The following is a 64,656-nucleotide window of genomic DNA, read 5'->3' on the forward strand; positions in this document are numbered from 1 at the left end:
TCCGTTGCAAACAATCATTGCTCGTAGCCGTCGATCTATGGCAAAATTTCCAAATTTCTTCCCTGCAGTCAAATTACCAGAAGTAAACTCCTTTTGTAACCAAATACCTCCCAAAAGTAGCCTGAGTATCTTTTCCCCTTCCTCTCTTCCCCCTCCCTCCCCCCGAAAAGCCTGATTCTCAGGCTATCCCTAAAGCGATCGCATTAACTTCATAGAATTGGTGATTGGCAAAGGAGATTCCACAGTACCTTCCAATAATATACCTCAATGTACTAGTACTGTTCCTTACATTATCCATAACGACATGTTAATTATTTTTTATTATTTAATTTACTTTAGTTATCCTTTGCACTGCCCCTGCTTATTAAAACATTTACTTATTAGATGAAGACCTTGTGAACTTAGTTTCCTGATCCAATGGCAGAAAATTGAATGTTATTCCATTTTATTCCATAGATATCCAAATAAATACTACAATTTTTCTTGTTTCCAAAATGTAATATCTTCACAGGGCTCGGTGAAGATACTAATTTTACCTTTCACAAGAGAAGATATCGATATTGTCATGCTTACCATCATATCAGACAATAATCAACCATGTGTTCTTGCTATAGGTCGATTGCATTGCTACCATGGTGGTCGGCCAAAACAAGAGAAAATTTGCTCACCTAGTTTGTAGAAAAATTTTAACTCCCAGAGGAGAAAAAGCCGCTTATTGTTCTCATCCACCAACATGGCCACCATAACGTCATATGCAATCAACCTATATTTTTGTTTTGTTGTTGTTGTTGTACAGTTTCTTTTATTTATTGAAGGCCTTGACCTTTTGCGATTTACGTTATTTTCGCAAGTTTTGCGAATTTTGTAAATTTCTCTGTCTCGTCGAGGGCCTTCCTCTAACTCATTTGAATTTCTCCGTCGATTTTCGTCGACGACCTTGCAAAATTTCGCGATTTCCGTCTTTTTTCGTTAAATTTATAGGACCTTAGTGACAATTGGAATTATTTAATTTTCGTAGCTGCGTTCAATTCTGAACATATCTCGGCCATTTGGGTTGTCCACAGTGTAGACCCATGAGGTGCCCGTTTTGCCTAACGCCGTCCCTTCAACTTTTTGGTCAGACAACCAAACGCGCGCACTTTCCGGGAAGGACGCCTGGGAGGTTTGTAGCGGAGTGATGCCTGAGAGAAGCATTGGTTTTTATCGAAAATGTTCTGAGTAATGGCAACTAGGGCTCAGTTGGTTTAGCAGATCATTCCCGCCGGAATGGTTCCACTGTCGAATGAGCCACCTCTGGCGAGACGTCTCGTAAGAAGTGGTAGGAGGCAAGTATAAAGGACGCGTTGACGTTTCAACTTTCTGCCTGGCACGATCCAGGAGTTCTCCTGTGCTGTTGATACGCTCTTTTATGTACCTGTGGGTGCTTAATCTCTATTTACTCGAGTTGCTTGCTCAGTCCTGGCCGCCATACGAATTACGGGGGGCTTCAACTTGGCTGCATTTCACAATGATTTGGTGGGCTTCATGGTGTATTTTAAGCGGGTTCTGGGGGAGTGGATTGACTTTATAGGGTAATATGGCAACCAGAAAGATATTCAATAGCTGACGTTTCGAGCTTCAGCCCTTCGTCAGGCCGTGACTCCGTTTCCATTAAAAAAAGAGTGCAGAAAAATATTCTCCGTATGAATAGCCTAATTGGGTATCCTTTAGTGGGAAGAGAGTTGACCTTGTATCATCATTCATTTATTCAGTCCGCTTCGCGCTCTCTGATGCCTATGGTTTGCACAGGAGAGAAAATACTTAAAGATAAACCTTTCATTACATTTTAAAGACACGAGAAGGCCGAGGTGGGTTAACAAGGCGCTTGTTAACAAACATTTACAGAGTAAGGCCAAGTATTTCAAATCAATTAAGAGAAACCTGAAGAAAACAATAGTTCCCTTGGCTACTGACCAGCTTACCATTTAATAAAGGGAATGCAAGTTTGACGTTGTGTTGTTCAGTTTGTGACAAAGTTCAAATATTTTTGTTATAATCTAAAAGTGACAGTTGAGACAAGTAGTACGTTTAACATCAAATATCACAGTGTTAGTGATGCTTATCACGTTCGGAAATGATATAAATATTTATGTACCATTGATATTCTCATCTGTGTTTGCAAAACGTAGAGCGAGGAAAATCTGTCAGCCCTTATCCGTATGACCTAACAATCGTTTAATCCAGTAGCATTGCTGTTATTGTGCGATATCAAAGCTGTGAAAGGTGCCGCTGCGAAAGCACGATTTATTATGTAACCATAACAACGATGATCTTTTCACGTGTGAAGATAACATCAGTTGTTATCACGTGTGAAGATATAATGTTTTCGCGCAAAAGTATTTTTCAATTCAATTCAATTTTATTGCTTCCATCACTAATACATTGTTGTTCATGATAACTATATACAATACTAAATAAATTAGTGATGAGGGAGTCTATAGAAAAGCAAAAAATGCTTGAAGTTATAGATCCCTTTAGATTGAGGTCAACTGATGCTTAGCTAGATAATTTTTATTAACTAAAATAGTTTTAATGATGAGAAATGGAATTGTTGACAATATTCATATATTGTTATATTCATATTTACACATCTGGTATTATTACTAGTCAAGATTTCAAGAAAATAATCAACGAAACAATAAAATAGAACATTGTACTTAATTAGAGGGAAATATTTGCAGCTGCTGATTTGTCAAGAATATTTTTTTTAATTTTTTCTCTTATACAAATGTAATGCTTTGATTTTTCGTGTTTTATCATCAATGGTGTTCCATATTTTTGGACCTTGATAGGCCAATGAGTATTGACCAAGTCTGGAAGACTTTTGCGGAAGATGACAGTCATTTGCATGTCGTGTATCATAACTATGTCTGGGAATTAGTTGAGAAAAGATATGTCATATTTTTTGGAAGCTGATTATTATAGAATTTAAACATAAAGAGAGAGATTTCTAGCTCAGTTATTTCCCTAACTTTTAATATTTTTAGCTCTTTCGGGGCATTAACTGTACTGTCTCTATACTTAATTTTGGCTATGGTCATTGATGTTTATATAATAATACAGTGTTTGTAACGGTTATCACGTTGGAAAATTGTATAAAGATTCATGTTACATTTATTTTCTCATCCGTGTTTACAAAACGTAGAGCGAGGAACATCTGTTAGCTGTTCTTTTTACTTCGTTTTTCTCTAGTTAACGTTAAGTAGCACTACTGTAAGTGACGATATCGTTGTTGTAATTTAATCTTTTTTTTGTTGCGCCGTGCAGTGTGTAAAACTTTCTTTGTAGTGTTTTTCGATTAAAAATAAAGGAATCGTTTTACGTTTCATTTGATATGTCCGCTTCGCCATCCCGCAGCAACCACTATAGTTTACATTTAAGGCGTTGTTTTCATTTGGTTAGTTGGGTTATCCACAGCTAAACTGTCTTTATTACCGATGTATTACAAAAAGATGGAAGGGAGATATGTTACTTTCTCCATACACATTTGCCTATTTATTGCTCTTTTGGTTATTTGCGCAAGTTATATTAAGAAACGTAATCGATTACGGGGGATATCAGCTGAAATAGGACTCCAACACAATTGATCCACTGAACATAACTTACGACTTTCAAGAACAATGTTCATAGTAATCACCGCATCGCTACTGTTTTGGCTGCCTGCTTTTGTTGTGTACACTGTAAGAGATTTCTGTCCGCAACGTGTTTCCCCGCCTGTCCACTGGTTTGTTAATTCTCTTCATCTGGCAAATTCTATGGTCACTCCATTCGTGTACATATTTATGATGCCAATATTTAAAGAAGCATTGAAGAAATTCTGGCGCAGACGACGGCAGAATCATGCCGTGCAACCTGCTCAGGCAGACGGAGTGGGTTTGAGCTTTAGAGATACTCTCACTCCCCGAATGGTGCGTACAAACAACAAAAGACAACCATGCCAAGGCACTAAAATACTATCACTGAAGCTGTTGCCGACGATGGTTTTCAGCTGGAGCTTTTCAAGCATGGAGATTAAGAAGAGAATATCAACGTAACCACAGGCAGTTTGTAAGATGAAGCACAATGGTGGGAATATACCCATAAGGAGGAATACCTGGATCCTCCTTTCCGTTGGTCGGATTCCATTTAGTTAAGGATCTTTCCAGTCTACCAAAGTCTGAGCCATGCGGACGTGCTATCACTTAAAGTGCATTTCTAAAACCTGACTGTTATCACATTGGAGGACATCCCCTAGGAGCAGGCGGTGTTGGACACGGCTCACATGATATTATATGTGGGCTAGTGATTGTTCGGGTTTTAAGTTCAGGTAAGCACTTTTTGTATTAAAACTGCTCGATGGAAATCTTGCTATATTGAAAATGGTTGTCAAGTACACGCTTTTGACATGGACAAGCGTTTGTCCGGGTTTTGACAAACAGTGATCAGTATCGTGGATTATTTTCGCGCAGAACTTTAGTTCGATAGTTGAACTTTAAGAAAAGTTCGGCGGGCTCAGGCGGGCCCCGCCGTTTTAACGGTGAAAATGTGAAAATCGGCCTTGTAGTTTGGCCTTTTTCGTAATTTGTTAGATATTCTCCTCTATTTCGCGGGAGCCGATGGTGTGATTCCTGCACTTGTTTTATCACGATATTAGTACAACTTGTAGACTCCAGTTTGCTGTAATTATGATGTAATGCTTTCCTGCTATTCGTTTTTAGTGTTCATGTCATCCAATTGTTCGCCATGAACTCAAAACGGCCTTTGGGTCCTCCAAGTGGAAACACGCTCAACAAACCGCCAAAGAAAAGTGCCAGACGACGTTCTGGTACACCGAGAAAATCACTTTTATTCAATGCTTTCAAAGAGGTGTGTAGTCATTTTTGTATTTATCTTCTCGAAATTATGCTTAATAAATCCTTTTAGTTGGTAAGTTAACATATGAAACAACTCTTTAGGAGACATCCGCAAATACATGTACAAACAATGCAAGCTGGGACGAAAAAGAGATCTCTGCTTTAGTGTAGTTTATTGCCCTGTACCATCAAGGAGACGGACCAAATGTTTGGCAATCCCATACTATGCAGCAGCAGGATTTCTGTGCAGCAGCTGTTCCCGAGTATTCTGGCCTTCTACAAAGAAGTGGTATGTTCAATGTCTAATGTATGAATTACGGCTACCGATAAATATGAAATTATTTAAAAGTACTGTTATCACTCGTATGATTCATTTTATTTTTAATTCTCTGTACCCACGTCATTGAAGAATTACATCACAACTAAGAGGAATCTGAATCTCCCCCCCCCCCCACATAGGCTATGTGGGCAGCATGGTAGACCAATAGTCTTGATCTGACACATTTTCATTCTCGTCCCCAGAGCCCCAACGTTTTTTTTTTAAATTATGAACGAGTGGCTCTGGGTCCATCCAAAAATATCTTTTTTTACATTGGCTGTCGAAAACCTGATGCGCTATAAGGTGAAAAATGCTACGCTTCTGCGCATTTGTCTTTACTTCCTAATACTGAGGAGTACTGAGCAATAATAATACTGAGCAAGTGCAATGGTAATTTATCACACTTAGCGTGCGCGACCTTTCACGACATCCGGTAACGGCTGTTACCAGGGCCTACGATCCAACCGCTGACCAAAAGATCGTAGGCTCTGGGAACGAGGATGACACATTTTAGAGTAGGAATTTCCTTTGATTGCTTTATACTGGTATTTCATGCTATTGCACTATGGTGTTATACAATACAGCCCTGTCAAAATGTGCCGGCAGCTGGCAAATTTGCCACCTACAGTCAATTATTTGCCGCTTAATTCACACTTGGAGTCCACTGGGAGTTCTCCAGCAGGCAAGGTTTGCTGGCAGTTTCTGCCTACTACTTCAGCTATGATGTAAAGTATATGAAATGACTCATATGTGAACTGCAGATGTAGATGAAAGTGAGAAGTGATCATCGCAGTGAATTTTCCAATTTATGCAATTGGAAATTAGAAGCCTGAAAAAAATTCAGTCTTCAATGGGATTCGAACCCGTGACCTCCGCGTTACCAGTGCGATGCTCTACCAACTGAGCTATGAAGCCACACATTGGGAGCAAGGTCAATTGTGGGTTCCCATTTTCCCGTGAGAGGAGTGAAATGATGTAAAGTATATGAAATGATTCATATATGAACTGCGGATGTAGATGAAAGTGAGAAGTGATCATCGCAGTGAATTTTTCCAATTTATGCAATTGGAAATTAGAAGCCTCAAAAAAATCCAGGCTTCAACAGGATTCGAACCCGTGACCTCCGCGTTACCGGTGCGATGCTCTACCAACTGAGCTATGAAGCTACCTCACTCCCAATGTGTGGCTTCATAGCTCAGTTGGTAGAGCATCGCATTGGTAACGCGGAGGTCACAGGTTCGAATCCCGTTGAAGCCTGATGTTTTTTCAGGCTTCTAATTTCCAATTGCATAAATTGGAAAATTCACTGCGATGATCACTTCTCAGCTATGCTGCCTACTACTACAAAACAGTTTGACAGGACTGACAATAACACTTCACGTTTGACATCCGTCTTCATACCCTATACTGTTCCACTGTCTTTTGCTAATGGTCATAATTTTTTTATTTGTTTGTTCTAATGAAGGTACTGCTTGTCGACGCAAAGTGCAAAGACATCTCAGTGCACAATTTAAAATCTTAGATGAAGCTGAGGAATTCTACATAATTGATTACTTTGAAGGCCAGGAACTTGCTAAGCACAATAATGTCAGTTCCACACCAATAAAGAAGTCAGATAATACAGATGCAAGAATATCGTCATGTTTACCTCCTATTTTCCACCAGTCCGTCATATGGTGAAAAAGAGATGGCAACTGGTGATCTAATTAAAGTCATGACAGATGGATTTTTGAAAATGTCAAACCTCCAACGAGTTCAATTTCTTTCCTTTCTGTTAAGTATGTACCTTTGTTACGACATTGGAGTCGATGGCAACTTTGTTCCCACAGACTTTGTAAAACTTGCTGCTTGTTCATTCAAACATCTCCAAGCTGCTGGTATTGGCAACACAGTTTATTTTCTGGTGCAGAGCATTGGCACATTGAGGTCAGATGGCAACGGCCCAAGAATACCACTGGATCGCATGCCTTTTGGACTACTACGCCACAATTTAGAATTTTTTGCCAAAGAAAATCCCAGTTACCATTATGCAGAGTGGCAAACAACGTTTGCCCACTTCGGTCACAAGTGCGATAGGCTTTTCCGTGGCCCAATGTGGAGCTATGATGGTGCGACAGCAGAGGAGGAAGATGACAAGTCATCTACAGGTGACCCAGCAACCAGTCATGTTAAAGCAGGTGTGTCAAATGAAGATTTACTTTCACAAGCAGTTAACATGACAGAGGTTCTAGCCGAGTTGATTACAGGTGTGGATGACGATGTTTCTTGTGAAGATGCAGCACTTTGCCCAGAATTTTCTTCCCTTTGGAGTGGCTTGAGCACCAGTGACAAAGTAGATCTTGAGCAAGCTAGTGTTCTTCCCCGGGATATAGAGAAACTCCACAATGTAATCAATTTATTTAAAGTTGGGGGCATAGGGAGTGGTCGCCCAATCTCCCGAGCCAGGGGCTCGTGATAAAAATGCTCGACTAAAAAAAAAAAAAATACAATACAATATAAAAATTACAATCACAATGTGAATATTTATTGATATCAAAAATGCATAAATGGTAAAAATGGTAAAATAGTACAAAATGACTCAGATGGTTCGTGAAATTTCTAAGGAACTACAATGTGATCAAGAAATGCAGCGATTGCATCGACATCCTGATCGAATTTTGTCGACCAGGTTGAGTTTAGATATTTGGTGTTTGAAGGATTTTAGGGTTTCTGAGGACTGGACAGTAGCTGGTAGAGTATTCCATAGATGTGATGTAATGTAGGCGAATGAGTTATGTTTATACAATGTATTGTATGTAGACTGCTGTAATCTGTTTCCAGATCCCCTTAAGGCCCGGTTCATACGTCGAACTTTACATGAACCGAACCTAATACCTATTAAGGTCGACCCAAATAATTAAGTTCGGCAGTTGATTCAGACGTCGAACCTAACTGAAGTCGAACTTAATTAAAGCTCAAGTGAGAAAGTAGATTTTCGTGGTCAGCGGCTGTTGTTTTTCTCAACAAGATTCAAAATGGCGGGAAAGATGAGTTCTGACATGGAAAAGCTTGTTTGGTAAAATGGAATTGGGCGTGGTCAATAGTTTATTTTAGTATTAGTTTTTATTGATATTTCTTATAATTTATTTATAGTTATTATATTTTTATATAAAATTTTTAAATTCATGTAAAGCGCTTTTGATCATTTTAATGTTAAAGGCGCTTTATTAAGTGAATAAATTATTATTATTATTATTATTATTATTATTAAGACAGGCCAAACACGGCTACTATTGGTCGAGATAGGAAGAATATGACCTTAAATACTAATTTGCTCTTACGAGTACGTCTTTCAAAGATCTCCCCTTTCTGTACGAAAGTAGGGAAGGGTCTTTGTAGATCTCTCTTAGCAGAGGCTGATTTTCTATCAAGTGCCATTTACTCATCTGAATGGTTTTAGGTTAGGCACAGAAGGGCGATATTCCGTAACAAACCGCAAAATGTTTTTGCGCTTTTTTTGTTTGTTTTGTAGTGCCGATTTCTTTCGCTGAAATTGACTTCTGAGAGAGTTTTATCTATAAGGTTATCGAGGTAACCTCTGTAGCGTAATCTCTGTTTGAATAAAGTAATGTTTTCTTCAAATGTTGTTTTTGAAGATTTTGTTCTGAGAAGTCTTGACGCTTCGCCTTTGATATAGCCTGTATTGGAAAGTTTCTGTTGGTTTGAAGTGCGTGTATATATCAACAATAGTTTCTTTTTTTTTTTAATCTTTCGCATCTCAGACAAGTTTATTTAGTTGTTTCGAAACAAGAAGAACAAGCACGTTCCTCTTTTCCCGCCATCTTTTTCAGAATGAAGTCCTTTGCGCATGCCAAGTCGATGGAACCCGCAGATATCTGGGATAGATATAATTTATTTAATTTATGCGTAACGTATGCATTTGGTTCGGCACATGTAAAGTTCGACGTATGAATCGAAGTCGAACTTTTGCCGTTCTATTCGACTGGCGCAGTCGAATAGAACGGCGGGTCGACCCAAATACAAATCTGTCGATCCTAACTGATTCATACGTCGATCTTTACATGCGCCGAACCAAATGATTAGGTTCGGCTCATGAAAAGTTCGACGTATGAACCGGGCCTAAGTTGTAAGGGTTGGCCCGATGATTAAAAAAGTCGGATATGTACTTGGGGCCATTGAGCTTTAGGATTTTTAAAGAGTACGACTAGCAGCTGTTCAAGCCTTCTCTGTTCTAGACTGCGCATTGAAGCTGTCTTGAGCAACACTTCATATTCCGTCGAAATTCTGGGCCGGCTTGCAAGTGATTTTAGTGCTTAATGGTTGGCAGCTTCTAATTTGGTTTTCAGCGATTTGTTGATACCAAGGTGTATGGGGCTGCAGTATGCAAGATGTGGGAGAATAAAGGCTTTATATAATCGTATACAGATGTCCGTGGGTATGAATTTCCTTATTCGACGTAGCGCACCGACTTTACAGTATACTTTCTGTAGTACTGTTTTGATATGAGGTTCGAAACATAGGTTTCGATCTAGGGACACTCCGAGGATTGGTACATCATTTACTTTGAGGCTGTAATCAAAATTAGAATTCCCCATTATCATTGCCTTTGTTTTAGTGTAATTCATCCGCATAAAGTTCTCCTGAAACCAGCGGCTCAGATTAGCGGTGTCTTCATTCACGGCAAGTTGTAAGAGTGCTGGGTTCTCATTTTGTGCATATTCCGTGGTATCATCTGCGTAAATGCAAAGAGATGCAGATTTTACAAACAAGTTGATATCGTTGATAAAAATGTCAAAAATTAAAGGGCCTAGCACACTACCGTGGGGGACTCCACATTGGATTGGGAGCCAGTCGGAGTATACCCCATTGCAGCTTACTCTTTGTTTACGGTCCCGCAGGTAAGATCGAGCTAGTCCAAGGGACGAATCATCGAGACCGTAAGCCTTTAATTTAGCCAGCAATAGGTTGTGGCAGATCGTGTAAAACGCTTTGGAGAGGTCTAGTGCAGCTACGGCTACATCGTGCTTTTTATCTAGTGCCTCTCTCCAATCCTCACTCATTTTAATAAGGGCTGTGCAGCAGGAGTGGCCACGGAGAAATCCCTACATATTATTGGTGAGAACTGGAGAAAAGGCTTCATACCATTGGTCGAATGTTACCTTTTCAAACAGCTTGGACACCGTAGAGAGGACACTGATAGGGCGATAGTTTGTTTTGTTAGTTGTATCTTCCTTTTTATATACTGGAGTCACAGTGACCAAGACTAAGAAGAAGTGGCAAACATGGAAAAACTCAAAGACATCCAATGAAGGTAATTACGTACATGTACATGTAAAGCAGATGAGTGTGAACCAGGAAAACGCTGATTAATTTAGACTCTCCACTAATATGTGCGTGTACATGTATGTAGATGCATTTTGTGGGAACAAATAATAATGCTATAATGAGCTTCACATTTTACATTGTTTTCACGGCTATCAATACTATTTTTTAGTTAACTGTAATCTTACTCCTTAGCATTAGCTTTTTAATTGACTTCACAAGACCTTTTCTGTGCGTGCAAATTAGTACACAAAAATTAGTACACGCAATTACAGTGTTTAAGGACCCAGTACTGCCCTAAAGCGTTGCGTGCTGCGATCACTCGGCGGCCATTTTCTTGATGTTGAAAATTCAGAGGATTTGATTGTTTACCGTGAGAATAGAACTCGAAAACAATAGACGCCTCGCGCCAGTGAAAACCAAAACAACAACAGAGGCATGTGAAGCATAATGGGCAGTACTGGGCTGTAGAGAGCTTTAAGTTTAAGAGAGTAGTCTAAGGAGTTCCTTATGATTACTATTCTACAATTGCTTTCAATATAGTAATGTATATGTAACTGAGACATCCCCTGCCAATAATCAAGTGGCGTAAATATTTTTTTTTTTATATCCATCAAAGGCAAAAGTCAATGTTGCTGGCCTATCGGCAAGACAGCTTCGGAGAAGGATTCAGCAAAAGAGCTTCACAAGAGATACAAATATCCAGGTAAACGTGGAGTGTGCATACATTGAAAAATAGTCTATAATACAAGATAACTTAAAACAAAAAGTGTAGTAAAATTTGGCAAGTCATAATAATTCTAAAAAAGCACAGTAGACTTTGTGAAACATGTAGAAGAGGTAAATGTGCAAAAGGAACAGAGGCTCATGGGGTCTTATCTTGATTTGCAGGTTGAGGCTTTGAAAACAGCCAAACGACGAAATCCGAATGGGCGATGGTGGATCAAAGCCGATGCTCGTGATATGAGAGCGGGAGTGATGGAATCTATGCGGCATGAGTGGTCGGGAGATGTTGACCTGGGAGATGGCCAGTTGAACACCAACGGTATATGGCATTATTGGATTTTGTGAGAGGAATTGGCCTGAACAGAAGAAAGTCTTTTTCAGAAATAGTTAAGGATCTCAGACAGCTGATAGGCACCCTTCAGGATGATTCTGTGTTTCTTGATGTAGGCCTCCGACAGTCCACTGAAACTTATAATAAGAAACGCAAGCAGAGCAATGTCCCAGAAAGTAATCTGTTTGCCTTAGCTTGGGATGTGAATGCCTATGAAACCTTGAAGGCCTTAAATGTTGAAATAAGTGGACGTTGCCAAGAAATAATCAACAGATCCCTGGGGCCAATCAATCAAAAAAGCAATATTCCATCATTACTTTCAAAGTTGAGGAAAGATGTTCAGGTGTACATTTATTATTAATATTATGTAAGGCAAGGCATTATATAACTAAATCTTTGCTGAAATCAATTTATTATGCTGTAATCTATCCATATATATTATGGAAATATTGTTTGGGCTAATGCATACCCATCCCATCTAAACAGGATATATAAACTACAAAAGAAAATTGTACGGATAATGATTTTCAAACAATACAATCATAGCTCGAAACCATTATTTGATGAGTTGCAGATACTGAATGTATATCAAATTAATTATTTCACCATTGCCATATTAACAAGACAATTCATAAATAATCAATTACCTACTTCTTTTTCTAGTAATTATTGTAACGCAAGTACTGTAGAATAGTGTAAATTGTCAATTGTAACGTTTTGTAATCTAAACTACTGTAATTATTGTAAAGCAGTTTTGTTTTGTTACAATAAACTACAAAGTTGTTGGAAAAAAAAAAAACACTTCTTTGAAGAACATTTTCAGGACTAATGAAGATGTGCATAATTATAATACACGATCAACCAAAAAATTACACAAGCCTTTAATCCAAACAAATATAAGAAAATTTAGTATAAGCTATAGGGGAGTAGATATGTTTAAGAACTTGCCAAGTGATCTTTAAAAAACCAGATGTCAGTCAACTTTTAAACGAAACATAAAAGACTTTATCCTTAGAAATCAAATATAGATATAAACAATTCTTGTATTTTTTACTCTTCGCTAATTAGGATTTTTTTCTCTTGATCTCTTTGACGTTATTAGTATATTTTAGTTGTAGCTCGTTCCTTGCCCTATTATAAGAATTTATAATTTAATGTAGATTAAGATGATTTCATATACATGTATCGCCAGAGTTATTAGTAACAGTTAGTAAGGGGGGTCTCCTCGATAAGCCTAGAAAGGCTTCTGAGACTTCCTGCTCAATGCTGCTTCTTCAGTGATGAATGAAATATTGTAAAAGATGTTGATTTTGGGCAAAATAAATAATAATAATAATAATAATAATAATAATAATAATAATAATAATAATAATAATAATAATAATAATAATAATAATAAATAAAGTACACCAAAGATGTCTTTTCAAGGAGAAGGGAAGCTGCAACACACCTGATGGTCTTCATGATTGCAGATGAGCGCAGGGACATGAAGCCTTATGCCATTCCTGTACGGGCGCTGCCATTCAAGAGCATCAAAGTTGCAAAACTGAGAGAACTCCGTGATGAGTTGAAGGCTGCAGTGGGGAACCTTGGCATGATTCTTTTTGGTTGGTACAGTAGTTATGATTATTTATAAAATTCTTTATGAGTCAAAAGCTGTCACACTTTTTAAAAAATATTTTATCCACATTCTCAATTCGTGTGGATAAAAGCCACGATGTCTTGTTCCGTCTTGTTATTCTAACACATTCCTGGCTTTGGTGATTCAAATTTCCCAGAAGTGTACTTATTGCCATTTATGAATATAGCATCTACAGTGAATGTCGGCTAATTAAGGTTTGAAAAACTTCGATTGCTTCTGAAAATTTAAAAGGTATATTTATTTTCTTTTTTGAAGGATTTGTAACTGATGGAGAATTTAATTCATTGAGGACCCAGGGTTCCCAACGGCCAGTCTCTATCATCCAGCTGAAATGACTGCACATGTGAGATTAATTTTAATTAATTGATATTAATTCGTCTTAGGACAAATATCACACGGTATAGCGATTCCCCTACAGTTTTGTCTTACGCGAGAGACGTCAATATCACGCGGTATTGCCGTCCCATTTTGCGGTCTGTGATTGGTTCCAAAAATGTAATTGAAATTGCGACACTGAGCTGGGTTGCTCACGTACGCATCAAATTTGAAAGGTTCTTTCAAAATGCTAGCCTTAAATTGGTCAAAACTCACTGTGACTGGCGTCGCTATATTCAAATGGCTTTCCAAACTCTCAGAGTTGATTTAATTGAAAACGAACTTCAGTGCTCTGATTGCAACAATTTTCTTCAAATTTCCCATTTCACTGGAAATACTCATTACAAATGGTATGTTTATACAACACTCAATTCAATTCAATTCATTTTAATAGAAAACGGCAATTTTAAGATCTGAAATGGCGGTTATGCGTTGATTAAAAACAAACTTTCAAAACAATCATGCGTTTCCATTTTTGTCTCAATCTAAAGTCTTGTAAATTCATTTTTGCATTAACAGAGGCAATGTCACTTTAACTTTGCAATGAAATGGAAAGTCACTCCCATTTGGGAAATTAATGTTAATCTGGCAAGAGTTCAAAGTAGAACATTCAGTTCCTTTGAAAGTGTTGTTCACGACCTGCATGCTTTCTCTGAAACTCTTCAATCTCCTCGTCGTCTAAGATTACAATACTACTTCTTTTCTTACTCGACTCAGTCTGGACTCAATTGCGTTAGTTTTCGGATCACTAACTTTATTCAGCGACTCTCCTGTTTCGGTTTCGGCATCGATGTTCTCAGACAACTCTTTGAAAAAAGTACCGCAAAATTTGGTGTTTCGCCCAATTCACCACCCGGGAAACGATATGGGACCTCGCAACTCTTCCATTGAATGTTCACGTTTTTTTCTGTTTCAATAAATGATTTTAGACACGGAAAAATTACGAAATTGCTAGCAAAATTCCAAATACCCCGCGACGAAATTTGTTTGAGCGTGAATAATGTTACCATGGATACGTTCGCAGGTGGCAAGAATATACATTTTGAGCCGTTAACGGCGATGGTGGAAAATATATTCCGTATTGGGCTCCGTCACTGCGCGACTCCGCCCAATGCGGAATATATTTTCTCCCAATTAAGCCGTCAATATAATGCGGTATTGCCGTCTCAAAATCGCAATTAGTTTATATAATTGAATATTCACAACACGTATTTCTGACATCTTGATCAAAGCTTTCAACTAAATTTCAACTCACTATTGTTTAGACTGTAAAAATGACGTATTAAAGTTTATCATGGGCTGAGGTGAGCTCGAAACGTATTTTGATGTCTGCGTGGAACAGAAAACACCTGACGATTTTTCCTACAGAACACGAAAAGACCTTTTGGTGAAAAGAACACGAAGAGACAACTACTGAGACTAACATGCTATATTCAACGGCCATTACATTCATCGTTATCTACGTATTGGGAGCAGTATTTATCATCACTGGGAATTCGTTCGCCATCTTTGTCTTCTGGAAACAGAGACTCCATCAAAAGCGAACTTTTTTTGTTCTAATCAACCTGGCAGTCGCTGATTTGCTTGTAGGAGTATCGGAAATCATTGGCTTATCGCTCGGGAAGTTTGATATAATGACCGCCGTTCTAGAAAACGAAAAGAAGGCGAGAAGTTTTTTTATCAGCGCTTCCACTTTTTCCATCAAGCACATCGGTGTTTTTCCTCGCTCTTATTGCTCTTGAGCGGGTTTACGCGGTGCTATATCCGCTTCCCCATCGTGTAATAAACACAAAAGTTTACATTTACGCCGCTGTTATCGCCTGGGTATTTGGGTTATGCACCGCTGGAAGGTCTTTACTATCGATGTATTACAAAAAGGTGGAAAAGAGATATGTTACCCTTTCCATACACATTTTCCTAATTATTGCTCTGTTGGTTATTTGTGCAAGTTATATGAAGATACGTAATCGATTACGAAGCACATTAGCTGAAATTCAAACCAATCGATCCACTGAACATAACTTACAACTTTCAAGAACAATGTTTATAGTAATCGCCGCATCGCTTGTGTTTTGGCTGCCTGCTTTTGTTGTGTACACTGTAAAAGATTTCTGTCCCCAGTGTTTTTCCCCGGTAGTCCTCTGGTTCGTGAATGTTCTTCATCTGGGAAATTCTATGGTCAATCCATTCTTGCACACCTTTAGAATGCCGATATTCAAAGATTCTTTGAAGAAATTGTTGCGCAAACGAGGGCAGAATCTTGCCGTACAATTTGCTCAGGCAGACGGAGTGGGTTTCAGGTTGGGAGGTACTTTAACTCCCCAAATAGAACGTACAACGAATACTTCATCCACGCCAAGGCACTCAAATACTGAGATTAATGTAGAAATTCAAACAGTTGCCGACGATGGTTTCCAGCTGGAGATTTTCAAGGTAATGAAGAAGAGAATACCAATCCTACCTCAGGAAGCTTGAACCATGAAGCATAATGGATGAAAATATAACCACCAAACGGAACAACTGGACCCCTGTTTTCCGCTGATCGGATTCCATTTATTAAATCGTCTTTCCAAACGTAGTCCGAACCGTGCGAACGTGCTAGTACTTGTCGCGCTGTTCTTAAATCCGACACAGGATCGGCTTCATAAAATGTAAAAGAAGAACACCTAATAACTCACCACGAGTGCCATAAAAAGCACGCCATGATCCGCGTCTGACGTGTCTAACCGACATAGACTTAAAAAAATATATATTAAAAAAAAAAAATGTCATTCGTTACTTTGTTTTTTGTTGTTTTTGTGTTAACTGTGTATAGTAGAAATGGTACAGGGAACGTACACTGTTTGCCGCATATTTTAATGGTTTGCTCTGTCGTTTTCGTATACTGTTGAACAGAGACAAACCTGTGAACGAGGTGTAAAAAACGTAAGCAAAATGTTTCTTGTAGTTAGTTCGATGGTGTTTGACAAAGTGCTGGCTCATTTTTATCACCCGGCTACAACTTCCCAGCTCTCCTTTTTAACTTCATAGGTGATTTATTGACGCAAAGCCAACATTTTTCTTATAATAATCTGATGTGAACAAAGGAACAAAACAAGCCATTTACGGGCTCTAATAATTTGTAAGTGTAACATAAAATTACAGCCTCACTGCTAAAAGTCCCTTTAAGAAATTATGTCAATATTTATAGGGCATCTATTTTCCCAACTGTTTTTGCAAAATACACAGCACTAAAAACGTTTAGTCCTAGTTTACAAAACTAAACAATCCTGTCTCGAAAGGCAAATAGAAAGCTTTTCCTTTCCGCGGGCTTGGCACAGCATCAGTCACAAGTCAACGGGAAAGCCAAGATAAACAGTTCCAAATTGGCAACTTCACTCACTTTTTTGTTGATTAAAGGCGCCTACGACATCTGTCCAGGATGAAACGCAATTGAAAATTTTACTAATTCTACGATTTTCGTTATACGGCCTTCCGCAAATTACCAATTACACAAAATTTACTAATTTAAACTAGTTTTCGTTACCTCCTTTAACGAATTTTTAACTTTTTTCACTCTTGGTAATGTAAATTATCTCACATCACAACAGCCATGCTTCGGATTTTATAAAATCTGTGAAAATTGGAACATTTACAAATTTAACGATTTTTTGTTACCGCACTTTGCGAATTTAACATGTTTTTTCATCGTCTGTACGGTCAATTGGTGTTTTATTTTGGATTTCTTCTTGGTTGTCACACTGATACATGCTTCGACGCACTGTTGATGCGAAAGAAAAAGGGCTAACTTCGATGTACTATATGTTGTAAAATGAACAGATGTATATTTTTTCGTTCTATAACAATTTTTTTGGTAGATTATCGTTCTTCTAACTCTGAACCACCATATCACTATGAGCAGCTTAGGCCTAAAAAAAAAAAAAAAAAAATCTCCAGGGAGGCTTATACGATTTTTCTGGGCTGTGTTAACTAAGATAAGCGACAGATATCAATTATCACTTCCGACAGGACTGTCTAAGCTACGGTGTTGGTGATAATTAAATTGATTGATCGGTCGGATACTAAAATGATCTGGATTTGCATAGTCAACGCGGAACGCGCTACTGAACGCGATTCTTTATTTAGAAACCCGTAAAAAGTTTCTGTTGTCCTTTTATTTTACTGTAATAACCCCAATTATAAAACACCGTAATTACGGACAGTCCTGAAAAAATAAATAAATACACAAATAAACAAATAAACAAACAAACAAACAAACAAACAAACAGATAGACAAATAAATAAATAAATAAATAAATAATAACTTTCGATCGGATTGTTTTTTTTTAACCCTAGGAGTGAATCGTATTGGAATCAAAAGAAGGGGTAAAATTTGTCATAAATCTACAAGGGAAAGTAGACACTCATTTAAGCTTACTTTGTTCATTTCGTGGAATGCGAAGAAATTTACAGCAGTTTCAGAGTAACGCAGACGTAGCCCTCGAGCACGCGGGAACGCCCGTTACTAGTTTCCAGTGATTGCGCGGTTTGGTGTTTGTTTACGTTCCAAAGAAATGTACAATATTTATTTCAAAGAGAAGAAAAGGTTCTCGCAGTTATATACGCAATCGGACTGTTGCGAAAAACCTGAAAAAAATTCAAGTTTTTCTCGCAACAGTCTGGTTGCGTATATAACTGCTAGAACCTTTTCTTCTATTTAATCTTTCATCCGCAGTGCATATACATGTTACTCATGTTACACATATATTCATATTCATTCATCCTCCACCAGTATATAATGAACTCAGAACATGACCAGCTCCCAGCTCCCACCGGCATCGCAGAGGTCATGGGTGCAAATTCTGTTCAAGCCTGTATTTTTTTTCAGGTTTTTCGTAACAGTTTGGTTGCGTAGATAACTGCGAGAACCTTTTCTTCTATTTAATCTTCTATCCGCAGTGCATACACATGTTACACATATATTAATATTTATTTCGCTGCGATTGCGGAGTGAGGTGCCTGTGAAAAGTTAAATTCTTACAAATCAAGGTAATATCAGATTTTACTCTGGCGAGACTTTAAAATTAAGATAATCCATTCGCTGTGCCGTACTCATGGAGAAACGACCATCGGAGGCTGTGCCTCCTTTCAAAGTTTCGTCTCTTCAAAGAGTTTCAAGCACGTCCCTGAATCCACATAAACAGAGGTACGTGCTGTCCAAGGAGATCTGTGGTATGAGACCTACTGACTAGCTTCGTAAAGACTGAGCTATTTTCAACGACATTTTCCGACGAAATACAAAGGGTTGAAGCGCGGGAACTGCAGCCCGCCAAATCTCATTCGGCAAGCTATGCCAGGCAACCTTCTGCAGTTTCTGACAATTCTACATTTGGTCTGTGCGCTGGTCTTCTTCGTCAAAGGTCAATATCTCCTGATGGTCTGATTAAATCGTCTGCTTTGGAGCCTCTTCAAAGATTAGTGAGCACCATCATGCTGGACTGGTAGTCAGAGGAAGAAGATTCTCTCGCGATCGATTGTGGCGTGAAAATTCGCGAACACGATTGCGGAATTAGGCCTGTTTAAACATAGAACGCAGCTCAACTCCGAAATAGAAGAGAGAAAAATTCTCATCAAGTCCATGGAACTTGAAATAGAGGCATTAAAGGAAAAGGTTTTCGATCTAGAAGCGGAAATGGAGAGAAGTCTCGCATCATCTTCTTCGGCACCGGTTTCATCCATGCCGTGCTTTTCTTCAACGCCGTCGCTTAATTCCAGCAGCAGTTCAACAGAGGACACAAAGAACGGTCGAAATCTTGGATCGACGACGAAGAAAAGAAACATTTTAAGGAAGTGCAAAGAAGTGATGGTTCCTCTGAAAGATGTGTGCGACAAGTACGAGGCATCTATCTCGTGTGTGCTTGGAAACAGCTTCTTTTTTGGAGGCGGTGCTGAAAAAGAAGAAGTTCGGGACAGAGTATCCGAACTACAGTCGAACCTCCCGTAAGCGACCACCCATAATGTCAAGGATATGTAGTCGCTTACAGGAGGTGGTCGCTTACCAGAGGTCAGACCACCGGGCGCTCTAACTTTCGGGTAATTTGCATTTGGTAATTGCGGAGACCTAACTGTTTTGGCAGTGTTTATCGAACCCATAGTAATGGCGCTGTCTAAATTTTTCAGGGAACGGACTGATAAGCAAACAGTTAACAACTCTTTTATAAAACCTGTGATGTACGTGGTTACAAGCATTAAAAACATCAGCAGGCCTGTAGGTTACAAAACAATCTCACACTTGTGCATCGATAAGTTTGGAGCTAACAATAAACTGCTGCAGGACAGTTCAACGCACTTTATCTTCTCAGAGGCCGCGCGTGTTAGTTTAGTTTTAGCTTAAAACGTGCACTGACATTAAGTATTAAATCATTACACACTGCAGGACAGCTCAACACGCTGGAATCTCCTACCAGGGATTCAATCTGATTAAAGTTTATTTCAGTGTACAGCATAGTGCATGTGTATTTTATCAACTGTTTCAATCTGAGCTATATCGGGAAACACTTCCGGTAGCTCCGACTGTGAGATTTACGGCGTTCGCTGTAATGATGTGGCCAATATGTTACAGCGACACATTTTTCAATTTCCACCCGTGAGAGATACAGCAGATTGTGTGTCAAGTGGTCGCCTACGGGAGGTTAAAAACAATTGGAAATTTTAAACAATCATGTCTTAAAGTGGTCGCTTACGAGAGGTGGTCGCCTACGAGAGGTTCCAACTATAGTGATTTGACTTGAAAACGTTTTGGTATTTTGGAAAAGTTGTCGCTAATGAGAGGTGGTCGCTTACGAGGGGTGGTTGCACAGGGAGATTCGACTGTAGCATGCAGGATTTTTGTCCCATAAACTTAGTTTAATGGCCTTGGCTCCCACGAGTCTCCTCCTGGAGCTCGGTGGTAGAGCATCCGAACACTAATCGGAAGGTCTTAGGTTCGACAGGAGCACTCGGATTTTTTCCGCGTTTGCCTGTGTCATTTACTGATTAACACATCATTCGCATTATTTCAGATGTTGTTGACATTTACAGTCATGGAGGCAAAAGGTTCCAAAAGAGGTTTATCAGAGCTTTTCTCCTCTGAAACCAACCATCAAATCCTTACCAGCATGAAAGTTCCAGAGTGGGTGCTTCTCTACTTTAAGCTCCAACAAGGCTCCCTGATTCAGCCTGGCAGACGCTCCTAAATTTAAGTCATCTCGGAAAGAGCGGGGTAAGTAAAACCCTTTAATTTCTAATTTCAACATGTACATTCTCAATACCATCCTCTTCATATTTATTTTGCAACTAGAATTGAGAGAATTTGTTTATCAATCCAAGCATGTTATTTTTTGTGATCATTTCCTTCATTCTGATGAATTGAATGTTTATTCAAGGAGTAATATTATTGAGAGGAGAAATTAGATGCAGGCCACTATTTGGACTTAAAGTGTCAAGCCTAATTTCCTTCGGCCCAAGTACTGCTCAGGACTCATCAATGGGGGTATTTATAGAGAGAGAGGGGTGGGGAGGGCGGTGGGCGGCGGAGAGCTTATTTCATATCTTAAAACACTGCTTTTGTTTTATAATAGTTTTTTTTTTACAAAACTCAAACAACTGTAGTGAAACACTAAATGGAATGGATTATTTGAAATAAGGATGTTTGCAAATAACATGAACATCATTCAGTCTGCATGATAAACGTGCAAAGGTAAAATTCAGACTCCAATGGTGGAAAAAGCAAACCTTATGCTAATAAAGAGAAGTCCAACATTATTACATATTTCCGGGTATAATTGTTTAAAAACAAGCCAGCTTGCCCCCATGAAGTGGATTTTTTAATAGGAAATGGGGATCACTACGGGTAAGTACAAATTTCCATGTCCCTGACCCAAGGGGGGCGGGGGAGGGGGAGGTGGGGGCATATCATGCATTTACAAATTAATGAAAGTTGTCAAAAAATTATGATTTGGGCTTGACGAGAGTGCCAGTGTATGTGTGGTGTGGCTAACATTATGGGGGACGTATACAAAACATGGACCCAGGTCCATGGACCACCCATGTGGACCCGGTCCATGGACCACCCCTGGGGACTGGGTCCATGGACCACTCCACCTTGTGGACCCGGTCCATGGATCACCGCTATTAAATTTTCGAAAGCATATTTTACTTTCAATATAATAAAGGATGGACTGCGGACTGTGTATAAAATACAGGTTAAATATGGCATTCAATATGTAATTCACCTCTACTTTCTATGTAATTGAGATTTTATGCTTTTACCACCATTGAGTTTTATAGGCAATCCATATTTAGTTTTCTTTGCAATCGTAGAGTCTGATTTCTGGTGAGTACTGACGAGGCAGATTTCGCTCTTCATCACACTTGTTAAACAAATCGTCCGGGCGCAAGCAGAACGAGAAAGACTGCCAAGTCCCAAGTATTTTTATTACGGGATGCAGAATTCAGAAGACCATTGCTATTCTTTTGGCGTCATACGTTGTCGAAACTAAACTAAACTTTACTTGTGCAGTCAAGAAATACGGATAAAAAGAAGCCTAGTGGAATATAAACAAACATGTGCCACCACATGAAGTAGGAACAAGATAAAAGGTTGGTTTCGTTTATGATCTGTTGTAAAAGGTGCTCACGAAGAGCAGTGTTTACATTTCGAGATATCGGGTGGAGGGCCAACTCTGCATAACCAACCTCTTTGGGAAAAACCCTATCCTATTGAACTAAAACTAGAACTCTGCGCGAGAAGATCATGAGAATAGGAGTCTGTAAACAATAATGTATGTAGTCGCTGAAGTTCAGTAATTATTCGTTACGTTCAACCTGAACATGGGTAAATTTATTATTACTTGTAGTCGGTCCACTTGCTGACTCACTTATAAAATTATAATTATTAAATACATTATTAAATACATGCAATTTATTACATGAACTGAAACTGAAATGCTCATCAATTTGCTTTTTGTTACCCAGTCCTCAGGGGTGGTCCATGGAACGGGTCCACGAGGTGGTCCATGGACCGGGTCCACATGGATGGTCCATGGACCCGGGTCCATGTTTTGTATACGTCCATCGCCAACACTAACTTGTGATCCTCGAGTTTTACACCAAACAGACTGGTTCATCTTCGTCTGTTTTGGTAAACGGGTTGGAGAAACCCAACATTCATTCATAGTAGCCAATGCTTCGTCTCAATGAAGCGGCAGTTAAAGAATACCGTCATTCTGCTTGTGATTTCGATTGAACCAAGAGATGATTAAACATGGGATCAGCAGACTGTGCGTCTCTGTTCATTGACGCGTGACAATTTGAAACAAACAAACAAAATCGACATTTTTCGGACGGTTGTTGTTTCTCTCTGATAATCACCTGAGTAATTATACTAAAACAATTATTCACCTCAGGCTCAGTAACTGTTGGTGAACGTTCCCCGAGACGAAGTCGGCGAACAATTGTTAAATAATCAACCATGTGTTCTTGCTATAGGTGGGTTGCATTGCCGCCATGTTGTTGGCAATGCAAGATCAAAGCTATTTATCTAACTTTTAACTCACTTATGGTTAGTCTATTTGTCAGTTTAGGAAATTATGTTAAGATTTATAGTCCATTTAGTTTCCTAACTGTGATTGCAAAACGTACCGCAGAAAAAATATTCTAGTCCTAGTTTACACAACTAAACAAATATTATCCTATCACGAAAGGCAAATAGACACATGAGGACCTACATGGGTCAACATACTGCTTGTGAAAAATTTACAGAATAAGGCCAATTATTTTAATCAAGTAAGAGAACCCTGAAGAAAACAATAATACTCCTGACTCACCAGCTTAGCATTTACTAAATGGAATGCAATTTTAACGCTGTGAGGTTCACCTTCTCACAAGATTCAATATATTTTTTTAAATCTAAAAGTGCTAGTTGTGACAAGAAGTATATATAATACAAATATTACAGTGTTAGTGGTTCTTATCATGTTAGGAAATAGTATTCGAGATACTATAACATATATATTGAACGATGTGAAATGTCAGGTCTTCTCTACTGCACGCACCCAACAAGGCTCCAGTAGCATTGCTGCAACCTTTCTGTTTCTTTAATGCAATGTGCTCTTTGTACCTGTCTTTGCAGTGTTGTTCAATTAATAAAAAGCAATCGTTTTACGAAAGGCAAATGCAAGGGCGTCGCTTGTGAACGTTCTTGTAAATAATAAATAAATGAATAAATAAATAAATAAATAAATAAATAAATATATATATATATATATATATATAAATAAATAAATAAACAGTTGCAGAGAGGAATTTCTTATAATTTGATGTAGTAATATGGTGTTGAATTTAAAACTTATTTGATTTTGTGGAACTTTTAGGTGCTCTTGTTTCGCCGTTTTCAATTAATATGGTTATGTGGTGCAACATTAGGGAAATGAAATCCTATAACAAATTTATGCCATTAGCAAATCAAAAAACCAACTTTTTTATCATAGAGTATCAGTTGATGTCCGAATAGTAAAGGCAGTGTGACAATATTAATGAAATACCCAGTTGATTATTGTTATTCCCCGGGCTTATTTATATTGCGGGCTCAGAAAGGGACGCTTCGCATACGTCCTTCGTGTTGTAAGCCATGTCTGACACGTAGTTGTTATTAAAGGTGTTTTGTTGAGTTTACCCGGTGTTTCAAGCTTAAGGATCGTCACTTGGTGTGAGAAGTGAAGTCGAGAGCTGGAGTTTAGCCTCGTGTGTGGAATATTTTGCGTTAATCGAAACCACGTTGTAAGAAATGGCGGGACGCCGATTGGTCAATCCACCGGATCCTTTGCAGCTGTCAAAAGGAAATTTTTCGCAGAACTGGAAACGATTTAAGCAAAAGTGGACAAACTACGAACTGGCTACTGGAATTTTCAGAAAGGAGGATCAAGTTCTTGTGGCAACTTTTCTAACTGTGATCGGCTTTGGGACAAAATCTATGAAAGATATCTGTTTTTCTGTCGAATCCAAGAGAGCGGCGAGTCTATCGATAAGTATGGTACAATCCTAAGAAATATGGCCGACAATTATGAATTTCAAGATTTGAAAAACTCTCTGATTCGTGACTGCATCGTATTTGGAGTCACAGATAATCACGTGCGAGAGCGACTGTTGAGAGTTTCGGATTTGACACTAGACAAAGCTTTGGAAATTGCAAGAGCGGCAGAGGCAACTCAGAATCAGCTGAAGCAGATACAAAATCTTCAGGAAGTCAATGCCGTGGGAAAAATGGAAGAAAGCCTTCCCAGAAGGAAATTTGAAGAGAAGAAATCGGTAAGTGTTGATTTGCAGCACGTCGATTGCAAGTTTTGTGGGAGGAGGCATGTACGAGACAAGACAAAATGTCCTGCCCATGGCCATCAGTGTACGTAATGTGCTCGGAACAATAATTTTGCTGTGAAGTGCAGAGGAGGCAAGATGCTGTACGACAGGTCAGGTTTTCATCAGAATGTGCATTATGTTGATGATTTTGACCAAAGTTCGCTTGAAGAATACACGATTGATGTTAATTGATTGAAAGCTATTTACAACTGTGACAGTAAATGACTCCAAGGATGTGATTTTTCAGCTTGATTGTGGAGCAACCTGTAACTTGTTACCCCTTAAAGAATTTTCAAGCATCATGGGAAATCCCCAGGATCTGTATTTGAAAAGAACATCAGCAACACTCAAGATGTACAATGGGTCTACTATGTCTCCACTTGAAAAGTCTACTCTCAGATGTACCAAAGGTGAGGTGAGCAAAGATGTTGATTTCTTTATTGTTGACGATGACGTCGGACCACTGTTGGGTGCTGAGACATGTCAAGAACTGAATTTCATTAAGGTGATGGTTAATGACATTCCTACCCCAGAAACAGTGAACTCTGTGAAAGTCAAGTGCCAGCCCAACCATAGTGTTCTAACAGAAGAGCGAATTCTAAATGAATACAGTGATGTATTTGAAGGCCTTGGGTGCATGGAAGGTCGATCTGTGCCACCTAGAAGTCGATCAAACCGTCCGAGCAGTTGTTAGCCCTGAGAGACCGCTTGAAAGAAGAACTAGACAAACTAGTCGGTGAAGAGATCATCACGCCTGTTACAGAGCCTACCAAGTGGGTGTCCAGTTTAGTGTTAGTCAACAAGCCAAACAAGCTTAGAATCTGTATTGACCCACAAGATTTAAACTAGGCACTCCAGAGAGCTCATTATCCACTCCCAACCATTGAAGAAGTGGCGACCAGGCTAAGCAAGGCCAGAGTATTCTCTGTTTTGGATGCCAAGAACGGGTTTTGGCAAGTACAGTTAGACAGCGAGTCGTCATATCTCACGACCTTCAATACGCCATTCGGTCGTTACCGTTGGCTCCGCCTTCCGTTTGGTATCAAGACAGCACCAGAAGAGTACTAGCGACGAATTCATGAAAGTCTCCAGAATCTCAATGGTATTGAAGACATCGTAGATGACATTCTGTGCGTGGGTGAAGGTGATACCTATGAAAGTGCAGTTGAAGATCATGACAAGAATTTAATTGCACTCCTCGAGAGATGCCGTGAGAAGAACATTAAGCTCAACCCAGAGAAGTTGCAGTTGAGAAAGCAAGACGTACCGTACATTGGGCACTTGCTGACCCCAGATGGTTTAAAACCAGATCCGAACAAGGTCAAGGCCATTTTGGAGATGCCTACCCCTACTGAGAAACAGTCTCTGCAACGACTGCTTGGCATGATCACATATCTTGCCAAGTTTCTTCCCAACCTTTCGGATGTGACTGAACCGTTGAGACGTCTTCTAGACAGAGATGTGGAGTGGCATTGGGAACTCAAACATGAGAACGCGTTAACTCAAGTAAAGCAGTTGATCACTAGGGAACCTGTCCTTAGGTATTTTGATGACAAAAAGGAAGTCACCCTACAGTGCGACGCCTCAGAATCTGGCCTTGGTGCTACGATCATGCAGGAAGGCCAGCCTGTAGCCTTCACCTCAAGAGCATTATCGAACACTGAGAAGAACCATGCACAGATAGAAAAAGGGCTTCTCAGCATTGTCCATGGCTGCACGCGTTTTGATCAGTATGTTTATGGGAGGGAGGTTACTGTACAGACGGATCACAAGCCTTAAGAGAGCATTTTCAAAAAACTCGTTCTGTCAGCTCCCAAGAGGCTTTAAAGGATGTTGTTACATTTGCAGAAGTACAACTTGAAGATTGTGTACAAGCAACAGACCTCCTCACTTTCGACAAGAAATAATGGTTCATCATTGTAGACTACTGGTCAGATTATTTTGAGCTAAACCAGTTGCCTGACACTCAAGCAAGTACTGTTATCAAGTCCCTCAAGAACCGGTTCGCTCGCCAGGGCATACCAGATACACTTTACAGCGAAAACGGGCCACAGTTCGCATCCAGAGATTTCAAGGAATTTGCAGCAGCCTGGCAGTTTGATCACCAGACGTCATCCCCGTATTATCCCCAGTCCAACGGGAAGATAGAAAATGCCGTCAAGTCAGCCAAGAGATTACTTACCAAGGCAAAGGCAAGTGGTCAGGATCCATATCTGGCCACTCTCGATTGGCGCAACACGCCATCAACCGGTATTGGAGTTTCACCAGCTCAAAGGTTGTTTGGAAGACGCACAAAGACACTCCTACCCACAGCTGGAACATTGCTCCAACCCAAGATTGTAGAAGGAACTGAAAAAAGATTGAAGGAAAGAAAGGCCAATCAAGAGTGCTATTACAACAAAGAGACAAGAGAGCTACCTGAATTACCACTTGGTAACACAGTGCGCATGAAGCCATTACCAACTGACTGTGAGAAACAGTGGAAGAAGGCAACGGTAGTCAAGCAAGTAGCTCCTAGATCATATGAAGTGGACCTGCAAGGAGGTGTCTACAGAAGAAACAGGAGACACTTCGTGAAGACTAAGGAATTGCAACCACTGGAGGTTGAAACACAAATGTCTCCACCTCCCAAAGAGATCCAGCCAACAGTTTTGGAGAAGGGATATGTTTGCTCTCATCCTGTTAAACAAGCTTCGGCCTCTCCAACCGTTTCCTTTGATGTGACACCAACATCACCTGTGTTGTGTACCAGAAGCGGTAGGACCTTTCGTGCACCACAAAGATTTCGGGACAGTGTTTGAGTAAAAAAAAACAGACAAAAAAAAAAAAAAAAGAACAAACAAACAAACTTCAAAGACTATTATAGAAACGTTGTTTTCCTTCTTAGTGTATTCTCAGCTTAGTTTCTGATTTAAAAGAGGGAGGATGTGACAATATTAATGAAGTACCCAGTTGATTATTGTTATTCCCCGGGCTTATTATATTGCGGGCTCAGAAAGGTAAGCTTCGCATACATCCTTCGTGTTGTAAGCCATGTCTGACACGTAGTTGTTATTAAAGGTGTTTTGTTGAGTTTACCCGGTCTTTCAAGCTTGAGGATCGTCACAGTTAGCATTTCTATCTATTTATTGAAATTCAAGACTCGTATTTATGACATGAAGATCAAACCTATTTATTTAAATTTCAACTCACTAATGTTTTAGTCTGTAAAAATGACGTATTTGAGTTAGGCAAAAAGTTTAGGTGATGCTTTGGGTTTTCAATAGGCCATTTCCGAGTTGCAGTGAGCTTCATTTTGAAAGCGGGGCTAAGCGTAAAGCCTGTCATATGAAAGTTAGTTTTGTTTGCAAATGAATGGAAACTTGTCTTAATAATGAGGTTCAAAGCAACTCGGAAATGGCCTTTGTATGGGTTGATATGGCTATGTTGTGTAATATATCGACTATCAGTCGATGTAGAAGGAAACGAGGCAGTACATCAATCGTGCCTCGTTTGAAATGACTGCACCTGTCCTATTAATTTTAATTAATTAATAGTAATTCGTCTTAGGACAAATATCAAACATAATTTGAATATTCACGATCAAAGCTACTTTTCTAAATTTCAACTCAATATTGTTTAGACTGTCAAAAAGACGTCTTTAAGTTTATCTTTCGCAAAGGTGCGCTCGAAGCGTATTCTGATATCGCGTGGAATGTCATTTTTTTTACGTTTCGTCGTTTTCAATAAACATGGCTATGTTGGGCAATATTAGGCGAAGTTAAAAGCCCGTAACAATTAAAAAATTTGCGCCATTAGCAAATGAAAAGCGAACGATTTTATCATAGATTATCAATCGATGGTTGAAAAGATAAGGCAGTATATCTTTCCATTAATTGAATATTCAAAACGCTTATGTCTGACATGAAGATCAAAACTATTTACATGTTTAGCCAGGAAAAATGACGTAATTAAGTTTATCTGGGGCAAAGGTGCGCTCGAAACTTATTTTGATGTCTGCGTGGAACAGAAAGCACCTTCTGACGATTTTTGCTACAGAACGCGAAAAGACCTTTTGGTGAAAAGAACACAAAGCTCCAACTACTGAGACTAACATGGTATATTCAACGGCCATTACATTCATCATTATCTACATACTGGAAGCAGTATTTATCATCATTGGGAATTCGTTCGCCATCTTTGTCTTCTGGAAACAGAGACTCCATCAAAAGCGAACTTGTTTCCTTCTTATCAACCTGGCAGTCGCTGATTTGCTTGTAGGAATATCGGAACTCATTGGCTTATCGCTCGGGAAGTTTGATAAAATGACCGCCGTTCCAGGAAACAAAAATAAGCCAACAATTTTTTTCTCAGGGCTTACACTATTTGCATCAAGCACATCGGTGATTTTTCTCGCTCTTGTTGCTCTTGAACGGGTTCACGCGGTCCTACATCCTCTTCGCCATCGTGTAATAAACACAAGAGTGTACATTTTCGCCGCTGTCATCGCCTGGGTATTTAGGTTATGCACCGGTGGACTGTCTGTATTAATGAAGTATTACAAAAAGGTGGAAAAGAGATATGTTACTCTCTTCATACACATTTGCCTATTTGTTGCTCTGTTAGTTATTTGTGCAAGCTATGTTAAGATACGAAATCGATTACGAAACACATCAGCTGAAATAGTACCCCAAACCAATCGATCCACTGAACAAAACTTACGACTTTCAAGAACAATGTTCATAGTAATTGGGGCATCGCTTGTGTTTGGCTGCCTGCTTTTGTTGTGTACACTGTAACAGAGTTCTGTCACCAGTGTTTTTCCCCGTCCGTCCACTGGTTTGTGAATGTTCTTTATCTGGCAAATTCAATGGTCAATCCATTCGTGTACACCTTTAGAATGCCGATATTTAAAAATGCTTTGAAGAAATTCTGGCGCAAACCACGCCAAAATCTTGCCGTTCAACCTGCTCAGGCAGACGGAGTGGGTTGGAGTTTGGCAGGTACTTTTACTCCGCAAATGGAACGAAGAAACAACGCCTCAACCTTGCCGAGACGCTCAAATACTGAGAACAATGTAGAAATTCAAGCAGTTGCCGACGATGGTTTTCTGTTAGAGGTTTTCAAGGTAAATAAAGAAGAGAATAGCAATCCAACCACAGGCAGCTTGTACCATGAGGCATAATGGATGTGAATATAACCACAAAACGGAACACCTGGACCCCTTTTTGTGCTGATCGGATTCCATTTATTAAATCGTCTTTCTATCCGTAGTCTGAACCGTGCGAACGTGCTAGCACTTGTCGCGCTGTTCTGAAATCCGACTTGCTTCTATAAGTTTTACAATATGCCAAGGTTGCAATCATTGCCTGACACAGTTGCTGAGCGGGATTCCGATTCTCATCAGTGGTTTCCAACCGTGCTTCGCGAATCTACAAAAGAGACTGATCTTGCTTGATTCATATGATTAAATTTTTTAGGGCATTTCCGAATATCTCGATTTGTGCAAACCACGAGTTTTGCACTGAGCTGTGTTTTGTTTTTTACCAGTTTAAAACAAATGTCTTAATTTCACCGGCAACTAGGAAGCCCAATGTATGTTGGCAATGTTTTGCTCTGAAGAAGGGCCTCAGGACAGACATGAGAGTCACATACGTTACATATTTTCTTGAAATTTTATCGAAAAATACTGGACCAACGAAAATGAGGCCGTACAAATTGATGCAAGCAGTCTGGGCATCTTGCGAGAGTGAAATATTAAACTCGATGGGCCGGGCACGAATCAAAATTCGATAGTTGGTCTTCGCATGACCCAAAACAAGAGATGTAGGGGGATAAAAAGGCCATCGTAATAAACAAACAAAACTCTTAGAAGATCGACAAGTCTTAACCGGTAAGCATCGCAATAAATGCTAAAAATCAAAACAGCAACAGTAGAAAGAAATAAAAATCAAACAGCAAATAGTCTACGAGGCGCCGGAAAAAAAAAAAAACAAAACAAAACCGATGCAAATTTTTCAGTTGTTTCTTTGTTTCTTGTTGCATTTTGTGTTAACTTTGCATAGCAGAAATGGTACGTGGTTTACTCTGTCCTTTTCGCATACAGTTGAACAGAGACAAACTTGTGAATTGAGGCGTAAAAGAAAAAGTTAGCAAAATGGTTCTCGTAGTGTTTCTTGTAGTGTTAGGTCGATGGTGTTTGACAAATTACCGGCTCATTTATATTATCCGGCTTCAACTGCCAAGCTCACCTGTTCAAGTTCAGAGTGATTTTGCGATGCAAAGCCAATATTTTTCTTATAATACATGTACTCTGATATGAAGAAAGGAAAATAAACAAGAAAATGTACGTGCTGCAATAATTAGTAGGTGTAATATCAAATTACAACCTCACGGGTATTTGTCACTTTAAGAAATTATGTTAATATTTATAGGGCCAATTGTGTTTGCAAAATACACAGTGGGAAAACATTTTAGTCTTAGTTTACAAAACTAAGCAATCCTGTACGAAAGGCAAATAGAAAGCTGTTCCTTTTCGCGGGCTTGGCACATCTTCACTCACAAGTCGACGTGTAAGCCAAGATAAAGAGTTCCACATTTGTAAATTGGCAATTGACAACTTTTATTACTTTTTTGTTGACAGGCGCCAACGACATCTTTCCAGGATCAAACTGAATTAAAAATTTTACAAATTCTAAGATTCTTCGTTACAGTCTTCCGCAAATTACCAATTACATAAAATTTACAAATTTAAACTAGTTTTATTACCGCGTTTTACGAATGCTTTGGATTTTACAAAATCTGTGAAAATTTGAAAACGTACAAATTTAACGATTTTTTGTTACCGTACTTTGCGAATTTAACATTCTTTTTTTTCATCTTCTGTGCGGCCGATTGGCGTCTGATTTTCGATTGTCACACTGATACATGCTTCGACGCACTGTTGACAAGAAAGAAAAAGGACTAACTGATAAATTTTCTTAGAAGCACTGTTTGTTATATTACTTCGATGTATTGTATGTTGTAAAATAAACAGATGTATATTCTTTCGTTCCATAATCATTTCTGTAGATTATCTTTCTTGTAACTGAGCTACCACATGATTTGTGAGTTCGCAGTTGAAAGCGTTGTTATAGAAAACCTATAGATCTGGATGCCCTCATTCTATAACGCACGTCTTTGCCTCGCCTATTTCAAACCCGAGCAGTGGATTTGGGCTATTCTGTACCACTCCTTCTCTGCGTTGCAGGGCATGCCTTACGGATATGATGATTTATTACCAAAGGGAAACAACCGAGAATATGTCAACTTTTTTTCTGCAGTCTTACACAGAAACCTGTTGTATTTGCAGTTTGATGATCGAGAATGACACAAAAAGCCGGTATGTTTCCACATGGTGATCGGTACAGAACTTATATTTTTGCAGATGTTTGTTATTAGTCACTTGCATTTTTTTCTGCGTCTTTCATGAACATTGATGCTACTAGGAACAAATTTCTATTGGGCGCGCCTTTCGTAACCAAAAACCTCCCTGAAGCAATCTCATTAACTTCATACAATTGTTGATTGGCAAAGCAGATTCCACAGTAGCTTCCAGTAAGATACCTCAACGCAGTAGTAGTGTTCTTAAATTATCCATAATGACATGTTTAGTTAATTTGCACTGCCCTTGCCTATAAGAACATTTGCTTATTAGATGAAGCACTGGGGAATTTATTTTCTTGATCCAATGGCAGAAAATTATTCCATTTTATTATAAAGATATCCAAAGAAAAACTAGAGTTTCTCCTGTTTCCACAATGTAATATCTTCACAGGGCTCGGTGAAGATACTTATTTTACCTTTCACTGTGACAACATATCGATATTGTCATTCTTACCATCATATCAGAAATAATCAACCATGCGACAATTGGATTTTTTTTATTTTCGTAGCTGTGTTCAATTCTGAACACATCTCGTGTTCGTGTTCCCATTTGGTGTGTGCACAGTGTAGAGCCATGAGGTGCCCGTTTTACCTAACGTCGTCCCTTTAACGTTTTAGTCAGATAACCAAACGCGCGCACTTTCCCGGGAAGGACGTCTGGGAGGTTTGTAGTGAGTGATGCCTGAGAGAAGAGAGGTATCTTTTTTCTCGAAAATGCTCCGAGTAATGGCAGCTAGGGCTCAGTTGGTTTGGGAGTTGATTCCGCCGGAATGGTTCCACTGTCGAATGAATTACTTCCCGTGAGATAGTGCGAAACCCAGGAACTTCGACATCTTTAATCTTTAATTGTGGTTATTGCCGTTAGTACTCTAATCTGGCAATGGCTGGTCAGCGGCTAGCTAAACAAGTACAATATACAGAAAGGTAATAAAATAAAAGTACAATACTAGCTTTGAGATGATTGACAGATGACGCATGTATCACGGAAGAAGGAAGACTGTTCCAGACCGGGATTGTTCTAGGGAAGAAAGAATATTAATATGCATTTACTGAAGATGACAGGGGCATAAAATTATAATCGTGCGACTTCCTAGTCCACTGAAAACCTAGCTTAATTTCGGCTGGGAAAGAAATGTTCGCAAAATTGGAATTGATCTTATAGAACATCGTCAAAACATTGATGATACGGCGTTCCTCAAGTGATTGCCAGTTCAGGTCTGCTAGCATAGTAGAGACGCTACTGTTGCGAGAGTAATCATTAAGGACAAATTTATGCCATTAGCAAATCAAAAAACCAACTTTTTTATCATAGAGTATCAGTTGATGTCCGAATAGTAAAGGCAGTGTGACAATATTAATGAAATACCCAGTTGATTATTGTTATTCCCCGGGCTTATTTATATTGCGGGCTCAGAAAGGGACGCTTCGCATACGTCCTTCGTGTTGTAAGCCATGTCTGACACGTAGTTGTTATTAAAGGTGTTTTGTTGAGTTTACCCGGTGTTTCAAGCTTAAGGATCGTCACTTGGTGTGAGAAGTGAAGTCGAGAGCTGGAGTTTAGCCTCGTGTGTGGAATATTTTGCGTTAATCGAAACCACGTTGTAAGAAATGGCGGGACGCCGATTGGTCAATCCACCGGATCCTTTGCAGCTGTCAAAAGGAAATTTTTCGCAGAACTGGAAACGATTTAAGCAAAAGTGGACAAACTACGAACTGGCTACTGGAATTTTCAGAAAGGAGGATCAAGTTCTTGTGGCAACTTTTCTAACTGTGATCGGCTTTGGGACAAAATCTATGAAAGATATCTGTTTTTCTGTCGAATCCAAGAGAGCGGCGAGTCTATCGATAAGTATGGTACAATCCTAAGAAATATGGCCGACAATTATGAATTTCAAGATTTGAAAAACTCTCTGATTCGTGACTGCATCGTATTTGGAGTCACAGATAATCACGTGCGAGAGCGACGGTTGAGAGTTTCGGATTTGACACTAGACAAAGCTTTGGAAATTGCAAGAGCGGCAGAGGCAACTCAGAATCAGCTGAAGCAGATACAAAATCTTCAGGAAGTCAATGCCGTGGGAAAAATGGAAGAAAGCCTTCCCAGAAGGAAATTTGAAGAGAAGAAATCGGTAAGTGTTGATTTGCAGCACGTCGATTGCAAGTTTTGTGGGAGGAGGCATGTACGAGACAAGACAAAATGTCCTGCCCATGGCCATCAGTGTACGTAATGTGCTCGGAACAATAATTTTGCTGTGAAGTGCAGAGGAGGCAAGATGCTGTACGACAGGTCAGGTTTTCATCAGAATGTGCATTATGTTGATGATTTTGACCAAAGTTCGCTTGAAGAATACACGATTGATGTTAATTGATTGAAAGCTATTTACAACTGTGACAGTAAATGACTCCAAGGATGTGATTTTTCAGCTTGATTGTGGAGCAACCTGTAACTTGTTACCCCTTAAAGAATTTTCAAGCATCATGGGAAATCCCCAGGATCTGTATTTGAAAAGAACATCAGCAACACTCAAGATGTACAATGGGTCTACTATGTCTCCACTTGAAAAGTCTACTCTCAGATGTACCAAAGGTGAGGTGAGCAAAGATGTTGATTTCTTTATTGTTGACGATGACGTCGGACCACTGTTGGGTGCTGAGACATGTCAAGAACTGAATTTCATTAAGGTGATGGTTAATGACATTCCTACCCCAGAAACAGTGAACTCTGTGAAAGTCAAGTGCCAGCCCAACCATAGTGTTCTAACAGAAGAGCGAATTCTAAATGAATACAGTGATGTATTTGAAGGCCTTGGGTGCATGGAAGGTCGATCTGTGCCACCTAGAAGTCGATCAAACCGTCCGAGCAGTTGTTAGCCCTGAGAGACCGCTTGAAAGAAGAACTAGACAAACTAGTCGGTGAAGAGATCATCACGCCTGTTACAGAGCCTACCAAGTGGGTGTCCAGTTTAGTGTTAGTCAACAAGCCAAACAAGCTTAGAATCTGTATTGACCCACAAGATTTAAACTAGGCACTCCAGAGAGCTCATTATCCACTCCCAACCATTGAAGAAGTGGCGACCAGGCTAAGCAAGGCCAGAGTATTCTCTGTTTTGGATGCCAAGAACGGGTTTTGGCAAGTACAGTTAGACAGCGAGTCGTCATATCTCACGACCTTCAATACGCCATTCGGTCGTTACCGTTGGCTCCGCCTTCCGTTTGGTATCAAGACAGCACCAGAAGAGTACTAACGACGAATTCATGAAAGTCTCCAGAATCTCAATGGTATTGAAGACATCGTAGATGACATTCTGTGCGTGGGTGAAGGTGATACCTATGAAAGTGCAGTTGAAGATCATGACAAGAATTTAATTGCACTCCTCGAGAGATGCCGTGAGAAGAACATTAAGCTCAACCCAGAGAAGTTGCAGTTGAGAAAGCAAGACGTACCGTACATTGGGCACTTGCTGACCCCAGATGGTTTAAAACCAGATCCGAACAAGGTCAAGGCCATTTTGGAGATGCCTACCCCTACTGAGAAACAGTCTCTGCAACGACTGCTTGGCATGATCACATATCTTGCCAAGTTTCTTCCCAACCTTTCGGATGTGACTGAACCGTTGAGACGTCTTCTAGACAGAGATGTGGAGTGGCATTGGGAACTCAAACATGAGAACGCGTTAACTCAAGTAAAGCAGTTGATCACTAGGGAACCTGTCCTTAGGTATTTTGATGACAAAAAGGAAGTCACCCTACAGTGCGACGCCTCAGAATCTGGCCTTGGTGCTACGATCATGCAGGAAGGCCAGCCTGTAGCCTTCACCTCAAGAGCATTATCGAACACTGAGAAGAACCATGCACAGATAGAAAAAGGGCTTCTCAGCATTGTCCATGGCTGCACGCGTTTTGATCAGTATGTTTATGGGAGGGAGGTTACTGTACAGACGGATCACAAGCCTTAAGAGAGCATTTTCAAAAAACTCGTTCTGTCAGCTCCCAAGAGGCTTTAAAGGATGTTGTTACATTTGCAGAAGTACAACTTGAAGATTGTGTACAAGCAACAGACCTCTTCACTTTCGACAAGAAATAATGGTTCATCATTGTAGACTACTGGTCAGATTATTTTGAGCTAAACCAGTTGCCTGACACTCAAGCAAGTACTGTTATCAAGTCCCTCAAGAACCGGTTCGCTCGCCATGGCATACCAGATACACTTTACAGCGAAAACGGGCCACAGTTCGCATCCAGAGATTTCAAGGAATTTGCAGCAGCCTGGCAGTTTGATCACCAGACGTCATCCCCGTATTATCCCCAGTCCAACGGGAAGATAGAAAATGCCGTCAAGTCAGCCAAGAGATTACTTACCAAGGCAAAGGCAAGTGGTCAGGATCCATATCTGGCCACTCTCGATTGGCGCAACACGCCATCAACCGGTATTGGAGTTTCACCAGCTCAAAGGTTGTTTGGAAGACGCACAAAGACACTCCTACCCACAGCTGGAATATTGCTCCAACCCAAGATTGTAGAAGGAACTGAAAAAAGATTGAAGGAAAGAAAGGCCAATCAAGAGTGCTATTACAACAAAGGGACAAGAGAGCTACCTGAATTACCACCTGGTAACACAGTGCGCATGAAGCCATTACCAACTGACTGTGAGAAACAGTGGAAGAAGGCAACGGTAGTCAAGCAAGTAGCTCCTAGATCATATGAAGTGGACCTGCAAGGAGGTGTCTACAGAAGAAACAGGAGACACTTCGTGAAGACTAAGGAATCGCAACCACTGGAGGTTGAAACACAAATGTCTCCACCTCCCAAAGAGATCCAGCCAACAGTTTTGGAGAAGGGATATGTTTGCTCTCATCCTGTTAAACAAGCTTCGGCCTCTCCAACCGTTTCCTTTGATATGACACCAACATCACCTGTGTTGTGTACCAGAAGCGGTAGGACCTTTCGTGCACCACAAAGATTTCGGGACAGTGTTTGAGTAAAAAAAAACAGACAAAAAAAAAAAAAAAAAAAGAACAAACAAACAAACTTCAAAGACTATTATAGAAACGTTGTTTTCCTTCTTAGTGTATTCTCAGCTTAGTTTCTGATTTAAAAGAGGGAGGATGTGACAATATTAATGAAGTACCCAGTTGATTATTGTTATTCCCCTGGCTTATTATATTGCGGGCTCAGAAAGGTAAGCTTCGCATACATCCTTCGTGTTGTAAGCCATGTCTGACACGTAGTTGTTATTAAAGGTGTTTTGTTGAGTTTACCCGGTCTTTCAAGCTTGAGGATCGTCACAGTTAGCATTTCTATCTATTTATTGAAATTCAAGACTCGTATTTATGACATGAAGATCAAACCTATTTATTTAAATTTCAACTCACTAATGTTTTAGTCTGTAAAAATGACGTATTTGAGTTAGGCAAAAAGTTTAGGTGATGCTTTGGGTTTTCAATAGGCCATTTCCGAGTTGCAGTGAGCTTCATTTTGAAAGCGGGGCTAAGCGTAAAGCCTGTCATATGAAAGTTAGTTTTGTTTGCAAATGAATGGAAACTTGTCTTAATAATGAGGTTCAAAGCAACTCGGAAATGGCCTTTGTATGGGTTGATATGGCTATGTTGTGTAATATATCGACTATCAGTCGATGTAGAAGGAAACGAGGCAGTACATCAATCGTGCCTCGTTTGAAATGACTGCACCTGTCCTATTAATTTTAATTAATTAATAGTAATTCGTCTTAGGACAAATATCAAACATAATTTGAATATTCACGATCAAAGCTACTTTTCTAAATTTCAACTCAATATTGTTTAGACTGTCAAAAAGACGTCTTTAAGTTTATCTTTCGCAAAGGTGCGCTCGTAGCGTATTCTGATATCGCGTGGAATGTCATTTTTTTTACGTTTCGTCGTTTTCAATAAACATGGCTATGTTGGGCAATATTAGGCGAAGTTAAAAGCCCGTAACAATTAAAAAATTTGCGCCATTAGCAAATGAAAAGCGAACGATTTTATCATAGATTATCAATCGATGTTTGAAAAGATAAGGCAGTATATCTTTCCATTAATTGAATATTCAAAACGCTTATGTCTGACATGAAGATCAAAACTATTTACATGTTTAGCCAACAATGACGTAATTAAGTTTATCTTGGGGAAAGGTGCGCTCGAAACTTATTTTGATGTCTGCGTGGAACAGAAAGCACCTTCTGACGATTTTTACTACAGAACGCGAAAAGACCTTTTGGTGAAAAGAACACAAAGCTCCAACTACTGAGACTAACATGGTATATTCAACGGCCATTACATTCATCATTATCTACATACTGGAAGCAGTATTTATCATCATTGGGAATTCGTTCGCCATCTTTGTCTTCTGGAAACAGAGACTCCATCAAAAGCGAACTTGTTTCCTTCTTATCAACCTGGCAGTCGCTGATTTGCTTGTAGGAATATCGGAACTCATTGGCTTATCGCTCGGGAAGTTTGATAAAATGACCGCCGTTCCAGGAAACAAAAATAAGCCAACAATTTTTTTCTCAGGGCTTACACTATTTGCATCAAGCACATCGGTGATTTTTCTCGCTCTTGTTGCTCTTGAACGGGTGCACGCGGTCCTACATCCTCTTCGCCATCGTGTAATAAACACAAGAGTGTACATTTTCGCCGCTGTCATCGCCTGGGTATTTAGGTTATGCACCGGTGGACTGTCTGTATTAATGAAGTATTACAAAAAGGTGGAAAAGAGATATGTTACTCTCTCCATACACATTTGCCTATTTGTTGCTCTGTTAGTTATTTGTGCAAGCTATGTTAAGATACGAAATCGATTACGAAGCACATCAGCTGAAATAGTACCCCAAACCAATCGATCCACTGAACAAAACTTACGACTTTCAAGAACAATGTTCATAGTAATTGGGGCATCGCTTGTGTTTTGGCTGCCTGCTTTTGTTGTGTACACTGTAACAGAGTTCTGTCACCAGTGTTTTTCCCCGTCCGTCCACTGGTTTGTGAATGTTCTTTATCTGGCAAATTCAATGGTCAATCCATTCGTGTACACCTTTAGAATGCCGATATTTAAAAATGCTTTGAAGAAATTCTGGCGCAAACCACGCCAAAATCTTGCCGTTCAACCTGCTCAGGCAGACGGAGTGGGTCGGAGTTTGGCAGGTACTTTTACTCCGCAAATGGAACGAAGAAACAACGCCTCAACCTTGCCGAGACGCTCAAATACTGAGAACAATGTAGAAATTCAAGCAGTTGCCGACGATGGTTTTCTGTTAGAGGTTTTCAAGGTAAATGAAGAAGAGAATAGCAATCCAACCACAGGCAGCTTGTACCATGAGGCATAATGGATGTGAATATAACCACAAAACGGAACACCTGGACCCCTTTTTGTGCTGATTGGATTCCATTTATTAAATCGTCTTTCTATCCGTAGTCTGAACCGTGCGAACGTGCTAGCACTTGTCGCGCTGTTCTGAAATCCGACTTGCTTCTATAAGTTTTACAATATGCCAAGGTTGCAATCATTGCCTGACACAGTTGCTGAGCGGGATTCCGATTCTCATCAGTGGTTTCCAACCGTGCTTCGCGAATCTACAAAAGAGACTGATCTTGCTTGATTCATATGATTAAATTTTTTAGGGCATTTCCGAATATCTCGATTTGTGCAAACCACGAGTTTTGCACTGAGCTGTGTTGTGTTTTTTACCAGTTTAAAACAAATGTCTTAATTTCACCGGCAACTCAGAAGCTCAATGTATGTTGGCAATGTTTTGCTCTGAAGAAGGGCCTCAGGACAGACATGAGAGTCACATACGTTAAATATTTTCTTGAAATTTTATCGAAAAATACTGGACCAACGAAAATGAGGCCGTACAAATTGATGCAAGCAGTCTGGGCATCTTGCGAGAGTGAAATATTAAACTCGATGGGCCGGGCACGAATCAAAATTCGATAGTTGGTCTTCGCATGACCCAAAACAAGAGATGTAGGGGGATAAAAAGGCCATCGTTATAAACAAACAAAACTCTTAGAAGATCGACAAGTCTTAACCGGTAAGCATCGCAATAAATGCTAAAAATCAAAACAGCAACAGTAGAAAGAAATAAAAATCAAACAGCAAATAGTCTACGAGGCGCCGGAAAAAAAACAAAACAAAAACAATGTAAATTTTTCAGTTGTTTCTTTGTTTCTTGTTGCTTTTTGTGTTAACTTTGCATAGCAGAAATGGTACATGGTTTACTCTGTCCTTTTCGCATACTGTTGAAGAGAGACAAACCTGTGAATTGAGGCGTAAAAGAAAAACTTAGCAAAATGGTTCTCGTAGTGTTTCTTGTAGTGTTAGGTCGATGGTGTTTGACAAATTACCGGCTCATTTATATTATCCGGCTTCAACTGCCAAGCTCACCTGTTCAAGTTCAGAGTGATTTTGTGATGCAAAGCCAATATTTTTCTTATAATACATGTACTCTGATATGAAGAAAGGAAAATAAACAAGGAAATGTACGTGCTGCAATAATTAGTAAGTGTAATATCAAATTACAACCTCACGGGTATTTGTCACTTTAAGAAATTATGTTAATATTTATAGGGCCAATTGTGTTTGCAAAATACACAGCGGGGAAAACATTTTAGTCTTAGTTTACAAAACTAGGCAATCCTGTCACGAAAGGTAAATAGAAAGCTGTTCCTTTTCGCGGGCTTGGCACATCATCACTCACAAGTCGACGTGTAAGCCAAGATAAAGAATTCCAAATTGGTAAATTCATTTGGCAATTAACAACTTCTATTACTTTTTTGTCGAAAGGCGCCAACGACATCTTTCCAGGATCAAACGGAATTAAAAATATTACAAATTCTAAGATTCTTCGTTACAGTCCTCCGCAAATTACCAGTTACATAAAATTTTCAAATTTAAACTAGTTTTTATTACCGCGTTTTACGAATGCTTTGGATTTTACAAAATCTGTGAAAATTTGAAAACTTACAAATTTAACGATTTTTTGTTATAGCGTTCTTTGCGAATTTGACATTCTTTTTATCATCCTCTGTGCGGCCGATTGGTGTCTGATTTTCGATTGTCCACTGATACATGCTTCGGCGCACTGTTGACAAGAAAGAAAAAGGACTAACTGATAAATTTTCTTAGATGCACTGTTTGTTATATAACTTCGATGTATTGTATGTTGTAAAATAAACAGATGTATGTTCTTTCGTTCCATAATTATTTCTGTGGATTATCTTTCTTCTAACTGAGCTACCACATGAGTTGTGAGTTCAGTTGAAAGCGATGTTATAGAAAACTCATAGATCTGGATGCCCTCGTTCTATAACGCACGTCTTTGCCTCGCCTATCTCAAACCCGAGCATTGGATTGGGGCGATTCTGTACCATTCCTTCTCTGCATTGCAGGGCATGCCTTACGGATATGATGATTTATTACCAATGGGAAACAACCGAGAATATAATATGTCAACTTTTTTCTGCAGTCTTACCCAGAAACCTGTGGTATTTGCAGTTTGATGATCGGGAATGATACAAAAAGCCGGTATGTTTCTACATGGTGATCGGTTGTTATTAGTCACTTGCATTATTTTCTGTGCCTTTCATGAACATTGATGCTACTCAGGAACAAAATTCTATAGAGTGTTTTCACATGACGTCACGGCGGCCATGTTGGTGTCCCAAAACAAAGAAATGGCGGCCATATTGGTGTCCCAAACTAAACCTCTGGGAATTGAACTCTATTATTATGCAAATACTTTCTTTTGTCTCAGCAAACCAATATGGCCGGTAGTCACGTGAATGAAAACACTCTATTGGGCGCGCTTCTGTAGGATAAACGATACGCAATTTTAGTTGAATCTGCTGTACGGAACAACCCTCCGTTGCAAACAATCACCGCTCGTAGCCGACCATCGTATAGTACAATTTCCAAATTTCTCCCCTGCAGTCAAATTACCACAAGTAAAATCATTTCGTTACCAACTACATCCCAGAAGCGATCGCATTAACTTCATACAATTGGTGATTAGCAAAGGAGATTCCACAGTAGCTTCCAGTAAGATACCTCAATGTACTAGTAGTGTTACTTGCATTATCCATAATTACATGCTTAATCATTAGTTATTATTTAATCTACTTTAGTTATACTTTGCACTGCCCTTGCTTATTAGAACATTTGCTTATTAGATGAAGCACTGGGGAATTTATTTCCTTGATCCAATGGCAGAAAATTGAATGTTGTTTTATTTTATTATATAGATATCCACAGAAATACTAGCGTTTCTCCTGTTTCCGAAATGTAATATCTTCACAGCGCTCGGTGAAGGTACTAATTTTACCTTTCACATGACAAGATATCGATATTGTCATTCTTACCATCATATCAGACAATAATCAACCATGCAACAATTGGATATTTTTCTAGTTTTCGTAGCTGTGTTCAATTCTGAACATATCTCGGCCATTTGGTGTGTGTAGAGCCATGAGGTGCCCGTTTTAGCTAACGTCGTCCCTCCAACTTTTTGGTCAGATAACCAAACGCGCGCACTTTCCTGGAAGGACGTCTGGGAGATTTGTTGCGGAGTGATGCGTGAGAGAAGAGAAGCATCTTTTTTTCTCGAAAATGCTCTGAATAATAGTAATGGCAACTTGGGCTCAGTTGGTTTGGCAGTTGATTCCGCCGGAATGGTTCCACTGTCGAATGAGTTACTTCCGGTGAGATAGTGCGAAACCTAGGAACTTCGACATCTTTATTCTTTAATTGTGGTAATTGCCGTTAGTACTCTAATCTGGCATGACTGGTCAGCGGCTAGCTAAACAAGTACAATATACAGAAAGGTAATAAAATAACATTAATTAAGTACAATACTAGCTAGAACGATTGACAGATGACGCATGTATCACGAAAGAAGGAAGACCGTTCCAGACCGGGATTGTTCTAGGGAAGAACGAATATTTATATGCATTTACTGAAGATGACAGGGGCATTAATTTATAATCGTGCGACCTCCTAGTCCACTGAAAACCTAGCTTAATTTCGGCTGGGAAAGAGATGTTCGCAAAATTGGAATTGATCTTATGAAACATCGTGAAATCATTGATGATACGGCGTTTCTCCAGCGATTGCCAGTTCAGGTCTGCTAGCATAGTAGAGACGCTACTGTTGCGAGAGTAATCATTAAGGACAAAGCGGGCAGCTCTCCGTTGGATAGAGTCAATGGCAGAAATATCTTTGGCGGTGTGTGGTGACCAAGCAATGCTTGCGTACTCCGCAATTGGACGGACCAGGCTATCATAGGCTCGCGACTTGACCGCCCTGCCGCAAGATGAAAGGTTCCGCTGGAGAACACACAAAATTTTATTTGCCTTTGTTTTAACTTCCTCGCATTGTAGAGACCAGCTGAGAGAGCTTGTGATGTAAACGCCTAAATACTTGTAACTTAACCTCTTCGAGGTAAGTATCACTCAACCGGTAGCTGAAATGCGATGAGTTAGTGCGCAGGGTCACCGTGAGAACAAAACATTTAGTAGGCGCGGATCTCATCTGCCACTTAGCAGTCCACTGCTCCAGTTGGTGGAGATCATACTGCAAGCGGTGCTGATCGTCGGGGCAACAGATTTGTCGGAATAAAACTGTATCGTCAGCGAACAACCTAACATCGGATGATATGCCTGTGGGCAGGTCGTTTACATACAGGAGGAACAGGACCGGCCCAAGAACGGTACCCTGTGGGACACCTGATGACACATTTGACCAGTCGGAGTACCACCCGTTGACCACAACGCGTTGCCAACGATCAGATAGAAAGTCACGCAACCACTCGTTTAGCTTGCCACGAATGCCATAATGACGAGCTTTGAGTAGCAACCTCTATGGGGTACAGAGTCAAAAGCCTTGGCGAAGTCTAGAACGATGACATTGACTTGACCGTGGATATTGAGAACTTTAGCCCATTCGTGAATAACTGGTATCAGCTGGGTATCGCCAGACAAGCCATAATGAAAACCATGTTAGAGTTATGATGGACTTCGCTGAAAGATGGCGAGGCAGATGACTGCATATTATGTGCTCCATAACCTTGAAAAATAAAGGCGGTCAGAGAAACCGGTCTGTAACTCTTTGGGTCAGATTTCGGGCTGTTCCTATAAATTGCGGCAACGTTAGCTTTTTTCCAGTCAGCGGGTAAGGGGTCGGAGTCATAGGACAGTTGGAAAAGTGCAGTTAAAATAGGAGTTAGTTCTAGTACGTTCTACGGCAGCTTCTTTAAGGATTCTAGCCGGGAGAAGATATGGCCCTGCAGCTTTGCTAGTCGTAAGAAGTGGTGGGAGGCAAGTATAGAGGGTGCGTTGATCTTTCAGTTCAATGCCAGCGGCAAGTTTCCGCCTGGGTCGATCCGAGAGATGGCCCTCTTTTATGTAGCTGTGGGTGCTTAAATTATATTTACTCGAGTTGCTTGCTCAGACCTGGCCGCCATACGAGCACGGAGGCTTCGTCTTGTCTGCATTTCACAATGATTTGGTAGGATTCACTGTGTGTTTTAAGGGAGATCATGGTGGAGTGGTTTTGGTTTTATAAATTGAGTTTTAAAAAAGGAGTGCAGAAAAATATTCTCCGTATGAAAAGCCTAATTGGGTATGTTTTAGTAGGTAGAAAGTTCACCGTGTATCATCCTTCATTTATTCAGTCCGCTTCGATAGGATTACGGTTTCTGCTATTCCCAAAAGCAAATCAGCGATCGCTAGGTTTATCAGGAGTAAACATGTTTGACTGTGACACAGTTTCTGGGTCCAGAAGACAAAAATGGTGTAGGAATTTCCAATGACGATCACGGCTGTGTCTTGGAAAGCACATAAATGGTGATTAAGGTAATGGCTGTCGAGTTAGGCATGGCTCCTTCTGTCTTTATGACTTTATGTTCTTTTTTCCCCAACGAGTCTTTTTGTATTCTTTTGCGGAAATCGACACAATGTCCTTTCTGTTCCACTGAAAGATATTCAAGTACTTTTGATTAGACTGTAGTCCAAGTTAGATGGAAAAACGTGAGTTGAAATTCAATAATTATTTCTATTTGTCCGCAATACGTGCGTTGAATATTCATGCTCGTTATTTGTCGAACACTACATAACATGGCCATGATAATATTAACTAATTTAATCTGCGCAAATCATCGCTGGACCTCAATTTCGTTCGTCAACGCAACGTATGACACGAAAGATGATTATTTCTATGAAAACTCGATTGACTCTTTCCTCGGTAAGGTGAATAGTAATATTGAAAAACGAATAATGGAAAGAGAACTTACTATTGATGAATGTTTAGCGACTTTAAATATAAAAATTTTCCAGAAGAATAAAACACCAGGGAATGACGGACTTACGGTTGAATTTTATCTCGCTTTCTGGCCAATCATTGGAAAATGTTTATCAGAAAAGAAGAATAAAGACAAAAGATTTCTTAAATATTGGCGACCGATTACACTAATTAACGTTGACGTTAAAATTGCATCAAAAGCAATAGCTTAGAGACTGGAACCATTTCTTCCACATCTTATCCATCATAGCCAAAATGCATTTGTCACAGGAAGACCTATATTCGATGCGGTAAGAACAATCAATATCAATAAATCTTTATTTAAACACGGTAAAATCCATCAGGAGTATAAAAATTAGAAATAACCTAACTATCCTAAACAAAATTCAATACCTGACTACAACTAATCTAACTAAAACCTGTTTTTCATGAATGCCGTGTATACTAGTACTCTAACATTAAAAATCGATGACATTTTAGAATTTGTAAAGAGGAATAATAGAAACGGTATCTTGGTTGCGATCGATTTTGAGAAAGCTTTTGATTCTTTAAATCGTAAAATCCTACTAAAAGCATTAGAGAAATTTAATTTTGGTGGGCACTTCATGCAGTGGAATCGGACTTTCTACACAAATTTATCAAGCTGCGTATCGAATAACGGCTTTACTACTGGCTTCTTTACCGTGAATTGAGGGGTTCGACAGGGTGATCCTCTTTCTCTACTATTGTTTATTCTTTCTTTGGAAATTCTTACTGATTACACCAGGCAAGACGAAAATATTCAAGGAATAAAAATCAATAGCAACAAGACAAAACTAACGCTTTTTGCCGACGATTGTCTGTTTTGTGAAGGATAAAATTTCCTACTTTTGGTTATTTGCGTCTTTAAAGATCTTTTCCTATTATTCTGGCCTTCATGGAAATGACAATAAAACTGAACTATTCGCAATCGGCTCTCAGAGATTGGTGAGGGAAGAATTCCAACATAAGGTATGCATATCAATCAAAATACTAGGGATTTATTTTGACTACCACACCTTAAGACGTAAAAATTTAAATTTTGATTCCATACTCACAAAACCCCTAATATGTGGAATTATTATTCAACACATTGTGACACTGCCCAAATATGGTCATGGGGAACTCAATATAAGTCGTCGGCACATAACAGATATCCTGCGATATACGTAGTTTTCGTGCGTCGGGGAGAAAAATGGCAGAGCGCTTTCAAAAAGTAACGACCTCGCAAGAACACCAAACTATTAATAACGCTGTTTTATGCTGAACACAAAAAAGACAACCAAGTTCGCTGTTAAGAAATGTAGTGGTTAGTGCAAAAACTTTTACTGCTTACCTCTCTGTTTATAAGCTGGCAAATTACAGTTCAGCAAACACGTTTAATATAAGCTTAAGCTTATTTTTCGCCAGATTTTTGGATTGTCCCGTATATTAGGGCTCAGAAATTACAAACAGTACATGTATTTCCTTAGACTTGTTGCAACTGTTAAACAGAGATCTCGACTGATCTTGAAGAGATGGAGAAAACCACCTGAGAAAATCCGAGCTCGCACTGAAGTGCCTCGAGAAATTTTAACTTTCTGGCAGACAAAAAGATAGACGGAGTACAAAGTAATTATTCTCAGAAGCATCACAGCCAACCATTTAGTTTCATAAACGATCCAGAGTTCTTGCAAACGCACTAGATGCGTTTGTCAAATTAACACTGAGGAAAGATCGTGAAATTGCTTGCGTAGTAAACAAAGAAACACTCACCCGAGAAATCGTTGAAAAGCTTTTCCAGTCTGTTCAGCTCGGTCCGGCTGACACAACAAATCCGTCAGATGCCCTTGTTTTTAGCTTTTGAGGCTTCAAATTTGTGGAAAATTTTGCCGGAGCGATTGGCGTAGTAGACGAGTTCTCAATTTTTTAATTTGATGCAAAACGCTCTCGATTTCATTCAAATTTGAACAAAGCTGCCGCTTTTATTCATGCCGAACCTCGGGAAAATGTTACAAGTTTCTTTTTTTAACAAATAAAGATCGCCTCCAGCTTTTCTGCTATAAAGCTGTGCTTTGTTGTCAATGGGTTGAATAATAAAGCAATTATCCTGCTCAATCTTGTGGAATATCGCCTGATTTTAGCCATATTCCACGCGATTTCGCAGGATAATTGTTAAACGGAGGGGTCTCACACTACTCGGCAGAATTCAAATTGTAAAGACATTTGCAATTCCAAAATTTATGTCTCAGGCCCCTTTAATCTTGGCCTCAAACGACTTGATAAAGAAAGTTAACACACTGCTCTATGGTTTTATCTGGAAAGGCAATGGCAAGATCAAGCGTTCTGCTCTTATTAACGACATTGATAATGGTGGCTTAAGATGCTGGACATCCAGTCCATGATTTCCTTACAAAGAATTATTTCTCTGAAAAAGTATAGCGACGATTTTATTAGACCATGGAAAAGTATTCTTGACACATTTTTAGGTGAATTGGGTGGTAGATTCATTCTACACTGTGATTTCGACAGTCGTAAGCTCCCTATCAATCTGCCGGATTTTTACAAAGAATGTCTAGATGCATGGTCGGAGTTAAACGCTACAAGAATTACACTATGACATCGTTAAAATAGGCGACTTAATTTCCGATAATGGCAGATTTCTTGAAGGTGTCAAAGTCTCACAAATAACATTTTCTCCCATTCAATATTTCAATTTAATGAGCATCGTTAAATCTATCCCAAACGAGTGGAGACTTTTTATTAAACAAATCAACAACATATCCATCGTCCTTTGAATGATTTTATTCAAATCAAAGTAGACAGCACTGATGAAAAACAATCTACAAGGAATTTGCCGGCAAAAGCAAACTGTTCCGTCTGCTCAAAAGAAAATAGATCTCAAGTACTCCGGGCGTTTGGTAGAGTGGAAAAAATATACTCTATTACCATTTAAAAATACTTTTGACACAGAACTTAGGGAATTTCAATACAAAATTATTTGGATTTAAAATGAATGAATCGCCTTTGTGTGCCTTTTGTAAAACAGAAATCGAATCCCCTGAACATATATATATATATTTTATTGCAATACGACAAAAAGAATTTTGGCAGTTGTTCTCATTTTGGTTAACTAAAATTAATTAACGCATTTGAGAGTGACATTCCTGAATTTCCTTGCAGGATCGTTTTCTTAAAATTCATACCATACTTCCAGTAGTTCCTCTTGACTTTGGTAACTGCCACATTTTCAACGACTTGCATGAATCTTGGCCAATCTTGCGATGCATGATATGTTTTTTATTTCGGAGGAAAAGCGCCTAAATGCACCGAAATATTTAAGTCTTGGCTCACATATTGCTTCCTAAGTTAAACTTTTCTTTCAGTAGCTTCCCTCCACCTCCTTTTGTTTTCGTTTTTAGGCATTAGAGCTGTTCACAATAGTAGGAATCGCTTTTTTGTGATCGGAACTTCCGAGTTGTAATCACCTCGCAACCCTCTTTGGAACTGCGTCCGTTTGTAGATTCATTTTCATTCCTTCGAAACCTGTTTTAATTCCCTTTCCAAAAAATACATTGAATAAACCTTTGTGGCTCCTGCTAGAGTGAAGATCTTTCTAACAACTTTTCATATTTTCTGTAGACATTAAACTCGAAGGTTTGAAACAAACAATTGCAATGTAACTCAGTCTTTTCCAGTGAGTGTCTAGTTTGCATTTGAGATTGCTACAAGAAGCCAACCAATAAATTATAAACACTAGAACTTGAACTCGTTCGGACTAAGTGATCAAAAAAACTCAATTTTTAGAAACTCAGCACTTATCGACCCTCTAGAAGCTTACATTCGCTGGACATTTTTTTTGTTTATCCTAAAACGCCTCGTTTTGATGCGTAGTGCCAGTCTTTTCCGCGCGTGTCCGCCATTTGTGAATACGGTGTATTAAAATTATTTTATTTTGCAGAACTTTTAGGCGCTCTTTTTTACGTTTCTCCGTTTTCAATTAATATGGCTATATTGTGCAATATTAGGCAAATAAAAAGCCTTTAACATATTTATGCCATTAGCAAATGAAAAACGAACGTTTTTATCATAGACTATCAGTCGATGTCCGAAAAGTAAAGGCAGTACATGTATCGTTTTATTGAAAATTCGCAACACGTATTTCTGACATGAAGATCAAATCTATTTATATAAATTTCAACTCACCTATGTTTAGTCTGCAAAAATGACGTATTTGAGTTGATCATGGGCTGGGGCAAAAATTTTAGGTGATGCTTTGGGTTTCGCCATCAGTTACATAGGCTATTTCCGAGTTGCCGTGAGCTTCATTTTAAAAACGAGGCAGTATATCTATCGTGCCTCGTTTGAAATGACTGCACATGTCATATTGATTTTAATTGATTAATAGTAATTCGTCTTAGGACAAATATTACACACAATTTTAATATTCACAATACGTATTTCTGACATCTAGATCAAAGCTATCAACTAAATTTCAACTCACTATTGTTTAGACTTTAAAAATGACGTATTTAAGTTAATCTTGGGTTGAGGTGCGCTCGAAACATATTCTGATATCTGTGAGGAACAGAAGGAACTTTCTGACGATTAATCTACAGAACACGAAAAGACCTTTTGGTGAAAAGAACACAAAGCTCCAACTATTGAGACTAACATGCTGAGACTAACAACGGCCATTACATACATTATCATCTACGTATTGGAGGCAGCATTTATCATCATTGGGAATTCGTTCGCCATCTTTGTCTTCTGGAAACAGAGACTACATCAAAAGCGACCTTGTTTTCTTCTAATCAACCTGGCAGTCGCTGATTTGCTTGTAGGAATATCAGAACGCATTGGCTTATCGACCGGGAAGTTTGATAAAATGAGCGCCGTTCTAGGAAAGAAAAAGAAGGCAAAAATATTTTTCTCAGGGCTTCCACTACTTGCATCAAGCACATCGGTGTTTTTTCTAACACTTACTGCTCTTGAGCGGGTTTACGCGGTGCTATATCCGCTTCGCCATCGTGTAATAAACAAGAGAGTTTACATTTACGCCGCTGTTATCGCCTGGGTATTTGGTTTATGCACCGGTGGACTGTCTTTATTGCCGAAGTATTACATGAAGGTGGAAAAGAGATATGTTACTCTCTCCATGCACATTTGCCTATTTATTGCTCTGTTGGTTATTTGTGCAAGCTATAGCTATATTAAGATACAAAAACGATTACGAAGCTCATCACCTGAAATAGCACACCAAACCAATCGCTCCACTGAACATAACTTGCAATTTTCAAGAACAATGTTCATAGGAATTTGGGCATCGCTTGTGTTTTGGCTGCCTGCGTTTGTTGTGTACACTGTGACAGAGTTCTGTCACCAGTGTTTTTCCCCGCCCGTCCTCTGGTTCGTGAATGTTCTTTATCTGGCAAATTCTATGGTCAATCCATTCGTGTACACCTTTAGAATGCCGATATTTAAAGATGCTTTGAAGAAATTCTTGCGCAAACGACCGCAGAATCTTGCCAAACAACCTGCTCAGGCAGACGGAGTGGGCTTGAGGTTGGAAAGTACTTTCACTCTCCAAATGGAACGTAGAAACATTACCTCAACCTTACCGAGACACTCAAATACTGAGATCAATGTAGAAATTCAAGCAGTTGCCGACGATGGTTTTTAGCTCGAGGTTTTCGAGGTAAATGAAGAAGAGAATAGCAACCCAACCACAGGCAGCCTGTACCATGAGGAAGAATGGATGTGAATATAACCACAAAACGGAACACCTGGACTTCTGTTTTGCGCTGATGGGATTCCATTATTGAATAGTCTTTCTAACCGTAGTCCGGACCGTGCGAACGCGTTAGCTCTTCTCGCGCTGTTCTGCAATCCGACTTGTTTCCTTAAGTTTTAAAATATGCGGGACAGACATGCGAAAGTGACATACGTTACATTGCTCTTGAGATTTTATCGAAAAATACTGGACCAACGAAGATGAAACCATATAAATTGATGCAAGCAGATTTGGGCATCTTGCGAGAGTGAAAGATTTGAACTCGATGGGGCGGGCACGAATCAAAATTCGATACTTGGTCTTCGCATGATCCAAAACAAGAGAAGGGCCATCGTAGTAAACAAGCAAAACTTAGAGGATCGACAAGTCTTAACCGGTAAACATCGCCATAAATGCCAAAATAAGAACAGCGAGAGTAGAAAGAAATAAATGGCGAAAGAATAATCAATCAGCCAATAGTCTACGAGGCGCCGGAGACAGCATCCCCAATAAAATTTAAGACAAGAACACATTATAACTCACCACGAATAACATAAAAAGCACGTCAAGATCCGCGTCTGACGTGTCTAACACATAGTCTTAGAAAAGTCAAAAAACATATTGTGAATGAGGCGTAAAAAAAAAAAAAAACTTCAGAAAAAAATGTTTCTCTCAGTACTTTGTTTCTTGTAGTGTTAGTTCGATGGTGTTTTACAAAGTACTGGCTCATATTATCCGGTTGCAACTGCCAAGGTCACCTGTTCAAGTACAGAGGTGATTTTGTGATACAAGGCTTATATTCTTCTTATAATACGTGTACTCTGATGTGAGCAAAAGAAAATAAACAAGCCAATGTACGGGCTGCAATAATTAGTTGGTGTAATATCAAATTACAGCCTCACTGCTATTTGTCATTTTAAGAAATTTAATTAATTTGATATTGATAGCGCATCTGTATTTGCAAAATACACAGCAGGAAAAGCATTTCAGTCCTAGTTTACAAAACTAAACAATCCTGTCACGAAAGGTAAATAGAAAGCTGTTCCTTTTCGCGAGCTTGGCTCATCATCACCGACAAGTCGACGTGTTAGCCAAGATAAAGAGTTCCTATGGCAACTTCTTTGACTTTTTTGTTGAAAGGTGCCTACGACACCTTTCCAGGATCAAAGACAATTAATAATTTTACAAATTCTAGGATTCTTCGTTACAGTCTTCCGGTAATTACCAATTAGACAAAATTTACGAATTTAAACTAGTTTTCATTACCGCGTTTTGGATTTTACAAAATCTGTAAAAATATAAAAATTTAAAAATTCAACGATTTTTCGTTACCTCATTATGCGAATTTAACATTTTTTTCATCCTCTGTACGGTCAGTCGGTGTCCAATTTTCGATTTCTTCTTGGTTGTCACACTGATACATGCTTCGACGCACTGTTGTTAAGACGGAAAAAGGGCTAACCGATAAATTTTCTTAGATGTACCCTTTGTTGTATTAAGCCTGGTTCTCATATGCAGCCGACCTACCTGCGATGACCTGCGTTGTAGTGGCCGGTTGACGTGATTTTTCGACCCAGGTACATCGCATTGGTTGCGCAGATGTACCTGGGACGTGCCACCGGTGAATTTAAAAAAGCGCGCTTAAACTTTATTATTTGGCGCTCTTTTCGACATTCCTTCAATAAACATGAATAGAACCCTGGTAATTCGTTGCCAGTCTAGTTTTCGCTGGTTTTGTTGCTTGTAAGGAGATACCTACGAAGAAAGCGTAAAGAAAAACGAGAAAAACGGAAGCGGAAGTTTTAGGTTCGCCCTATGCTTCGAGAAAGGAGCCAGCACGGACAGTATCATACTTTGTTTGCTGCGTTGAGGCTACACGACATATTTCTTCAGGTGAACAGAATAGCTAATTTGTCTTCTCGAGTTTATCTTCTTGTTTGGTAGATGATTTTTATCATGGACGTAATGAATTGTGGGCTATATTTGCCTCTGGTACATCGCCGACGATCGCCGTTTCCGTTCACATAAAACGTTTTTTTCGCCGGCGTTCCGGAAGAACCGCCGACCTGCCTGCGAAGTTGAACTCAAGTCAACTTCGCAGGCTTGCCGGCGGCAAAGGCCTGCGATGGTTGTTGCTGCCGACGGCGTATGTTCTCATATGTCGGAACAGTACCCCAGGCGGTACCGGTGGCTGTGTCGCAGGTAGTTCGGCGGCATATGAGAACCAGGCTTTACTTCGATGTATTGTATGTCGTAAAATAAACAGATGCATGTTCTTTCGTTCTATAATCATTTCTGTAGATTATCGTTCTTTAAACTGTCAACTACCACATGAGTTGTGAGTTCAGTTGAAAGCGATGTTATAGAAAACCTATAGATCTGGATGCACGTCCAGATCCATGCTCTATAACGCAAGTCTTTGCCTCGCCTTTCACCAACCCGAGCAGTGGATATGGGCGATTCTGTACCACTCCTCTGCGTTGCAGGACCTGCCTTGCAAAGACTGGGCTGATTACGTCTGTGCATGTGCGACATGTCATTATAACAATCAGAATTTGATCTGTAGTTTGTTTTCGTGTTTGAAAACACAATGGAGAAGAGAGGGGAGAAAATGTATTTTATTTTTGGACAGAATGTTAATATTTTCTCCTTCTCCGTCGTAAACAATAATTGGGATGAAAAGTAGTGCGATGTAATATTTTTTTAAGCCTGGTAAACAAATGAGAATGATGAATTATTGAGTAATGACACAGGCAAACTCGCAAAAAGAAATTCCGAGTGTTATCAAGAGCCGAACCTAAAACCTTGCGATCCCTGACTAGTTCGGATGCTCTACCACTGAGCTAAGGAGACTCATGGCAGCTAAGGCCATTAAACTAGGTTCATGGGACTACTGAATAATACATCATTCTCGTGAATGATTGGCATGCGTATAAGTTAACGAAATAGTTTGCTGGACGAGAAATGACGTGAATTACGAGAATTTTGAAACACAGTTAGCGCCGGAGATTTTTTATTGTATTCAAAAACCGTGCATTGCTTCCTGGGAGAAATTTTGTTTGTGCTATACTGTCGGCGAAATGAGAAAAGGACAAAGTGCCTTTAGGGTGAGAATTAGGCCTTCAATTTTAAATTTCAAGAATTCTAAATCGAAACGGACGCATCTTTTCGTGTCGGCGTTTATAAGCTTACTACTGAATTGAATTTTTCAGCAGGCTGCCGTACGATGTGAAAATTTCCACTTATATGAAGCATTTCTTTCACGAATACGTTTGTGTTTATCTTTGCGATGTGTATTGATTATTTTTTTTTTACTTTTTTTTATGAAAAAGAAACCCTCAACTTTGGGTCGTTGGACTTGTGTAATTTGTAGTCTAATAGAAATTCTATCCACCCTTACTGTCCTGGTTGAAATAATTTTTCTTACATAAGCTTTAGTACAACAAATATGCAGATATTGATTAGACCCTAAAACGTTTTTAGGAGGTTACTTGATTTAGTAATTGGTCTTCCACTTTGCAGCTGTTTTTTCTTTTGTTGGAGGTGGGGGGCGGGGGGTTGGAGTATCTCAGAAAAGAAATAGATTTTTCCCATTGTTTTTCTTTCCTTGGAAGAAAATGCATGTGTCATTGAGCAGCATTTTTCAGTCGTCTCGAATCCACTTTACATGAACATTTCACGTATTTTTTTTTTTAATTGAAATGAAATACAAACAAGAGAATATTGTATTTGTACGTACCTTTGCAGGAGGAATGTAGTCTTGCTCGTCCGAGAAAACAGTATCCGCGATCGTGGCGCACTTGTTGCACCAGCGGGTTCCGTGCTGGTAATTAGGGACATATGCCCCTACCGGATCAAGCAGATGGTAAAATCTCCTTGGCGTATTTCTGTTCGAAAGTTCATTTGAGTGTTGAGAAAGTGCAGTTGAAATTCCCACCGACGAACCGTGCAATGGCTTCGTCAAACTTTCGCAGGCGACCATGATATTCTTCTCCAGCTTTTGGTTTTTTTTTCATGAGACCAACAAATCCACTCTTTAGGCGGCGTATCTGCTCTAAGGAGCAATAAAGAGCACGTAGCGTACAGCAGTAAAGAGTAACATAAAATTTGGCGATAAAATTTTCGTGTTCGTCCAATGTTTTCACAGCTTGCACAAACTTTTAAACCCCTTTGTACCAAACAGTAAATGATACGATATCAACGGGGAGGCTAGTATGAAAATTTTAATCTACTGTTTTCAGGCAAACTCTTCTTTTTGTCGAAAAACTGGAGGCCACTCGAAAATTTTGGAAAACGCCGCCATTTTAATACGACCTGTTGTTATTCCCAGGCTGCGCACGCCATGACAAGCCGCACATGCGCAGGCGTTATTCAGCCATGCTTCTTGCGGATATTTAACAATTATTCCATGAGCGCGCGTTGGATATGAGATGGTAAATAGCCAACGAGGCGCGAAGCGCCGAGTTGGCTATAACTAATCTCATATCCAACAAGCGCGAATGGAATAATTGTTTTATTAAATTCTCTGCGTTTGGACATTGCTGTTGAAGTTTACTGAATTTTTATATTTTAAGAAAAAATTTCTTTGAAATTTAAACGACCGGATGTTGAGGCAACCTCCGACCAAAGCGCGCGAAACCTAATGATCACATGACACACAAAGCGCTTTGCAAACGGGAGTTGAATGAAAAATCGAAAGCGAAGAAAATCGGACACAGTCGGACATCTAAAATTCAAGAAACGTTTAAATGCACGAGTTATAACATTTCTGAGACTAGCATTCAAGTGCTTTTGAAGTTCCAGCTCAGCGAGAAGCGTAATAGTTGTGCACATTTGAGCAAATGTTCTGCTGCGTGATGCCGAGCGAAGGAAGAGATCAGGGCAAGGACGGCAGTTTTTTCATTGTGAATTGAATTCCTCGCGGACGATTTAAAACACTTCAGGCAAGTCCAAGTGTACGAGGTACAACCTCGCTGAGACAAGCATTCATTGCAAGTTTTTAAACTTCAAGCTTATTTGAGAAGCGTAAGAGCTGTGCACATTAGTGCAAATATTTTGCTGAGTGGTGCCGAGCGACGGAAACGAACATTATGGCCGCCGCTCGTACGGATTTCATAGATAAACCATCTGAAGTCCTCGTAAATTCGTAAAAACATAAAGACAGGCATGAAGCTCTTCCTGAGAAATTTCTTCGATTGGCTTTAACCTCTTACCGCCAGGATTTGCAAGCCATCCTGAAATTTTTGAAGGTAACCGGTTGTTATTGTTGTTGTTATGTGATCAAAAAAATCGTAAAATCTTGCAATTCTGAAGACTTTAAAGGAAACTTCAGAGATACGTACCATTAAATAGTGTCATACCGAACTTTGTGGCTTTTATTGTTGTTATACTGAGATGGCATTGTTTGGTATTTCTTTCTTTTCCTTTTTTTTTTTTTCTACATTTTTCCGAAGAAACTTTTGCTTCCCGCCGAAAAAAAAAATTAGCTTAGCGACACCTGGGGCTTTCGTTTTCCATATAAGGTCAAACTACGGTATATGAGCTGATAACCGAGATTTAGTGAACCAATCAGAACTCTAGAAATGCAATATCTGAGGCTGAGAATTTAATAAGATGGTTTATCTCGAAAGGGAAACAACCGACAATATGTCAAATTTTTTCTGCTGTCTTACAAAGAAACCTGTGGTATTCGCAGCTTGATGATCGAGAATGATACAAAAAGCCGATAGGTTTCCACATGGTGATCGGTACAGAACTTTATATTTTTGCAGATGTTTGTTATTTGTCACTTGCTCCTTTCATGTACATTGATGCTACTAGGAACAAATTTCTATTGGGCGCGCGCTTCTGTAGGATAAACGACACGCAATTTTAGTTGAGTTGAATCTGCTGTACAGAACAACCCTCCGTTGCAAACAATCACCGCTCGTAGCCGACCATCGTATGGTAAAATTTCCAAATTTCTCCTCTGCAGTCAGATTAGCACAAGTAAAATTCTTTCGCAATTAAATACCTCTCAGAAGCAATTGCATTAACTTTATAGAAATGGTGATTGGCAAAGGAGATTCCACAGTAGCTTCCAGTAAGATACCTCAAAGTACTAGTAGTGTTCCTTCCATTATCCATAATGACATGTTTAATTATTTTTATTATTTAATCGACTTTAGTTATCCTTTGTACTGCCCTTGCTCAGTAAGAACATTTGCTTATTAGATGAAGCACTTGTGACTTTATTTTCTTGATCTAAGGGCCGAAAATTGAATGTTGTTCCATTTTATTATATAGAAATACAAAGAAATGCTAGAATTTCTCCTGTTACCAAAATGTAAGATCTTTACAGCGCTCGGTGAAGATACTAATTTTACCTTTTACATGACAAGATATCGACGTTGTCATTCTTACCATCATATCAGGCAATAATTAACCATGCGACCATTGGATTTTTATTTTAATTTTCGTGGCTGTGTTCAATTCTGAAGATATCTCGGTAAAGCGACGATTATATTAGACCATGGAAAAGTATTCTTGACACATTTGTAGGTGAAGTGGGTGGTAAATCCACTTTACACTGCGATTTCGACAGTCGTAAGCTCCCTATCAATCTGCCGGATTTTTGCAAAGAATGTCTATATGCATGGTCAGAGTTAAAGGCTGCAAGAGTTACGCCATGACGTCGTTAAAAAAGGTGACTTAATTTCAGATAATGGCAGATTTCTTGAAGGTGTCAAAATCTCACAAATACCATTTTTGCCCGCATTCAATATTTCAATTTAATTAGCATCGTTAAATCTATCCCAAACGAGTGGAGACTTGTAATTAAACAAAATCAACAACATATCCATCGTCCTTTGAATGATTTTATTGAAATCAAAATAGACAGCACTGAAGCCAATGTTCCAAAAATTACATGAAAAACGATCTACAAGGAATTTTCCGGGAAAAAGCAAACCGTTCCGTCTGCTAAAAGAAAGTAGATCAAATACTCTTGACACAAAACTTGGGGAACTTCAATAGAAATTATTCAATAATATTGTTTTCACAAAAGAAAAGTTATTTGGATTTATAATGATTGAATCGCCTTTGTGTGTTTTTTGTAAAATAAAAATCGAATCCCCTGGACATATATTGTTTTTATTGCAATACGACAAAAGAATTTTCGCAGCGGTTATTATCTTGGTTAACTAAAGTTAATTTACCAAAAATATCTATAACAGAAAAAATACTGTTTGTAGTCTTTGATGCCATTGAAGACAACACTATTCTTAATCATCTCATATTATTAGCGAGGGTTTATTGATATAAATGCAAATTAAATATTATTTATCCATCCTTTAAGGTATTTGTATCCAAGGCAAAAAACAACTTATCAATTGGAGCGAAAAGTTGCGTTTGATAGAAACAGGGCTTTCAGATCATTGCAAAAAATGGTCCAAAGTTCTACCTGTACTAATGCACCTTAGTACTTTTCTACGTGCCTATTGGCTGTGTTAGGCTGGCAAGGTATTACGGTGAAATATACAGCCGCCATCGTTTTCTATACGGTGGCTTGTAGAATAATAGCTCATTGTGAATAACGTGATGCAGATGCAAATCTGTGCAACTATAACATAATACTTAAGGAAAGCCGTGAAAACAAAGAAAAAAAAAGAAGCTATTTGTTTCCTGAGATCCCCCCAACCCCTCCACGAATAGAAAAACAACACAACTACAAAGTGGAAGACCTACCACTAAATCAAGTAGCCTCCTAAAAACGTTTTAGGATCTGATCAATATCAGCATATTTGTTTTGCTAAAGCTTATGTAAGAAAAGTTATTTCAATCAGTACAGTAATGGGTGGATAGAATTTCTATTAGATTACAAATTACGCAAGTAGAACAGCGCAAAGTTGAGGGTTTCCATTCCTTAAAAAAAAGTAAATAAAAAATAATCAATACACAACACAAAGATAAACACAAACGTATTCGTGAATGAAGTGGTTTATATGAATCGAAATTTTCACGTCGTACGGCAGCGCGCTGAAAAATTCATTTCAGTAGTAAGCAACCTATTGTTTTAAAATTCTCGTAAATCACGTCATTTCTCGTCCAGCAAACTATTTCATCAAATTAAAAGCACCCCAATCATTCATGACAATGATGTATTATTCAGTATGCAGAATGTCTTTCCCATGAACCTAGTTTAATGGCCTCAGCTCCCACGAGTCTCCTGTAGCTCAGTGGTAGAGCATCCGTACTAGTAATCAGAAGGTATTAGGTTCCACTATTGATAGGAGCACTCGGAATTTCTTTTTCCGAATTTGCCTTTGTCAATATTACTGAATAATACGTCATTCTTATTTACTTTCCAGGCTTAAAAAAAATATTACATCGCATTTCCTTTAATCCCAATTATTGTTTACGACGGAGAAGGAGAAAATGTTCACATTTTGTCAAAAATAAAATTCATGAGAATGATGTATTATTCTAGAAAGTGGCACAGGCATACTCGGAAAAAAGAAATCCGAGTGCTCCTATCAGGAGTCGAACCTAAGACCTTCCGATTACTAGTTCCGATGCTCTACCACTGAGCTACAGGAGACTCGTGGGAGCTAAGGCCATTAAATTAGGTTCATGGGACAAATATCCTGCGTACTGCTAGGATTTAAATGCGGTATGCAGGATATTTGTCCCTTGAACCTAGTTTAATGGCCTTAGCTCCCACGAGTCTCCTGTAGCTCAGTGGTAGAGCATCCAAACTAGTAATCGGAAGGTCTTAGGTTCTGAGCTACAAGAGACTCGTGGGAGCTAAGGCCATTAAACTAGGTTCATGAGACAAATATCCTGCATTCTGCTAGGATTTAAATGCAGTATGCAGGATATTTGTCTCATGAACCTAGTTTAATGGCCTTAGCTCCCACGAGTCTCCTGTAGCTCAGTGGTAGAGCATCCGAACTAGTTATCGGAAGGTCTTAGGTTCGACTCCTGATAGGAGCACTCGGATTTCTTTTTTCCGAGTATGCCTGTGTCACTTTCTAGAATAATAAATCATTCTCATTCATTTACCAGGCTGGAAATATACCATCACATTTATTTCAATAAAATTCATGTTCTCACTTCTTTGTGTGTCATGGCATGTTCAACATGCGCAGATGTTATTTAGCGCCGGTCCTGCAACACAGGAAAGGAGTGGTACGGAATCGCCTTAATCCACTGCTCGGGGTTGACGAAGGCGAGGCAAAGACGTGCGTCATAAAACTAGGGCATCCAGATCTATAGAGTGTTTTCACATGACGTCACGGCGGCCATGTTCGTGTCCCAAAACAAAGAAATGGCGGCCATATTGGTGTCCCAAACTAAACCTCGGGGAATTGAACTCTATTTTTATGCTAGTACTTTTTTTTTGTTTCAGTATACCAAGATGGCCGGTAGTCACGTGAATGAAAACACTCTATAGGTTTTCTTTAACATCGCTTTTAACTGAACTCACAACTTATGTAGTAGCTCAGAGTTATAAGAAAGATAATTTATGGAAATGATTATAGAACAAAAGAACATACATCTGTTTATTTTACAGTACATCTAAGAAAATTTATCAGTTAGTCCTATTTCTTTCTTACAAACAGTGCGTTATCAGTGGGAGGACCAAGAAGAAAAGTAAGATACAAGAAAATCGAAAAGAAGACACTAATCAGCCGTACAGAGGATGAAACAAATTCGCAAAGTGCGGTAACGAAAAATCGTTAAAGTTGTAAAGTTTCGAATTTTCACAGATTTTGCAAAATCCAAAGCATTATTTAAAAGCGGTAATGACAACTAGTTTAAATTCGTAAATTTTGTGTCATTGGTAATTTAAAGTAGACTGTAACAAAGAATCCTAGAATTTGTAAAATTGTTAATTTCGTTTGATCCTGGTAAGATGTCGTAGGCGCCTCTCAACAAAAAAGTCAAAGAAGTTGCCATTGGAACTGTTTATCTAGGCTTACACGTCGACTTGTGAGTGATGACGTGCCAAGCCCGCGAAAAGGAACAGCTTTCTATTTACCTTTCGCGACAGGATTGCTTAGTTTTGTAAACTAGGACTAAAATGTTTTTCCCGCTGTGTATTTTGCAAACACAGTTGGGAAAATAGATGCCCTACAAATATTTACATAATTTCTTAAAGTGACAAATAGCAGTGGGGCTGTAATTTGATACCAAGAGAACTAATTATTGCAGCCCGTACATTAGCTTGTTTTTTCCTTTGTTCACATCAGAGAACATGTTTTATAAGATAAATATTGCCTTTGTATCATAAAATTACCTGTGAAATCAAACAGGTGATATTGGCAGTTGTAGCCGGATAATATAAATGAGCCAGTACTATGTCAAACACCATCGAACTAACAATACAAGAAATAAAAACCCCAAGAAACATTTTGCTAATTTTTTTACGCCTCATTCACAGGTCTGTCTCTTTTCAACAGTGTGCGAAAGGAGCAGAGTTAACCATTAAAATATATGACAAACAGTGTACGTTCTCTTTACCATTTCTGCTCTGCACAGTTAACACAAAGACAACTAAAAACTGAGGTTTTCTTTTTTTGGGGGAGGGATTATTATCTTTTTTGTCTTTTCTAAGACTATGTGTTAGACACGTCAGACGCGGATCATGGCGTGCTTTTTATGTCATTCGTGGTGAGTTTTAATGTGTTCATCTCTTAGATGTTATGAGGGATCCTGTCTCCGGCGCCTCGTAGACTATTGGCTGTTTGATTTTTATTTTGCCATATATATTTCTTTTTACTGTTGCTGTTTTGATTTTGCCACTTATGGCGATGTTTGCCGGTTAAGACGTGCCGATCTTTTAAGTTTAGCTTGTTTATTACGATGGCCCGTTTATCCAACTACGTCCCTTGTTTTGGGTCACCCAACGATCAAGTTATCGAATTTTGGCCTGAAATCTTTCTCAAGATGCCCAATCTGCTTGCATCGATTTGTAGGAGTCCTGTAGTTTTCGATAAAATCTCAAGAAAAATTAAACGTACGTGACTTTCTCATGTCTGTCCTGAGATCCTTCTTCAGAGCAAAAGATTGCCAACATACATTGTGCGTCTTAGTTGCCGACTAAATTAAGGCATTTGTTTTAAACTGGTAAAACGTAAAACACAGCTAAGTGCAAAACTCCTAGTTTGCATAAATCGAGAAATTCGAAAATACCCTAACAAATTAAAAAGAAATCAGATGAATCAAGCAAGATAAGTTCTCTTATTTGTAGATTAATTCGTGAGAAACGGTTGGAAACCAATGAGAATCAGAATCCCGCTCAGCAGTTGTGTCAGTCAATGATTGCAGCCTTGGCATATTTTAAAACTTATCGAAACAAGCCGGATTTAACAACTGCGCGACAAGCCGGCTTGCACGTTCGCACGGTTGCGACTACGGTTTGAAAGACGATTGAATAAATGGAATTCGATCAGCGCAAAACAGGGGTCCAATTGTTCCGTTTTGTGGTTATATTCACATCCATTATGCCTCATGGTACAAGCTTCCTGTGGTTGGGTTTCTGTTCTCTCCTTCATTCACCTTGAAAACCTCCAGCTGAAAACCATCGTCGGCAACTGCTTGAATTTCTACATTGATCTCAGTATTTGAGTGTGTCGTCGTGGTTGAGGTGTTGTCTCTACGTTCCATTTGGGGAGTGAAAGTACCTCCCAACCTCAAACCCACTCTGTCTGCTTGAGCAGGTTGTACGGCGAGATTCTGCCGTCGTTCGCGCAACAATTTCTTCAAAGAATCTTTAAATATCGGCATTCTAAAGGCGTACACGAATGGGTTGACCATAGAATTTGCCAGATAAAGAACAGTCACGAACCAGAGGACGGGCGGGGGGAAACACTTGTCACAGAACTCTGTTACTGTATACAGAACAAAAGCAGGCAGGCAAAACACTAGCGATACAGCAATTACTTTGAACATTGTTTTTGAAAGTCGTAAGTTACGTTCAGTAGATCGACTGGTTTGGGGTGCTATTTCTGCTGATGTGCTTCGTAATCGATTACGTATCTTAATATAGCTTGCACAAATAACCGACAGAGCAATAAATAGGCAAATGTGTATGGAGAGAGTAAAATATCCCTTTTCAACCTTTTTGTAATACTTCGGTAATAAATATAGTCCAGCGGTGCATAATGCAAACACCCAGGCACTAACAGCGGCATAAATGTAATTTCTGGTTTTGGTTACACGATGGCGATGCGGATATAGCACCGAGTAAACCCGCTCAAGAGCAACAAGAGCGAGAAAAAACACTGATGTACTTGATGCAAGTTGTGGAAGTGCTGATAAAAGAATGTTAGCCTTCTTTCGCTTTCCTCGAACCGCGGTCATTTTATCAAACTTCCCGGTCGATAAGCCAGTGAGTTCTGATATTCCTACAAGAAAATCGGCGACTGCCAGGTTGATTAGAAGAAAACAAGTTTTCTTTTGATGTAGTCTCTGTTTCCAGAAGACAAAGATGGTGAACGAATTTCCAATGATGATAAATACTGCTTCCAGTATGTAGATAATGATGAATGTAATGGCCGTTGAATTTACCATGTTAGTGTCGGTAGTTGTGTCTTTGTGTTCTTTTCACCAAAAGGTCTTTTCGTGTTCTATGGCAAAAACCGTCAGAAAGTGCTTTCTGTTCCACGCAGAAATCAAAATACGTCTCGAACGCACGTCTTTTTGACACTCTAAACAATAGTGAGTTGAAATTAAATTGATAGTTTTAATCTAGATGTCAGAAATACGTGCTGCGAACATTCAAATTATGTGTGATATTTGTCCTAAGACGAATTAGCCATATCAACCCACACAAGAGGCCATTTCCGAGTACATTCTATTGAACCCATTATAAAAATGAGTTTCCATTCATATGCCAACAAATTAACTAATTTTCATATGAAAGGCTTTACGCTTGGCATCGCTTTCAAAATGAAGCTCACGGCCTTTCGGAAATGGCCTATTGAAAATGTAGAAACCCAAAGCATCACTTAAACTTTTTGCCCCAACCCACGGATCAACTCAAATGCGTCTTTTCTTAAAGACTAAACATTAGTGAGTTGAAATTTAGATACATAGCTTTGATCTGTTGAATATTCATGATCAATAGATGGATAGATAGATAGATATATTGACTTTTCTTTTCAGACATCGGCTGATAATCTATGATAAAGACGTTCGCTTTTTATTTACCACGAATGTTATCAATAT

At 39.2% G+C, this 64,656-nt stretch overlaps 2 pseudogenes across 1 annotated transcript; both read left to right on the forward strand.

The window, feature by feature from the left end:
- Positions 1 to 3,824: 3,824 nt before the first annotated feature.
- LOC146471228 (uncharacterized) lies at positions 3,825 to 13,731 on the forward strand (annotated as a pseudogene).
- A 534-nt stretch (positions 13,732 to 14,265) lies between these two features.
- On the forward strand, positions 14,266 to 30,913 carry LOC146471229 (sphingosine 1-phosphate receptor 3-like; annotated as a pseudogene). Its single transcript, XR_014866851.1, has 2 exons — positions 14,266 to 16,019; positions 30,067 to 30,913. The product of XR_014866851.1 is annotated as a sphingosine 1-phosphate receptor 3-like (transcript).
- The last annotated feature ends 33,743 nt before the right edge of the window (positions 30,914 to 64,656 follow it).

This window comes from Pavona decussata, unplaced genomic scaffold, assembly GCF_977016875.1.
Source record: "Pavona decussata unplaced genomic scaffold, jaPavDecu1.1 SCAFFOLD_105, whole genome shotgun sequence".
NCBI classification, from domain to species: Eukaryota; Metazoa; Cnidaria; class Anthozoa; order Scleractinia; family Agariciidae; genus Pavona; species Pavona decussata.